Source organism: Lissotriton vulgaris, chromosome 7 (assembly GCF_964263255.1).
Source record: "Lissotriton vulgaris chromosome 7, aLisVul1.2, whole genome shotgun sequence".
In the NCBI taxonomy this organism is placed as follows: domain Eukaryota; kingdom Metazoa; phylum Chordata; class Amphibia; order Caudata; family Salamandridae; genus Lissotriton; species Lissotriton vulgaris.
Genome location: NC_141695.1, coordinates 207,404,148 through 207,476,236, shown reverse-complemented (window position 1 = coordinate 207,476,236; position 72,089 = coordinate 207,404,148). Strand labels below are relative to the sequence as shown.

The following is a 72,089-nucleotide window of genomic DNA, read 5'->3' as shown; positions in this document are numbered from 1 at the left end:
GACTCCTTTTTTATTTTTCTTTACACTTTCTGGGCTGCCATGTGACACTTAGAAACACGCTGGCTACGTAAGTTTGGGTAAATGGATAACGGTTGTAGATTACTATATCAAAGTGTTGCTACGCTTTGGGACCCCCACTGTGCAGGTAATTGATCTCCTTGTATGGATTGTGACACGCTTATTATATGCTTTCCCAGTTTTATGTGATTGTGGCTGGATTCCCTAACTGTGTTATATTTGGGGTTGTTAGCTGGGGCTGCCGCCCTCCTGTGTATGCCACAACTTTTGTTTCCCTTTATCGGGTATTAACAAAAGGAAGGGTTCGGGGTGGGATAGTTTTTTGTTAGTAGTTAAAGGAAATTGGCTTTGCCATAATTGGGATGGTGAAGTGGGTGGGGGGAGGGACAGGATGAGGTTTTGAAACATTGATGGTCACATACCTACTGGGATCCGATGTCCATGTGTACACATACGCATCACCTTCAAGTGCAGTACACACGAGTAGAGATAAGCAGATGCAAACACATGCAACATCAGACCTATTTGGTATAATTGGAGATACAAAAATTACTTAGTATGGCTTAAGCTACCCCCCTACGATTTATAACCTGGAATGTCAGAGGCCTAAACAGTCCCAGGAAGATTAGGCAAGACTTTGCCTATGTCGATAGACATCATGTTGATGTAGCATTACTCCAGGAAATGCATTTACTTCAACATAAAGCAGATAAATTAGACTACAGATGGGCCGAACTTTTAGCATCAGCAACATACTCCTCATATGCACTGGGGTGACGACCATTATACGTAAGGGCACTCACTTTCTGTTAGGCCAGTCACTCAGTGATCCGCAAGGAAGGCACATCATTATCACAGGCATACTAAGAGGCACCAAAGTAGGTATTATTAATGTCTATGGTCCGTATACAGACGATCCTTTCTTTTTTATGAATCTCTGGACAAAAATACGAGACCTGCCGTCTCTGGAGCTGATCTGGGGTGGTGACTTGAATGTCGCACTGGATACTACGCAAGACAGATCTCAAAACACCACTTACCACCATAAACAGGCAGTCTCAATTATTTTGAATGGCATGACAGAGTTCTGCTTGCGTGACGTATGGCGCATACGACACCCAACCACACTGGAAAGCACTCATTCATAGACAGTACATAACAGCTGGCCTAGGCTTGATTATTGGCTCCTTTCTGACCACACTTCCAAGGACATAACTCATCTCCCCAAGACACTATCTGACCATAAACCTGTCCTATTAGCTCTACAGATTCCGACATATACAACCCCGCCATTTGTGTGGTGCTTCAATGCCACTGCAATTTTAGACCCTATCTACAAAGAAACAATTCAATCGGCGATAGAGGATTATTTTGCAGACAATTCACGCTCAGTCGACAGTGCAGGTATGCTGTGGGAGGCATTGAAGGCGGCTCTAAGGGGCATCTGTATAAGTACGAATGCCGACATTTTAAAAGATATCCCAAATCAGTTGAAGAAATGCAAAGACTGCATAAAACTACTGGAAGCAGAATATGATAACACCTATAGAGCACTTACTCTTGGTAACCTACGGGATGAGATTAATCAGTACAATACACTAGCAGATGATGACATAAAATATACTTCTCGACGTCATGCAGCACGCAAGATAGGTGAAGGAGGTATGACAGTCCGAATACTAGCACAAAAAGTGCGCACTGAGCATAAACAGCACACTGTTTTACAAATAGAGGATGATAGTGGGCAGATACACTGTGACACCCATGGTACACTGACCACATTTGTGGAATCATACAGCCACTTTTATAGGACATGAGATACAGTGCCGGAGCCCGACATTTTGCAATATATTAAAGACATGGAGCTGGTATGGTTATCCGATACACATCGCAAATACCTAGCCCAACCTATAACGGAGGAAGAAGTACAGATCGCCATAAAAACATTGACCAAAGGTAAGTGCCTGGTCCTGACGGATACACTGGGAAATTTTATAAAGCGTATTCAGACTTATTGATTCCGTACCTGCTTGAAATGCATGACGAAGCTTATAACAATAAAATCCTTCCTTCATCGTTACATGAAACGCTTATAGTGACACTGCTATAGCCAGATAAAAATCCTGAAAAAGCGGAGTCTTACAGACCCCTCTCATTAATAAATACAGCTGTCAAGATATTAGCAAAGATCATTGCCACGAGGCTGCAACCACTCATGCCCACTATAGTCCTACCCGACCAATCAGGATTTATTCATTCACCCATACTATCCATATACTGCTGTTTACCTCTTTTGTAATGAATAGCGAATTTCTAAATGTATGTATACTAACACTACCACCTAATGTTTTATAACGGTGTATTGTGAAGCGCTCTGATCCCCTTGTGGATCATTCTTTGATGACTACTAGTCAACTATGCTACCCATATACTACTATCTACCTCTTTTGTACTGAATGGCGAATATCGAATGTATGTATCCTACCTCAACCATCTAATGTTTCATAATTGTATATTGTAAAGAGCTCTGATACCCTCGTGGGTCATGTTTGAGCTATATAAAACTCGATAAATAAATAAATGGGAAGTCTTCAATGTCTTTATCCTCTTCTTCTTCAACATTTGCGGACCTTTGTCTCCGAGATGCCATATCTGTGTATATTCTGTTTTTCAAAGTTGTATGCCTTTACTATATTCTTGCTCCTTTCTTCTTCCTTTTCTACTCCTTTCCTGAAAGTCATGTTTTCCTGTATTTCTAATCAATCAACAACTGCATATCATTTCTATACTCAATGCAACATAGCACTGTCACATGGCTTAAAACACCCATTAAATGTCAGTGTGTTTTATTTCATATTGCTTGCTTGAAATGTTAGATAGCTTTGTTACAAGAAATGCATCTCAGTGAACTAGAGGGTGCTAAACTTAAGAGGTAATGGATAGGTGACATTTTTGTATCCCCTTCCCACACCAACAAAAACTGAGTTATTACTCTATGCCATAAATCCCTACATCCTACTATACATTCTAAACATCACGACTCAGAGGGACACTATTTATTACTTACCCTTACACTTCAAGGCACTACTCTCAAAATACTTAATCTATATTGCACAACTCACTCAGACTCATATTCACCCTCTGTTCCGCATGCTTCCCACAAACCCTTCAAGAATCTTATCTCTCACCATTCACTTTCTGAGTCATGGCGCCCACCATGAGCTATTAGAATATTCATTTTATTCCCATACGGATCACTCTTATTCAAGATTGAACTATATTGTCATAAGCCACCTTTCTGGATCCCAGATGATTCCAATGGGCAACAACGCTAGTTCCCGAATTCTCCCAAGACTTGCCCTCGGTTTACAGAAGGAGACACTGCTCCAGTGGCAAATCCCTAGGGAAAGGGGGTTGGGATGGAGATAGTGTGTAGAGTCAAAGATGCTTTATCTCGTCTACTCAACAGGAACACTGTAGCAGGCATTCACATCACTCAGAAGAATGGTGATGGCAGATATGGTACCTATAAAATAACAAATAATAAGGCTTTAGACTTGTATTAACTTTATCTCTTAAGGTATTCCCTCACGAAAGCTTTTCAAATCTCAATCAACCTTTAGTTTTGTTGTTTTTTTTATTTAGATTGTCCATTGAGGCTTTCTTTTCTTTATCAAAATTATTGAAACTGTAGTGAATATGATTTCAGCATCAAACCCACAAGCAAATTTGGATGGGGTTAGCTTCACACAAGTCCTCTCTGGCAGAGCCCTGCTAACAGTATGTACAAGTTGAACGAAAACACTGGTTACCTTTGTTTGCAGTACGATATTGTGACTGAGCTTAGTGTGTAGTAAAATCAAGTCTGTTCACATTCTTTGCTGTGAGGTTGAAGTGGGAGGGTCAAGGGAGCTAGCAAGACAAAGTCCTGGAAGCCAGATACAGGTATGTGGCAGAGGCCAAGGGAAGGGGAGGAGTGTGGACGGTCTTTAAATAAGACTGCTTTAGAACTTTCATAAAGGTCACATTCTAATTGTTTGTAACAAGGAACAGATAATTAATTTGATGAGGCTGCCTTCTAGAAGGTGCTTTAGAATGTTCACAAAGGTTGCGTCCTAATTGCTATAGCAAGGAGCAACTGCAGAGAATTAATTTGATGAGGGCTGTCATCTGAAAACTTCACGTTGATGTTATGTATGCCAGTTGCTTGATGCTTATTCTGGCGGGATTTCTGGAGGTTTCCATGGTGCTGGAAGCCTGACCTTGCATATTCATGGTAAAAAATGTGTAAAAGTTATTAAACTTTTCAAACAAACCAGGGAGCACCACCTTCAACTAGCTATTACCAACAGCATGTAATGTAGTCAAACGTCAGGGTACAAGACGTTTGTTCATTCATAGGTGTTGAGATGAATGATATGAGTCATGCTGGTATATTGTTACAAGAGTAGTGAGCTGTGGCAGGAATCCTGACATATATTTTCTTGAGCAAAGGTTTAATGCAGCATGTAGGTAACTCAGAGATAGGTTCTATATTAATCTCAGACCATGCTTGAGTGTTCAGTGATCTTAATATTCTTGACAGCAAACCCAATAACTCCTCTTGGAGATTTAATAACGTGTTACTTTCAGATGCCTCCTTCATCAATTCTCCTACTGCTTTTATCAAATAGTTTTTTCAATGTAAAGACAATTCTCAAACACCATTTTCTTTTGAATGGAAAACCTTCAAGGCTGCCTCAAAAGGTTTAAAAATAAGTTATAATCAGTCCAAGAAAAAAAACTTTTCAACAGAAACCTGCCTCTATTTTGGCTCATTTAAATCTCTCGAATATCATAACTATACTAGAAAAAACAATAAACTCGAGCTTGATGCCTTTATTAATGCTATGATAGGTGCCGCCACTGTTGCCAGAGTGAAGGGGGAGCAGGACCAGCACTGTGAGTCCCAGGCTCCTTCGCGGCATGCAGCTGCCACCACTAACCCCAGCATTCCGCACCTTGAGGCGCTACATAATCTCCAGCAGGCTCCCATAGACGGGAAGCCTGTGTTCGTGCCGCCACTATTGCCACTGTGAAGGGAGTAGCGGGCCTAGGACTGCGAGTCCCAGGCTCCTTTGCGGCTTGCAGCCACCACCACTGATGCCAGCATTCCTCCCTGGATATGCTACATAATCTCCGGCGGGCTCCCGCAATGTGGGAAGCCTGTGTTTGTTGCCACCGTGAAGGGGGTAGCAGGGCTAGGACTGCGAGTCCCAGGCTCCTTCGTGGTTTGCAGCTGCCACCACTGATGCCAGCATTCTACACCTGAAGGCACTACATCATTTCTGGTGGGCTCCCGCAGCGCAGGAAGCACATGGGTGTGCCCGGGCTATGCCTGGGCAAAACCTGGGTTAAGAACGGACCCTTCTGCACCTGTCAGCGCCTGGCAGAGTCTGGGCTGGGCCAGCTCTCTTTCATCTGTAATTCATCATGGGTAAGCGAAAACTACAGCTGACCCTCAGCTTGGGGCGGGGAGCAAAGGAGTCTCGGGCATAGAAGCCTGGGCCAAAGCTCATCTCTCTACCATTGTTGGCAATTCCTATCAAAAGCACCTTGAGACTTTTTTTCGGACCCTCAAAGAGTTCTTGACCACTTGTATCAAAAATGTCTTAGATGTCATGGTAGTCAAACTCGCTTCCATAGAGTCACATTTAGGTAAATTGAGGGAGCATAAATTTGGGTTGAATGAGGATATCGCACCGAGTAATTGTGTTATTGGGTGCTCAAGTTGGTCTATGTCATACACAGGCAGGGTCATCCAGGGGGTTCAACATACTGTCAAACACCCTGGGAATCCAAAACCAGACCACAATAAATTAGCTAACAATAATAATAAGCTTCAAAAGCTGGGTGATCAATCCATTTTTATGAGGCCCCACCTGCCGCCTGAACAGATAGAAATTTTAGCTCGTAGAGAGCGGAACCCTCTGTCTTTGTTCGGGCAGGGAAATAAATGCAGGCTCCACTTACCCCCGGAGGCCACCCCTCTGACAGCTGTGTTAGTAGGGGATCCTCATCTCAAAGATAACATAAATGAGACTCCTGACGAATTGATTTGTAAAGTCACATTTTGGTTCGACAAGGCTGTTTGATGGTGGAGTCAAAGCAGCATCATACATTATTATGGGTAGGCGACGGGGGTGGTTGGACAGGGCATAAAGATGGATGATGGCGATTGTGTTGTTGTCAACTTTAATCAGGCAAATGTAGCCTGTTGCCTTTTAAAGAGTGCTGCAATCGTGGTCCGGGGGAGATTAAAGTGTTTCACCTTGGGTTTTTCAACCACCCACCTGTGAGAAACCAAGCTGATAATCCTACATCTCTGCTTGGTTATTCGGTAGAAAGGACATGTTAGAACTGGGGGTCTCTAGTTGGCAATGGTATACACTTTTAACCAAATAGGGACCCTTGCTTCTAAGTCAGGAAAAGGGGATTACAATACTGGATAACCCCTGCTCACCCCTTGGTAGCTTAGCACGAGCAGACAGGCTTATCTCACAGTAAGTGTGTTAAGCATTTGTGAACACATACAGTAATACAGTGAAAGCCCCACAGATGGACACAACACAGGTTTTATAAAAATAAATATTCTTTATATAGACTTATCACAAGAACATAAACAACAATAATCCACGATACTATACTCAATAAGAATTCTTCAAGATGGTAGAAATAGTTCAAAAAATAGGTTATTCACTTAAAAATAGTCTTTAGCAACTGATAACCTCAACTGGAGTTATCACGAAATCCCAAAGTACGGCGCCGACCGCGAGGTGCGCGTCATTGGGCCCGGAGTCAAAACAGACCCACAAAGAACAGTACGTTGGAAAAGCAAAAACAAAGACAACTCACAGCATCGGGAGGTGCGGCTTTGTTGGCGAGTTGCAGCGTTGGTTCCTTACTTCAGGGGAGATGATGCGTCAGTGTCCTGGATGCTTGCGCAGGCAGACGAGATGTCGGTTCCTGACCGGGGAGGAGGTGACTTCACGAGGGCGCCGAAACCACGGTTCCGTACGATGTCACGATGTAGGTGAATTCTTGACCACCCACGTCGATGAATGGCTCCGCAATGATGTATGCTTCGGAGATGATGCAGCACAGCAGTAGGCGTCGGGCCAGCGTCGCAAGTAGGAGCAGCGCTCATGGCTATGGCAAGCTTACCATGTCGTTTGCTGGTATCGATGCGGCACGGTGGCCGGCGTTGGGTCTACATTGTGAGTAGGAGCAGCGCTTACGGCTTCGATGCAGGTGACAGCGTCGCTACTCCGTGTCGGTGTTGCAGAATTCCTTCTGTAGCAGCTAGAACAGCAAGTTCCAGATGCAGGCAAACAGAAGGGGGCGAAGTCTGGTATCCCTGAGACTTCGGTCAGGAGGCAAGCTCAAATCAAGCCCTTGGAGTAATATTCTGCAAGACGTTGAAAGTTCTTTAAAAAATCCTTCTCCTTTCCTTGGTAATGAAGAGACCACTGCAGGCCAACCCAGCAAACAGCACTCTGGCAGAGGGGCAGTCCAAACTCCTGCAGCTTCCTTGGTTCTTCTCCTTGGCAAAAGGTTTTTCTTGTTCCCAGAAGTGATCTAAAATCATGGGGTCTAAGTCACCATATTTATACTAATAATCTCTTTGTTCTCTGAAGGCAGAGAGACCTTTGCCTAGTCCAAACCAGTTCTGGTCAGTCCTGGAGCACTTTGTTGACAAAACTCCTTCTTTCCTTTCACAGTGTAGGCCAGGAACAACAGACACACCACAGGAGGTGGCGGCAGCATTGTGGAGGGAAGGCACAGCCCTATTCAGGTCCCAGGTGCAACTCCTCTCGCCCATCTACATGCAGATCTCTCTATTCAGCCCAGTGCTGACTCACCCTGTTTCCTGCAATCCCCCAGACCCTGTCACTCAATCTCCAGACAAGGAATACACAACCTAGCAGAGGCAGGCTTGGATAGTTTTACAAGAAAATACCTACTTTCTAAAAGTGGTATTTTCAAACACAGAATGCTAAAACCAACTTCACTAAAAGATGTATTTTATCATACTGAGTTCAGGCATACCAAACTCGAATTTCTACCTAGTTCTCTGAGTCAGTTAGGATTAAAAAGATGTAATAATCAAACTGCCCATTCTGGCCAATGGGGAACAGGTAGTCTTGCAATAGTGAAAAACGAAAATGGCTGTAAGTCACTATTAGGACATTTCACACACACCAGGGCATGTCCTACCTAATCCTTACAATGCACCCTGCCCTTGGATCTACCATAGGGGTGTCTGATATGAAGAAAAGGGAAGGTTTAGGGACTGCCAAGTTGGTGCACTTGCCATGCCGACATGGTAGTACTAGATTTTTGATACAACACAGTTCGGACAGTGGACCACTCTTATTTTCTCAAAGCACCAACCCACATATCACCAACATATATGTATGATTTTCAGTGAAATAGCGTGCAATTCTCAAATGCTCCTGTCCTGAAAGCATATCCCAAAACTTTGGAAAGAAAGTCCTGCTAAGGTGGGCCCAAACTCATGGATATTTCCAATTGTGCAAAGGACACTGCGTTTGGATTTGGAGACGCTATCCGGGGATTACGGGACCGATACCCACAGGCAACTACCTTAAGGTGACTTCGTACTGGGTCTTGATAAGAGAACAAGAGGTGGGACCACTTGACTGTGCTACATGAATACGTCACACAGATAAGGTGAATACTGTGTTCTATACCTAACAAATAAGTGAGAGTCTCACTTGCACAATTGGAAATATCCATGAGTTTGGGCCCACTTTAGCAGGACTTTTCGAATAGAGGAAATTAATATATTTTGAAAAGACGATCTGGCTTTGAAAATACATACGCCTGGTGACATTGTTTGCGCCCTGAAGAAGTTCTGCTTGACAGAAAGAAACGCGTTGGCTGGTTTCTAGAAATGGATTATTAAAAGAACCTTGAACTTTTGCAATCACGATTCAGCGTCTTTATAACAGGACAGTTCAACGACTCATTTATCTCCCATGTTTGGTGGAGATTTATCTCTGAAGCAGTGCTTTTTCAATTTTGACAAAAAATGGTAGTACTAGACTGCACATAGTCCCTGCAATGGCAAGCCTGAGACACACTTTACAAGCTGCTTCTGTTGGTGCCACAACCAGTGCTGCAAGCCTACCAGCAGAATTTGATTTACAAGCCCTGGGCACACAGGATGCACTGTACTGGGGTCTGACGGCTTTAACAAAGGCAGAGGCACCTTGGATCTGTGTTTTAACATGTATCTGTTAGTAGGGAAATATACAATAGCTAAGACAGGGACACTTTAACTCACTTTCATGGATCTATCCTCTGCTTTTGACCGAGTGAATAGATCCAAGCTTTGGGACCTGTTGCTTGCAATGGGTATGGATAAAAACATTATGTATTCCTTGTCGGACCTGCACAGGGATCTCTCAGCAACAATAAGCTTCGATCAAAAGGGTAACTTAACACAAAAACTTATATTATAAGAGGAGTCAGACAGGGCTGTATCTTGCCTCCTTTGCTATTCAGCCTTTATATCAATAATCTAGATTAGGCCCTGTGCGGAGCCGCTGAAGATATTCCTTATGTGGGGAATCGATTGATCCCTGCACTACTCTATGCAGACAACGCTGCTTTAGTGGCATGCACATTGGTGGGGCTCCAGCCCTATCTGTATTTTGACTTTTAATATGGAATGGCAATAATGACATCACCCAGATTCATGTTCCCTTTCCACATACTCTACTATTCTTAGGTAGTGCCCATGAACTCTGGAGCTCGCAAACGGCGCTTGGATCAGCGACTGCGCAGACGAGCTCGCCCCCCTGAGGACCCCGCCTAGCAGACCCGGTAGCAAGAAAGCCCCATGGTTCACCGACGAACTCAAGAGCTCCAAGAAGAACTGCCGAGCCCTCGAGAGAACCTGGCGCAGAGACCCAACACCGGACAACATGACTGCCCTCAAGCTCGCCACCCGAAAACACCACCAACTCATCCACGCCACCAAGAAAACTGCATTCAAGGAACGACTGGACAACAACGCACACACAGCAGGGAACTCTTCAACATCGTCAAAGAGCTCTCCAACCCCAACGCCGGAAACAACGACATCACCCCTTCGCAAGACCTCTGCAACTCCCTCGCCTCCTACTTCCACAACAAGATCGCGGACATACACAACAGCTTCAGCACTCAACCGATGAACACCACGACCGAACCACCGCCCCCCACCACCACCCTCCGCGCCTGGACTCCGATCAGCACCGAAGACACTGCCCGTACAATGAACTCCATCCACTCCGGATCTCCGACCGACCCCTGCTTCAACAAGGCCGACGCTGTCATCGCACCCCACCTGCCGGACATCATCAACACCTCCTTCGACACCGCCACCTTCCCGGAGAGCTGGAAGCACGCCGAACTCAGCGCCCTACTCAAGAAGCCATCGGCCGACCCACCAACCTCAAGAACTACCGCCCCATCTCTCTGCTCCCGTTCACTGCAAAAGTCATCGAGAAGACCGTCAACAAGCAGCTGGCCGCCTTCCTCAAAACGAACGGATCCCTCGACCCCTCGCAGTCTGGCTTCCGGGCCAACCACAGCACCGAGACTGCCCTGATCGCAGCCACCGATGACATCCGAGCGCTGCTCGACAACGGAGAAACAGCGGCCCTCATCCTCCTCGACCTCTCCGTGGCCTTCGACACTGTCTGCCACCGTACCCTAGCAACATCGGAGTCCAGGAGAAGGCATTGGAGTGGATCATCTCCTTCCTCGCCGGAAGGACACAGAGAGTCCGCCTCCCTCCGTTCAGATCTGAAGCCACCGAAGTCATCTGCGGCGTTCCTCAAGGCTCCTCGCTCAGTCCAACCCTCTTCAACGTCTACATGAGCCCCCTCGCAGACATCGCATGCCAGCACAACCTCAACATCATCTCCTACGCCGACGACACCCAGCTGATCCTCTCCCTTACCAACGACCCCGCCACCGCCAGAGCCAACCTTCACGAAGGGATGAAAGAGGTAGCCGAATGGATGAAGAACAGCCGCCTGAAACTGAACTCGGACAAGACGGAAGTCCTCATCCTGGGATCCTCACCCGCCGCTTGGGACAACTCCTGGTGGCCCCCCGCCCTAGGCAGCGCACCCAAACCAACAGACCACGTACGCAACCTGGGCTTCATCCTGGACTCCTCCCTCTCCATGACCAGACAAGTCAACGCTGTCTCCTCGTCGTGCTTCAACATCCTGCGCATGCTACGTAAGATCTTCCGGTGGATCCTCACCGAGACCAGGAAGACGGTCACCCAGGCCCTCGTCACCAGCCGTCCGGACTACGGCAACTCCCTCTACGCCGGAACCACCGCCAAACTCCAGAAGAGACTCCAGCGGATCCAGAACGCCTCAGCACGACTCATCCTGGACATCCCCCGTCGCAGCCACATCTCCGGACACCTGAGAGACCTGCACTGGCTCCCGGTCAACAAGAGAATCACCTTCCGTCCCCTCACCCACGCACAGAAAGCACTACACAACCAAGGCCCAGGATACCTCAACAGCCGCCTCAACTTCTACGCTCCCAAACGCCAGCTTCGATCGACCAGCCACGCCCTCGCCGCCGTCCCCCGCATCCGAAGAGCCACCAAAGGGGGGCGGTCCTTCTCCTACCTCGCCGCCAAGACATGGAACTCCCTCCTCACCCACCTCCGCCTGACCCAGGACCACCTCGCCTTCAGGAAGCAACTCAACACCTGGCTGTGCGAGCAGTAGCGGACCCCCCCTCCCCCAGCGCCTTGAGACCCTCTGGGTGAGTAGTGCGCTATATAAATGCGATGATTGATTGATTGATTGGTAAATTAGTTGCCCTCTTGGGGTCAATAGCTATTTCTATTATCACCTCCAATTTGAAATCTACAGATAAATGTAATCTTTAATCCTGGTGAAACTCAGTTTGCCTTCACCACAGAATAGACAGCTATAGGACTGGTTCAGTGCAGATAACTATCAAGCGCACTCAAATATGGATATCTAATTACCTATCAATCTCTGCTGAGGGGCATGTGCCTTCTCGTACCTGAATGTATATCTTCTTATGGCAAACTTTATTACAAGTTGTTTGCACTATTGTATTGCATTAGGTTATACTCTCAAAATGTTGATGTATTTAATGATTTCACACTTGTACCTTTTCAAGGCCATATGCAATTTTCATTCTGTCCTCTTTAGGTTGAGCTTATGTAGGGCGCATGCGCTGTCAGCAAGATATGTTGTTATCTTCCCCATTCGTTCTTTTTTTGTGCAATTCACAAATGCTCGCTTCTGATTGGTGCATTGCTTGTAATTGCCTCTCCTTTGAGTGTTTGGTTCCCTACTATCTGATTTCACTCATTGGGGGATATTCACAAGAACGTGCCATAATCATCGCCAAAATAGGATATCGCAATTTTTATATCATCGTCTATCGCGGGGAAATAACTCTGTGTTAACGTCGTATTCACAACACGGCGGTAACATGCAATAGTGTCCCGATAACGCTTCAAATGCCAAACGCTTCAAATTCCCTGATAAAATTACTGGGACAGCGATAAAAATCTAAATCCAAATGTGAAAAAAGTTGCGATGGGCCTATCTGCGATAAAAAATTCTGCGATTATCAGCGCCAGCCTGCAAGTCTCACAAGTCAGGTGGGAAAATCATAATAAAAGCGGCAACAAAAACACAAACAACTGATAAGCACCATGGAGGTAGCAGGAGCAAGTACAGAGAAGAACCAGAACCCTACAAGCCTCACAGAGGACCAGCCTGGGACCCCAGGGCCAGGGAAGGGCAAGGAGAAGAAGAAGAGGACCCCGCTTTTCAGTCTGCAGGAAAACCAGATCCTCATAAAGGAGGTGATAGAGCAATTGTGTGGTTGAAGGGCCATGACATTTTCGGAAGGTCAGCTGTGGTGGCGGTGTGTGTTGTGGCCCTCTTTGGTCTCCGAGCTGCATGATCAGTAGCTCCATGACATGTGTTGGTCTTCAGTTTTTTTTCTCATTTGTTATGCACTTCTGTTAACAGACCTCCAGGACGCAGCGAGTCCCTGTGGTTGCAAAGCCTGCTGTGTCTCAAATAGTCAGCAACGTTGTATTGTTTGTTTTAGAAACTTTAAGAAAATGCGATGATAATTTTGTGAAATTACATGAAACTATGCTTGCAGAGCAAAATGTGGTTTCATAGAATCTCGCATGACATTTGCCAGAGAGCATACAAGTTGTGTACAACTGTCTTGCGCAAAACCGGAGACTGGCTTGCAGCAGGTTCTGAACATATGGTGCAGTCTTGGGCCATACCCTTTGCCCAATCTCCATGGCCTCAGAGATCGCTGCATATGAACAGTGGGCTCTAGGTGCAGAACGTGCCCTGCAGAGGTTCCTTGTGTCCATTAACTATGGCTCCAAAATGCTCTTTGTAAAGTTTTGTTAATGCACAGCAGGGTATTGGCAGGATGTGTGTCTTGGCTACCCTGTGCATTCACTCATCATGAACCCAGAGCTTGCTGCACTTGAACACTGGCCATGCTAAGAAGGGACTAGACAGCGCGTGGCCTTATCCCTGCCCTGTGTTAAGTCGATGTGGCTGCAGAGGTCACTACATATGACCTTCTCAAACCACGTGTCCTGATCTGAAGTATTTTAGGGCTTATTTACAAGCCCCTTGTGCCACTTTTGCGTCACTTTTCCAATGTTAAAAATGACGCTAAACAGCATGTCAGCTATTTTTCGTCATGTATTTAAATTCTGTTTTTTTTCTTTTAAAGTAAAGTGTTAACGATACTGAGGATCGGACCCTGCTCCGCAGGTTCGAAGTTGGCAGCTCTGGAAGTTAGCAACACCCTTTCTCCTGCTGGACACAGGTGTCATTCCGTGTATTTGGCTGCAACTTCCTCTTTTTTTCTCGCCTGTTATTCACTGCTGTGAACAGAACTCCAGGACACAGTGAGCAGTTTGAAACTGCCCTAGTTTATAAGCTGGAGGAATGTAAGGCAACACAGCTGTCCTTTTTGGGCTTGAGCTGAGGTTCAACCTTTCTTTGATTAATCTAAAGGGGATGAACATATTTTTGAAAATGTTTAGCCTATCCCAGGACGGTAAGTCCTAGTAATAAGTCATTCACAACTCAAATGTGTGGCAAGTACCTTCAAAGACATATGAGGTTTACCATGCTGTGCAGATGCGAAGTTACATTTCTCATAAAGCTTCAGAGAAAACCTCTATTTAGAGCTGAAGAAGGAGATGAGAGAAAAAGGCCCAATTCCATGGGATATAAATATAAATATCTACGTCATTGCATCCTACTTTTGAAGTTCCTCATACTCATAAAAATGAGATTTTAAAAAATTGTTCAAAACTGGTCTGTGGTTGTTGAACATCTTTGAGAGCCTACGCTGTCACTTGGTAGGCCACACTTACTTTAGACTATGAACTTGTATTAAGTATTTTGCTTACATAATTTACTTATTTATTCATTTTAGTGTTTTATAGAGCACACACCAGACAAGTGAAGGTATCAGAGAGCTTTACAGGATTGACAGGTGGTATACACAAGACTTAGGAGGGGAGGGAGCCATTGGGATAAAGAAAGGTAGAAACAATTTATAAGGATACATTTGGGATAAGAACAAGTCGATACATTGAACAAGAAAAAAAGCAGTCTCAAATCCCGTGTGGGATGCCCGGAAGAGCCGGGTGATGCCGTAGTGGTAGGTGAAACCAGTGATTGTAATGTGAGCGTTAGGGGAGGAATTTGCCCATTAGGAAAGTTTTGGCCTCCTTTTTGACGATAGACTTCTAATGGCGGGCAGCAGTGAGTTCCATATTCTTTGGGCAGCCCTAGGGAAGGCCCGATTGTATGTTTATTTTTTTCTGAAACATCCAGGTTGGAGCAAAAGGTCTCTGGTGGACCGCGAGTTTCTGGCTCCTCTGGATATCACGAGTTTCTGGGCGAGAAAAGCAGGGCACTTAGAGTAAAAGGGCCTTGTGAGTGATGCAAGCCAGCTTAAATTGGATTCTGGCTTCGAGAGGAAGCCAGTTCAGAGCTTTAAGGTGGGGTGAGATGTGGTCGAATTTCTTTGAACCAGTTAGGAGTCTGGTGGCGGCATTGAGGCAGGCTTTCATAGGGGCCAGAGAGTTCTTGGGTAGACCTGCGAAGGTAGAGCATCCACACTCTAGTCAGGAGATGACTAGTGCCTGAATTGCCATTTTTAGTTCGGGAGTGTTGAGGAAAGGTTTCAGGTTTCTAAGGTAGCTCAGGTGAAATCTGGTAGTTTTGGCCATCGAGTGGATATGGCCACGGATGTTCAGGCTGCCATCTATGGTAATTCCAAGGGATTTAGCAGAGTCCACAATGGTAAGAGAGCAGTTTTGCGTTGTGATAGCCTTGATCCATTTTTAAATGTCTGTATTGGTTTTGGGTGGTGAGATTAGAAGTAACTCAGGTTTGTTTTGCATTGAGTTTAATCTGGTTAGAGGTGAGCTAGTGAACAGTCAGCTTCATGGCCCAATTCAGGGAGACAAAAGATTTTCCCACTGGGAGATATTATAACCTGTTACTAGATCAGGATTCAATCTTACAACCATAAATCACACCATTCATTTTGTGGAACTAAAACACTTACCAAGAAGGAACATATACAAACAAGTTATAAAAAAGGTACAATTTATTAAAAATATATCGGTTACACAATTTATCGACAAGTTTATCAATTAAAAACATATATTTATTCTCTGCAATTTATGCAGGTTTGGGCCGGTTCTGTCTTTGGATTATTCTCCAAACAGAGAAGTTGCTAAACAAAAGCATTTGAAAACAAAGTTAAGGTAATAAAAGAACGCCCACGAATAAACTAATTAAAAGAATAAAAAAACATCAACATTTGGGCATGCTTTACTTAACGTTATATTCCTCCAAATTTCAGATTGGAGCACAAAAGCTTGATGACTTCACAAGCTATAAGGAACTACACTTGGGGTAGCTCTCTACGAGCAACAGAACCACTCTGGTCAGTGCTCAATATATATCTATTGGTATGAAAGATAATCGTGTGTGGTTATGCATGGGACAAAAATATGTGGACAACACAAACCAGAAGGTTACATTTGAGTATTGTTGCAATAGTAAAGATAATAGACCACTGTGTAATATATAGGGTCTTTTAGGTATTTTTAAGTTTTGTGTTGAAATATGTGCACTGTCAGTTTTTGTATATACAAAAAAAGAGAGAAACAAATGTACAAAATTTGGGGGGGCGAGTATACATGGGTCTATTAGAAACCTCTCCTTAAGAGCCAGTGGCAGAGTTTGAATAAATCTGTTGAGACAAATCTTTTAGAATAAAGAGTTCGAATAAATCGCTTGAGATATACCCTCTAGAAAGGGGAATGAAAGATGTAAGGGGTAAATCAGCAACAAACCAAGTACAGTAAAAAGATCTACATGTAATACATGTCAGTATAACAGTTGCATTGTATTGTATATTTTTGTGCATTAGGATTAACTCTTTCACGTTGTGGAGAATAAAAATATAAATTGGTCCTGAGGAAGGAAGCTGTTATCAAGTTGAAGCTTCCGAAACGCGTCGACGCTATAACCTAAATTCATATTCGGCGTTGCCAACAACAATCCTGGTTCAAAGGAACAACATTCCTTCCACTGTTGACAAACCAGATGTCCGAAATGAAACGATAAAGACAGATAGTAGTGTCTTTCATAAATTTCTCCACGTCCACGTTAGGTGGCCCTGACTGTGTTTTTATATTTTGTATAGTTTTGGGGTATCGTCGTACTATATATGTTTTTAATTGATAAACTTGTCGATAAATTGTGTAACCGATATATTTTTAATAAATTGTACCTTTTTTATAACTTGTTTGTATATGTTCCTTCTTGGTAAGTGTTTTAGTTCCACAAAATGAATGGTGTGATTTATGGTTGTAAGATTGAATCCTGATCTAGTAACAGGTTATAATATCTCCCAGTGGGAAAATCTTTTGTTTTACTGAACAGTATATTGGCGCTCCATTTCCCTCTGGGTAATTAAGAGCCCCTCTCTTCTTGTTTACACCAATTCAGGGAGAGCAAGTCCTCAGGGGAAGTGATTTGAATGTAGAGCTGTGTATCGTCAGCATACATGTGGTAGGATATATTGGCCGTGCGTAGCACCTCTGAGAGGAGTCAAGGTAAAGATTGAAGAGGGTAGGGGACAGGGCTGCTCCTTGGGGGACTCCAACCGTGATTGGAGAAGGAGCCGATAGGTTGCTGCTGATAATGACACTCTGTGAGTGATTCTGGAGGAAGGGCCTAAACCATTCAAGAACAGTGCCATCCAAACCCATCCTGAGCTTGAGGCGTTTAAGGAGTGTTTTGTGGTTAACCATATCGAAAGCCAAGAATATTTCAAGGAGGATTAGAAGACAGGTTTTGCCCTGGTCAAAGGCTTGAATGGCATTATCCACGATGTGGAGGAGGGTGGTTTCCGTGCTGTGTCCAGATCTGAACCCGGATTGGGAGTCTTCTTGTAGGTGGAAGTTAGTGATGTGTAGGCTTAACTGCTGTTGCACACATTTCTCCAGAACTTTAGCTAGGAGTGGGATGTTAGAAATAGGTCTGTAGTTGTCAGGGGAAGCAGGATCTAGGTTTGTTTAAGATGGGAACAACTTGGACGGCTTTAAGAGAGTCAGGTATCGATGCCTGTAGGAGGGTAGCGTTGATTACTGCAGTCAAAGAAGGGATGATAGCCTGAGAGGCGGCGGCTAAGCAGTTAGATGGGAGAGGATCAATGAAGTGATTGTTAGGGTTTAAGGAGGATAGAATTTAAGAGCTAGAGTGTTCATCATAGACTTTTTTTTTGTTTAGAATGCTCTATTGAGATAATAAACAAAGTAGAATATCAGTAAAAAAGTAATGTAGAAAGAGGACGAGTATAAAATTAAAGTATGAAAATAAAAATAAAAATGGACCGCATCCTCAAAAGATAAAACCTGTACAAAGACTAAATGCATTTTAAGGTTTTAAGAAGAAGAGAAGAGAAAAAAGAAAAGTGGAAAGAGAGAGAGAGAAAAAGAAAGAGGGGGCAAGGGGGGAAAGAAGAAAACTAGAGTCCAATACAAGAAGAAAAAACTATTTAACAAAAAGCAATATCAAAAGCAAAAACGCAGTGATAAATACATGAGCAAATCAGTTATGCAACCTGGAAAGAAAAGATGTCAATGGCAACCATAACAAATCTTTTTTAATCAACAAGGCAGTAGTGGTAGCATAACCACAGTCCAGTCTGTGACGATGACACAATAGATTCCACCAAGCTTGAAACAAAATTGTTGATGTATCCTTCCAATAGCTTGTAATAATCTGAATTGTGATGGCTAAAAATAAATCAATAAATGTACCCACATTGCTATGAGCATCCCAAACAAATGAAAAGCTGCCTAAAAAACATGTGTAATGTCAAAAGGAACATTAGTCTATAGAATATCATTAAGTTTCACCCAAATATGAGACCAAAAAGATTTAACTTTGAAGTTGGACCACTGCGCTTGGTTTTTGGGTGAAGTCTGGGTGGGCAGTTTGGAGTGAAGAGGTGGAGCCGGCGGAGTTTGGGAGTAGGTTGCAGACTTGAGTTCCTTTCCTAGGGCAGAAATGTTATCACAGAAGAAGGAGGAAAATTCCTCGCATGATATTAGAGATAAAGGGATTTCTTTGGAGGTTTTTGCCAGTTTGTTGGATTGATGTTTGACCAAATCAAATAGCTGGCGAGGTCTATTCTTGGTGTTCTCCAGTTCTGTTCTGAAGAATAATTTTTTAGGAGGATTTTACTATTGTAGGCATTTCTGGCTTAGCGAAGAAGTTTTAGATGGGCTGTTTACGGATGCTGTTTCCAGTTCCGTTCTATCTGCCGGAGGGATCTCCTCTCTTTGTTGAGGGATCAGTTGAACCAGGGGTTTCTGTCTTTGATCTGTGTTCTTTTAGTCGAGCAAGGTCATCGATAATATTGGATATAGTGGTGGAATAATGTTCAGTGAGGGTGTCGACCGTGGTGAAATGAGGTGTCGGAGGGGGGTCAGTTTCACAGCGAGCAGCCAATTTCTCGTGATCAAGGTTCTTGGTGTCTCAAACCCATCGTTTGGCAATCACAGGTTGCGGTGTCCATGTCTTGTAGGTGCCAGGCAGAAGGAAGGTGGTAGCGTGGTGGTCAGACCAATTGCATGGATCTAAGGAGATGAGTTGGACCGCAGATTCCTTGGCGATGATCCAGTCAAGAGTGGCTCCTTTTGAGTGAGTGGGGAGAGAGCAGGCTTGGGAAAGGCTTGGTCGGCCAAGAAACCTTTGATGGCGTTGACCTGAGGATCCTTGGGGTCGTTCCAGTGCAAGTTGAAGTCGCCAAGGAAAATGTCATTGGAGTTATGGGAGGGCTTGGCTTTGATGATTTCCATGAGGTAGTCTGTGAAAGTGTCATTCATTCCTGGGGGTTGCAAAAGATGTGCAGTCTGCACAGTGGGGTGGTGTTGCAGCAAATGGAGAGTGTAAGGTATTTGCTTGAGTCTGTATTATCAGCCAGAAGTTCAGTGACAAGGAGGTTAGAGCGGTAGATGCAGGCAATGCCTCCCCCTTTTTTTGGGATTGCCTGTCCAGCTTTACAATGTTGTACTTGGGCGGGACTAAGAAGTCTAGGTAAGGTGATGAGGATTCATTTAGCCAAGATTCAGTCAAGATCGCTATGTTCGAGTTTTGGCTCAGGATGAGATCAGTGACATCAGAGGCATGCTTTACCGCTGAGCAGCAGTTAATTAGGAGTCCGGATAGAGGGGGTTGGAGTGTGTGTCGTGAGTAGGAGCCGAGGGGGTAACTAGCACTAGGTTAATATTGACCACTCCTCTGTTGCGGAGGGTAGCTGATCTGTTGGGGTTTGTTGCAACCGTGCGGATAGGGTGTTCGTCACTCAGGTCAGTGGGGCATGGGGTTATCAGGGCGGATTCGTAGCTAATGAGGAAGTCTACAATTTCTTCCTGCGTGAGATCTAGAGGGCTAGGCATTACAGAGGTAGGTCTGTAGATAAGGGAGATGGCCAGAACGTCTTCCTCCGAGAGGAGGCAAGGCTGCTTGCGAGGGCCCAGGAGTCTAAGGGATAGCGGTAATGGGTGGAGGAGGGGCTCGGAGGAAGAAGGGGATTATAGTTCTGCGAGATTCTGAGATTCGAGAGAGAGGGTTCAGTGAGGTGCAGGAGGTTCTTTAGGTCCAGAATTGAGTAGTTTGGTAGCTTGGCAGTGAAGAGTATCAACATCCCTATAAGAGGAATGATCTTGCGAGCAGGGGGCCGATGGTATGGGAGCAATTCTGATGGAGTGTGCTGTTGGCCGAGTAGTGAAACTAGGTTGATCGGTGTCATGAGCCCTTGCTGGGGTTTCAATATCCATATAGGAGGGAGAATTTTGCGGGCAGGGGGTTGAAGATTTGGGGACACTTCTGTTGGCATGTGCTGGTGGCACGGTAGACGGGCTAGGTCGGCTAGAGACGATAGCCCTAGTGGGAGTTTCAGTGGCCATAGGAGAGGGAAGAACTCACAAGCTGGAGGTCAGTGGTATGGGCACGCCGCGGTTGGCATGCACTGGAGGCATGGTAGAGGGGCTAGGTCGACCTGTGTCTGGAGCCCTATCACGGGTGGTTGGTGAAAGGCTAGGCTCCCTTGGCAGATTGGGCGAGGGAAGGTGCGTGGGAGCTTGGACAGAGGAGGGTTGTGCACTTATTTTTTAAGGCGAGTGTAATTCAATTAAAAAAATCGTTTTCACAAGCACACAGACTGCACATGTACTGCATTGGGGTGCATTTTCAACAATTTTCACTGCTCTCTGTACCAGGTAGCAGAAGACCCGCAAAGTTGTGAAGGTTCACCACCTCCAACTTAATCACCACCTCCAACGTAATTAAATTATGCTTTTTGACTTTTGGATCTTTTTGACGTTTCCATCTCGCAGAATGCATTTTTTGGTTTGAAGAAATTATAAAAATGCCCAACTGAAACAGAAAAGGTAAGGATTATCCCAATATCAACTTTTAAATGAAAACAATAGTGGGATCGCCCCCTTGATCCCACCATACCACCCCCTGCTCATCCCATTGTAACCCCAGTACTGCAAACTGATTGTCAAACACTTCAGATGGAAGGCAATCAAAAACACTGACAAGACAAGGCTTGAACTGCAAATTGATCCTGAAGACTGAAGAGAGAGAATATGGTTTCATGGTTTTGTTTTGTGTTTTGCTTTTCAAAAAAATCACGTGCTATAGATTTCTGAGTTCAAGGTGTGTGTCACAATTTTTTGGTAATGCTGATGCACACACCCATCTAGTGTTGATAAAATAGAGGGAAAGAGGTCGAGTGCTTACAGTAAATCAAGCGGTAATCCTGACTTCCTTACTTGAAAAAATCATGTGAACTTTATTTCCACCTCTAGTTCTTAGCCAAAAATTGGACTGGTTTGCATGAAGCTAAGCACCCCCTAGAAGTATGTAACATGTTAACAACTAGGCATTAGTTTAATTGTTGAGTGTCTTTCAGCCACTGACTTGACTTGCTATGTTAGATAGCGCCTTTTTCAACAGATACATGGGAAACGTGCTCTGTCTGACACCACCTTATCTCACTACCTCCTCGTATTTACCATGAGTGATTCCTACTACAAATGCTATTTTTTTTCTGCCCACATATCTCAATGTTCCTACTCTTTCCTTTCATTGTATCTCCCTCTCTCTTCTCTTTCTCTTCGCCATTGCTCCATAGTGCGCTCTTTATCAGTGGGGGTTGCAAGGCAGGGGGGTGGGGGAGGGGTGTAAAAGAAGAAGAAAAAACGTACCTCTTCGCTGCATCTCTCCTCCTTCGTCGGCACATCTCTGTTCCATCTTCTTGCCATGTCTCTCCCAGCCAGGAACAGAAAGCACCCAGGCTCCCTTGACCAACCACATCACCGCAATGCAGCATTGTGATTAGTCTGAGCACCGTGGTTCGGTGATCAGTGAGGGTATGTATTTATTTATTTATTTATTTATTTATTTAGCGATTTATAGAGCGCCTGGTGACCCGGAGGCATCCCCGCGCTGTGAAATTAGTGGAGACCGGAGGGGAGGGGGAGGGGTACTATTTGGGGAAAAGGAGAGTTTTCAGTCTTTTACGGAAGAGGAGATGACAGGATTCCAGACGCAGGCTGCGGGGGAGTGAGTTCCATCCTGAGGACGCTTTTACCGCAAAGCGTCGACCACCGGTGCGTACCTTCCTGAATCTAGGGACCATGGCCAAGCCTTCGTTGTCCGAGCGCAGGAGTCTGGGGGCTTTGTAGGGGGTGACCATGTCTTTCAGGACAGCGGGGCCTAAACCGTTGATGAGTTTATGGGCAGTGCACAGAGCCTTGAATTCTACCCTCTGACGCACTGGAAGCCAGTGTAGGGCCTTGAGGGCAGGTCTGGCCGAGGCTCTGGGGGGGAGACTCATGATGAGCCGCGCCACCGCATTTTGAGTGCGTTGGAGTTTAGCCAAGGTTGATTCAGGGGCACCGAGGTAGACGGTGTTGCTGTAGTCTAGCCGGGCAAGAATGAGACCTTGAACCAGTAGTTTCCTTGATAAGGGAGGAAGAAGTGGAAGGATCCTGCGGATGGATCGCATGAGTCCAAAACAGATTCCTGCTGTTTTGGCTGCCTGGGTCTTCATGGTCAGCTCAGGTTCCAGCCAGGCTCCCAGTGTCTTGATTTCTTTTTTCCGGGTTGGCACCTCACCGAAAATGTCTGGCCAGACCGAAGGGGGAATGGTTGTCCATTTGTTGCCCATGAGCATGATTTCAGTTTTCGCTCCGTTGAGCTTTAGAGAGGACTCGCACATCCAGTTGTGAATGTCCTGGAGGCAGTTCAATAGGTTATCTGGGTGGTTGTCAAGGTGAGATAGTGAAACGACCAGTTGCCTGTCGTCCGCATAGCTCACTATTTTTATCCCGAAAGGGGCAACGACATCCTCAAGGGGGGCCATGTAAACATTAAACAGGGAGGGACTAAGCGAAGACCCCTGGGGGACTCCGCTTGAGAGTGGAAGAGGGGCAGAGTGTGAGTTGCCGTCCCAAACCTGGAATGAGCGGCCTGATAGAAAAGAGTCTATCCATGCGAGCGCAGCGCCCGCGATTCCTGCCCTGGCCAGCCGATGGAGAAGTACACGGTGGTCCACCGTATCAAAGGCTGCCCTGAGATCCAGGAGGATCACAGCCACTGACCCTCCTGAATCCAGAATGCACCTTGCCTCCTCGATGACAGTGAGGAGTGCGGTGTCCGTGCCATGGCCGGGGCGGAATCCAGTTTGAGACCGACGTAGGAGATTGTTGGCTTCGAGGTACTGGGATAGTTGCACATTAACCAATTTCTCAGCCATCTTGCTAATGCATGGGAGAAGCGAGATCGGTCTGTAGTTGGCCATGTCCGCGGGGTCCAGTTGAGGTTTTTTGAGAAGAGCCTTGACAACAGCGCTTTTCCAGCTCGGAGGAACAGAGCCTTGCGATAGAGAGATGTTGATTAGTTCCATGATAGTGGGAGCTATGGTAGGGGACACTGTTTTTAAGAATCTGACAGGGGCCGGGTCAAGAGGAGAGCCGCTTTTCATCTTGGCCAGTTTTGAAACTACTTCGTCCAGAGATATTGCTCTAAATGTGGACAGCTGAGCAGCGACGGCTCGTGGAGGGAGTTACGGTCGGGCAGGAGGGTGGGGAGGGGGAGGGGCAGGGTGGAGGTTGCTAAAAACCGGCATATGGATAATTGCAGGTAAGTAAACAATTTAATTAATAAAACAAATTTCGTAGCTCGCACTGCATTGCATTTTGCGATGCAAGGCGCACTACGAAATTCGTTTTATTAATTAAATTGTTTACTTACCTGCAATTATCCATATGCCGGTTTTTAGCAACCTCCACCCTGCCCCTCCCCCTCCCCACCCTCCTGCCCCACCGTAACTCCCTCCACGAGCCGTCGCTGCAGCTGAGGATGTAAGCTGTTACCCATAGGATTAGTGGCCGTCTCTTTGTCCGTGTGGTTGGATGGACTAGGAGGTGGGAGGGAGGCTAGTATCCGGGCAATTTTGGAATCGAAGTAGGTTGCCAGTTCGTTACTTCTGTCCGGAGGGAGTGGGTGCGAAGAAGGTGGCACTGGTATTTTAAGCAGTTCTTTGGCGATGAGGTAAGATTCTCTCGCCGAGTTGGTGGAATTTTTTATTCTGGCGTCATAGTAGGCGGCTTTAGCAAGCTTCAAGGTGGATTTATAGATTCTCACCAACCTGCGGTAGGCGTCCTTACTGGCATGGAGCCAGTCCTTTCTCCACAGTCTCTCTGCTTTTTTGCACTCTTTGCAGAGAGATCTGAGTTCAGGGCTGTACCAAGGGGCAGAGCCAATTTTCCCGTTTTTCTCCTCACGAGTTTTTATGGGGAGGATGGAGTCGAGGGAGGTGGAAATCCACTCCCTGAACTGTTTGTCGGCAGTGGCCGGGACATCCGGAAGACTAGGGGTTGTTGAGTTTAGGGCTCTGGTCCAGTCCTCCGCCGAGAGTCTGGCCCATGCCCTGTCCCTGGTATAGGTAGCTGGTTTGTGGGGTTTCCTGAATGCCCCTGGTAAGTGGATAGTGACCAAGAAGTGGGAGCCTTGGCATGTTCTCCACCCAGACTGTAATGCAGCCCAGGCGGAGAACATGCAAAGTGCGCATGACTGTTTGGTGCGCCCGAGAAGGCCGACCAAACAGTCATGTGCACTTACAGAGTGCTCACCACTCCTCCCCCTGTTCCTCTGTGAGCAGTGCAGCCCCACACCGCCCTAGAAAAGTGCTGCAGCAGGAACAAATAAAATGATAATAACATCAAGTTATTAACATTTTATTTTTCCTTTATATCACTGTTGCAAAGTAGTGGGGTGACGCTCTGTCACTTTAGCAGAGGAGCCGCCATTGCCCTTTATATGGGTTCCTTTCATAACTATACCCTGGTATCTCCTCTGTGTTCCCCCATACCCACGGTCTCCTGCCCCCAATGCCTAACCTGCTTCGAGGACACCTCAATGCAAAGACCCATAGCTAACTCCAAAGACCTCTGGGTCACCGACCACAATGCAAATATTGGGCACAAGCGTCTGGTGCGGCAAAGGACAGGGCAGCCATTCGATAATATAGGCCCCACTGTGACCCAAATTACGCAACCAAACATTCATATATGTAGCACCAACTAGTGCCAGGCACCTCCACTCCCAACCCTCCGCCAGCTTCCCTCCCCAGACGTGAAGGAGAGGGATCACTGGGATGCCCCACCCCGTCCTCCTCTTCCCAATGTCTAAAGGGGGCCCCGTCTCCATCCAGCCTCAACAAAATTTTAATAGGCACAATCCCCAGGCATTTAACCGCTTCTGTGTGGCAGGAATTCCAGCCCTGTGCTGGATATTCCAATCGCGGGCGTGGTCATGACAGGACCATTCCGTCATCAGCACAGCCCAACCATGATTCATGACAGAATGGTTCCATCGCGAGCATGGAAGGGGCTCAACAGATTATTACAAAAACAATCCTGGCTCCAAGGGATCAGGAGGACCACACAGGGCCATAGGAATTAGGATGGTATGGTATGAATCTTGCTTATCAGTGATTTGGCACCCTGAAAACTCTAGGGCCACACAATGTGCTGCATTGCTAAATCCTCATAAGGTCCCAAAGGCGAAACAGATTGCATTGCAAATGCCTGTTCTTCTCTTTATCATTTTCCTTTCTTTCTCTTCTTCCTTTATCTATCCTAAAACTCAAATGTCTGATTTTACAGTACGTCTTCTGCTCCTTTTCCTCTTCTTTCTGCACTAAATTATTGCTCATTATATCTTTCACAATCTTCTATTCTACTTTTACAATTTTACAATGTAAGGTTCATGTAGTTACCATTTTCTGTGATTCAATAAACATTTTTAAATATAATAAATGAGCAAGGATACGGGTCAGCTGACGTTGCAAATGTCGTTATTCTTTTTTTTAAATCCCACCACGTTGTACACAAAGTTATTGGTCGAATGTGCTTCAAACTATGTAATTTTCAAACCTTTTCCACTAGTTCCTTCAAGTAGACTAATGCCAATAATGCAAAAATAAAACACAGAGCATTGGGTGATATAAAACCTCAAAATAGTGCAACATTTGCCCTCTGCTATGATGCTCTGGGTTCCATGTTTCCCTAAATATATACTGTTGGCTACAGACCTGCTTGAAAATTGGTTAAGAAACAAGTTTGGGCAAGGAGTTTTTCACGATTGCAATTGTTCCATCACCTCTGTTATCTTCTCTACAAAAAGAAACCGTTGCAGGGGGTCTCTGCCTTTACCAGTGAGAGTAGTCATGAAGACACATTGTTTCACTATACTAATTCAACACTAATTGTCTATGGGTCCCGGAGTAGCGTGCTACTCGCCGAAAAAGCGTTTCAACGCCTTGTCAGGGTAGTAAGCGCTATATAAATGCAATTACAATACAATACAATACATCTGCTAAAAACAAGCATTTGCAATGCAATTGTTCTGGCCTTTGGGACCTTATAAGTATTTAGCGGTGCAGCACATTATCGCACAAAACGTAAGCAGTATGCTTTAAAAAGACCACATCCCTCCACATGGAGGAAAGGTACACATACTAATAATTAAAATAAGTGAAACAGCAGATAAGGATCACTTCAAACGTTTTTCATTCTATGCATTAACCAGATATTGCAGCATCTCCAGGAATGGTGCACTTTCCCACCTGTGGAAATAAATGTTGTTCAAAGATTTACGATAAAATAAAAGTAGCTGTTTACTGACAAAGTCAGTTAAGTCCAAGACAACAAAAGTACTTCAGACTCTGGCACGCGCAGCCCTGGGTATGCTTATTGATTTTCCAGGGTGTACGTGAGAAACAACCAGCCTCCTCATAAGCTGTGACCAGATCTATGGTTGTAAAATGGCGAGGGAGGCACAAAAGCAAATTTGTGGAATATATGTATACTTTTCATATTAACCAACTGGAGAAGTCCTTAGCTGTCATTCCCTATATTAGAGATAACTTTCAATATAAATGATCACCTTTCAGCTAGTAAATCTGGCTAAGAAGTGAAAGCATTTTTTCATTGAGGGTGTGTGTGTGTGATTGTGTGTGTGTGTGCATGTGCGCACACACGTGCGGTATCGTGTGTGCATGCAAGAAAAATTGAAACGGTAGATATAAATATGAGTGTAAAGATGATTGATTGTGTACATTTATGGGAAATAATTAAGTGCCTAGATGAAAGCATACATGCATCTACACCAAAGACCAAAGACTCGCCTGGGACCGGAGCGGAGAGGAGAACGGCGGCGCAGCGGAAAGCGCCAAGGACCACCGGGTGACAGCGCGAAAACGCGCACTACAATCCCCAGCAGCCCCTGGGGCGGGAGCACGACGCTGACGCCTAGAGAGCGCCCGGAGGCGCCTGTTAAAAGGCTGACCCCCCCGGGAGCCCAGTGGGGGAACACCAAAGACCAAAGACTCGCCTGGGACCGGAGCGGAGAGAACGGCGGCGCAGCGGAAAGCGCCAAGGACCACCGGGTGACAGCGCGAAAACGCGCACTACAAACCCCAGCAGCCCCTGGGGCGGGAGCACGACACTGACGCCTAGAGAGCGCCCGGAGGCGCCTGTTAAAAGGCTGACCCCCCGGGAGCCCAGTGGGGGAACACCAAAGACTCGCCTGGGACCGGAGCCGAGAGGAGAACGGCGGCGCAGCGGAAAGCGCCAAGGACCACCGGGTGACAGCGCAAAAACGCGCACTACAATCCCCAGCAGCCCCTGGGGCGGGAGCACGACGCTGACGCCTAGAGAGCGCCCGGAGGCGCCCGTTAAAAGGCTGACCCCCCGGGAGCCCAGTGGGGGAACACCAAAGACCAGAGACTCGCCTGGGACCGGAGCGGAGAGGAGAACGGCGGCGCAGCGGAAAGCGCCAAGGACCACCGGGTGACAGCGCGAAAACGCGCACTACAATCCCCAGCAGCCCCTGGGGCGGGAGCACGACGCTGACGCCTAGAGAGCGCCCAGAGGTGCCTGTTAAAAGGCTGACACCCCCTCTCGCCCCGCGAGTCGCGCGCGGGAGCGACCGGGAGAAGCCCGGGACAAGGGCGGGGCCGTCTGTGGCCGTCAGGGGCCAGAAGAGGCCGGGCAGGGCCACCCCCCTTGGCTCGAACTGTGAGTACTATTGAAGGACAATTCCTGTAAAAGTCACTGTTACCCCTCGTATTTTAACTTGAGTTATACGGATATTGTCACAGAAACCCCAGAAATGTCAGTCCAAAGTACATTGCCGGATAACTACTTACTGAAAGTGGTGTCCAAAATCAACAGCGACAGGAGGAAGTCACTGGGAAAAAGTACTATTGCTGATCCTCCTTTTTCCACCGATGTAATCAATCATGTAAACCTTGTAAATCTTAATAATACTGTTCACGAGATGGTCGCACCTGTGGAACTCAATAATAGCACCACTAGTATTAGTGTCGAAGTAACCAAGGCCTTAGACCAGTCTATAATGGGGGATGAAGACCAAGGTAATAATCCTGAGGGGACACCTCAGCAAGTTGGGAGGGCCTCTAAATTTATGCGTGCCTGCAGAAAACCAATCCCTAAGCGAGGTAGTCATATCTCTAGAAGGAAAAAAGATACGACCCAAGTGGAACATACTAATGACTTAGTACCTGTGAATCTTGATAATTATGTTTCTCTGAAGCCTGATCAAATTGACTCACTAACAAGTGCAATTCTTAGTAAACTTAGTATGGTGATAGAGCCATTGTTAACTAAGATAGGAGATCTTCAGGAGGAAGTAGCCAGGCTAAGGGGCTTGGTGGGTAACCACGCAGACAACTTGGAAAAGTCCTTAGCTGACATTAAAAAGTCAACTGGACTTGTTACTGCTCCCATCAGGGATAAGGAGCAGTCACTAGCCTCTACTAGTGCCACTCCCACTTTGGCCAGGAAACACTCCACTAAAGATCAGCCGAAATCACAGAGGCCACCACCTACATTGTCACAGGAGGGAGGAAGATCCTCAAATCCATCTAACCAAGGGGTTACAGGCAATCCAATGGGTGTTAAATCATCAACTCCCATGCAAGCCCCTACGCAAGTATCAGCACCTACGGTGACAGCTCCAACTGATACGATGGGAGGATTAAATGGGGAGCCCACTAGGATCTGTAGACGCCCTGTTGATCTACCACCCGACTGTGTACCTTACGTGGTGGTTCTAACTAATGTCCCCATTCTCACCCAGCCCCCAAGTGAATATGAGACACCTGATTCTTTGAAAAATAAAACCATTTCCTGGCTAAACCGTCATTGTGGCTATCCAGTCGGCTATGCTGACCAAATAATCTCCATCAGAAGAGTAAATTGGATAGGTAACACCAAAAACATAGGTGGGGGGGACTGCGTGATTATAAACTTCAAGCACCCACAACATGTGGCAACGGTCCTGCTTAGAGCAGCTTCAATTACGCAGTCTGAGACTGAAGTAGTTGCTAGGCCGTTGGGGTATTTTTATAACCACCTCGGCGGGCAACCGCCATCTAATTGTAAGGAAAAGGCTCCGAGCAATCCCACCTATCCTCATCTGGTAAATAGACCATTGATGCCTAACTTCTTCTTTGGTCCACAACATGGTCCATTCATTCCATCGCGGCACATGGGGAACCCTATGTTTGGGGGGAATGCCCCTTTAATGCATACCCCTAACCCATTTGTTCCATTTGGCAACTCCCCTCTGTATGATAATGGAATGGTGTACCAGGTCCCTACCCAGAATAGGTTTCAGTCCCTGAGTCACCTAGATCAGAATGATTGACATGAGATTGAACCCCCTAGAGATCTAGAGTCTAGGAATTTTAATGAAGCGGCCGTATTGTTAACTAATGAAATAAGTAATGTAAGTTTGAACTGTACGTTGAATGGGGGAGACACCCTAAACTCTATACCCAGCATAGAGCTTTTTAATATTGATAATAACATGTCCATCCCTAGTGTGAATCTGTCAAACGCTAGCAATGAAAGAGAGAATATAACTTGTCATATCGCTAGTTGGAATATTGCGGGAATTGTGGCCAAGGAAGATGCCTTAGGCTGGATTGATTTTGTGCATTTGTTTGACATCCTATGTTTCCAGGAAACATGGAGCAAAAAGTTTAATGGCATTGATGGGTATGTGTCTTATGAGCTCCCAGCACTACCCTCACCTCATGGCAGAGCTAAAGGGGGTCTGTTGGTGTTAATTTCTGTCAAACTACCAATTCTTGTAAAAAGATTTGTTAACGTGGGAGCGCACTCACAAATCCTATGGCTTACACAAGAACCAGGCAGAAACATCCTATTGATAAATTTCTACAATAATGTATTTGACAACACTAGACATTTAGCGATTAATGAACTAGATACGGCGGTGAACAATTTCGTGAGGAATTTTAACAATGTATTTGAATTTATTTTTGTGGGGGATTTTAATGTACCTGTATGCCCATTATCCACCCAGAAAGCTTGTGGTGTGTATAATCGACAGGGGGAAGCTGAAGCTCATTTCCCACACCACACTTATGGGGAAACTTTGAATAATTTTATGATTCATTACGATTTGGAAATCTTGGATAATGCTAAAAATGACACGGGTGGAAATATTCCAACTTTTAAAGGAAGGGGCGCTAATACCGTTATTGATTTTATATGTATGTCAGCAACTATTGCCCCGTTATGCCCGATGCCCAATGTGATAGATATTATGCTGAGTGACCATAACTGTTTGACCACTGAACTAACCTTTTGTGTTAAAAATCATGTCTGTGAAAATGGTATTATCAACAACATTGAACCCCATAGACAGAATGGTTATAGATTGAGGTGGAAAGGAGAAAAAGCCGCTATAACTTCAGATTCAATTATATCTAGTTGTGTGACAGATATAGCGGCAATCTTAGAATGTGTAGACACCTCGTCTGACAGTATTGATCACTTTAACAATATTAATTCCATTATTAACAAAGAATTCACTAAAAAGGAGGGGTCTAAAGCAAGGTGTCCAAGGGGCTGGTTTGATCATGCCTGTTCCAATGCCCGCAAAGAACTCAAAGAGGCCCTTGCAGCCAAACCGAGGGACAAAGTTTTGGTGGTCCAACTTAGACAGGGTTTTAATACTACCCTGAAACGTAGAAAAGCTGAATTACAGCAAGAGGCCTGGGATAACCTCACCCTGGCGGCAGACACGAACAACTGTACCCTGTTCTGGTCCACGGTAAATAGCCCATTCCTAAAAGATGATAGGGTTCCTGAACTCACTTCTAACGTGAGCATGGACTCATGGATCCAACATTTTTCTAAAATCTTTGATTCTTGTAATTCAAAAGATACCAATGGGGATAGGTGGCCCATCCTTGCCTTAGATATAACCATCAGTGAAACTATGGCTAGTATTAGAGCTAGCAAAGGAGGCAAGGCCCAGGGGCCAGATGGCGTTCCCATAGACGTGTACAAGACCGCCCCAGATATATGGGGGCCTTTGCTCACCAAAATCTTTAACACAGCTGTTAGCGGTAATATACCGTCTACTTGGGAAGAGTCAATAATCATCCCTATTTATAAGAAAGGAGATCGTGGGGATGCAAAAAGCTATAGACCTATATCCTTATTGGATTCATCAGTTAAAATCATGAGTAGGGTCCTCCTTGTTAGATTAGAAGAGTGGGCTGAATCTAATGAGATTTTAAGTAATTGCCAGTTTGGCTTTAGAAAAGGCCGTGGTACTATAGAACAGTGTTTGAATCTGGAGCTATTGGTGGGAAAATATACCAAGGCAAAAAACGGGTCGCTCTATCTCTGTTTCGCCGACCTTAGTAGTGCCTTTGATCTGGTAGACCACGCAATACTATGGGCCAAATTACTGGAGATGGGTGCTCCAGAGGGAATTATTTACTTCTTAGCCCGTCTGTATGAAAAACTTCGCACCAGTGTTCGCTATGGACCCAATGGGGAGTGTACCACTAAGTTTGGGATAGGAAGGGGCATCAGACAGGGGTGCGTCCTTGCGCCCCTGCTTTTTACCCTTTTTATTAATGAGGTTGAATCTGCCCTGCAGGCAGTCGCTGCAGATGCCCCTAGAGTTAATAATTTTAACATACCAGTATTACTCTATGCGGACGACGCAGTGTTACTGTCAAGGACACCATTGGGTCTCCAACGCTTAATGGATTGTTTTGTATCCTTTATTAAGAATAGGAAACTGGTGATTAATAAGGCTAAGACTTATGTAATGGAATGCAGCTCTGGAAAAGTTAAAAGAAATGGGAAAACCCACTATGTTATTGATGGTGAACCAGTGAAAAAAGTTGATAACTTTTGCTATTTGGGAATTACCTTTTCTCATAACGGGAGCTGGGCCACTGAACATAAGGTGGTCAGAACTAAGATGACTAGGAGCGCCAACGGGGTCTTTCTGTTTGCCAAGAAATTGGGGAATAGACGTATTAAAGATATGTTAAACATCTATAAATCAAAATGTCTTTCGGCTGCCCTTTACGGGGCAGGAGTCTGGGGGGTGTCATCTGCTAAGAGCTTGCAGATAGAGGAGAACCTCTTCCTGAAAAAGCTCCTATGCTTACCCAGGTCTACTTCCAACTCCTTGGTTTACAATGAAACAGGGACCCAAGCCCTAAATGATATGATCATGTTAAGGCCCATTCTATTGTGGCGCTCGATCTGGCTCAGTGAAGGTACCACACTGAACAGAGCAATTATTAAGGACTGCCTTTTATTGGAGCAACACCTGAAGATCCCCTGGATCGGTTACATTATTGATCGTGTACAAAATCTATTTGGAATCAATGTTTTAATGGACCCCTACAGGCTTTCGGAAATCCCCAAATCTGATGTGAAAACAATATTTTTAAATCACTGTAATGAAAGGCATCAGTTAGAGGACTCAAAATTAACAACTTGTGTATTATACAACAGCATGACTGAATTTACAGGTTTCAGACCATATCTATCACAGGTGACTAGAACCTCACACCAGTTTGTACTGACCAGAATGAGGATGGGTATAGCACATCATCTGGTCGCGTGGCCTAACATCAAATCGCGCCCTGTTGGTCCCTGTAAATGTGACAATAAGTCCAAACAATGCACTAAGCACTTTTTGTTAACTTGTAATTTGTATATTGAGTTAAGGAAATTCTACTTGAAGCCACTATTCATTAGATTTGGAGTGAGAGACACTACAGAGGCTATGAAATTGATTTTTAATCTGAATCATGCGGACATTTGTTTTTTTACTGCATCTTTTTTATATAAAGCGATTAGCGCCAGGAAAAGTATGTGTTTTTAAATTAAACTTCTGTACATTTTAAATATTTATTCCATCCCCCTCTGGATATTTTGCAATATGTGTATTTTGTTTTTCTTTGATCGATAGTATATTTATATGTATATTATGTTTGCCTCTAAGAAATTGTATGAATTGTCTGTATTATTTGTGCTTTTATGGACATGTCTCCTAAATGTTCCGAATAAAGCTTTATGAAATGAAATGAGTGTAAAGATGATTGATTGTGTACATTTATGGGAAATAATTAAGTGCCTAGATGAAAGCATACATGCATCTACCCACTGATTCATGTTGCATTCAACCACTCCGCCATCAAGGAATATATGTTGAAATCCCGCATTCTTTTTCTCCTCGGGGAATCGCAACGCGGTCGTTATCACAACTGCGTTGTGATTCCGCATACCATTACTCCGCAAGTCGGAACAACGACTTGCGGAGGGGGGGGTCGCTGGAAGTTGGAATAGTATAATTTACTATTCCAACTCCAGTCAGTGTGGAAACTAGGGAAGGTGTTGGATCTTAAATCCAACACCTCCCCCCCCCTCCGCAAGTCATTGTTCCGACTTGCGGAGTAATGGTATGCGGAATCACAACGCGGTTGTGATAACGACCGCGTTGTGATTCCCCGCGGAGAAAACGAATCGTTGTAAACGCTGTTTGCCGCCATCAACAGTACACATACAAAGTCACCGCTTAACAAGGAAGATGTAGCTTCGGGTATATATCTCGACCTACTGGCTTTGCACATAGTTGAGTTTTGTATTACTCTTTGTTATGTGCTCTGACGCTTTTGGCAATGTCCGCACTAGGAATCTCATATTCCGTACTGTTACATACAATGATACATTTCAATGTAATACTTTCATGCCCTAGATGTAAAACTTGAGGGTCCTAGGAACTTATCGATCATCTTGATGTTACCCAGCACAATCATGACGTTATTGGCTGGTAGTTAAAATTCTGTTGAAAAGGAAATCTGCATATCTGGTGGAAATCATTTAAAATGGCTGCTCGTGCTCCATCATTTTAAAAATGCGGCTTAGTTGATTCTTTTCCTCCCCATCCATTACATTTCTCCCCTAGTCTTATTCCCCAGCCAACCCGCCCTATCTCTCGTCACCCACACTTGCATCTGTTTCTTCCCTTTCTTCTAAGTTTAGACAAAAAGGACGCTCCGAAATAGAACAAAGAGCGGGAAGTGGTCGATGGACTCCGAAGCGAAGAGGGAAACAGTGATCAAAGAGATGATGGCCAATAAAACAAAAACACGACTCCGCGAAAAATTAGTCATGCTGATTATATGAAAAATAAACCTTTGGAAATGCAAGCGTGACTTCCCTGAAGTGGTGCGCCATGCTGATACACAAGCCTCAGTCAGCCCAAAAATAGAATATTGCAGGAAAGAATGTAAGACCTGTTTACAAAGCAAACAAGACTAAATATCAGGTACTGAGGTGTAACAACCGCAGTAAAGGGGCCAGTCGCCATGGGAGGTTGCAAATGAAGAGGATGCGGTACTAAAGAGGGACTAACAAGCAGATTAATGAGTCAGAAGTCAGCAAGCCAATGACAAACCTGGGCGGAGAGTGGGCGGAGCTTCAAGGGCATACTCTCTCCTACAACAAGTCTTGTAGAGCAGCGCATGGCTGCTGACTCAGGTTCGACCTAAAAAGCCACAACAGCTTTTCATTCTGCTGGCACACAGGGCCGAGTAGCCAATGATAATAATCCACAAATTTCTGGGCAGGGCCGGCGTTAAAGCCCATGGGGCCTTGTGCAACCCTCTATTTTGGTGCCCCCACTCCCCCTAGTACCATACCAGCGGCCTCTTCTTCACGGATTCCCTCACAACCACCTTCCAAGGGTGCGACTTATTTCTCCCTAGTTTCTAGTTATTTAGAGAACTGTAGAGACTCTTTACATCACAAAATTATACAGAGACAATGAGTCATACAAACTTGTAAATTAATGGACAGAAAACAATACTCAGGACAATGAGGCATTCACAGTATAGGAGTCAAATGTTGCTAATGCTGGTTGGCATTATATGTTAAGAAAGCTTGATCTGGAGAAATGAAGGGGCAGATCAAGAGGTATAGTAACTAAATTGTTGCGCCGTGTTGAAAAGGAGATAGAAGAACTGCCCTATAACTACTCAGATGTGATGCTGTCCCTCTCTCTTCTAGTTCTAGTGTACCTTGTGCTACTGTACACACCCTTGTATCATTGTGCAAGGGTGTTTATGTGATGACAAGCATAGGTTTTATATTGAAAGGATACTCTTCCATCACAAAATTCTACACTTTGATAATGTTTAAAGCTTTAACTCTTTGTATATGTGATGTACGAAGGAGCACAAAGTTGGAAAGGTATTGTTTTTCTCAATTTTACACCTGTGTTGAACAGCTGTATTTTTTTATGCAAATCTTTTCCCACCAAAGTTAGTAGATAAGGATTAACATCAACATCCATGGGTGGGTGCATGGAAATGCCTAAGCACCATCCATTGTATGACTCCTTGATGCAAAGTAGCACATAGTGGTACTTTGTGTTGTTTAGGGTTACTTTCCAACACAATTCTAGATTTGTGCTGAAAATAAAATGCCAAAACAACACTTTGCACCAGGTTTGTGATACTTTTGTGATGCAAACCAGGCACAAACTGTTAGTAAATTGTCCCATACACTCAGGATTTGAAAGGTAACACAATAATTAGAGGTGTCATACTAATATACCTTTATTATTACCCAAAGGAACCCTTATTAGCAATCTGAAAGTAACAAAATATTGAGGAAAAAAACAAGGTTCTAAACATATGTCTGCAATCAGCAAGCAATACTTTGATGCCAGGCCGTAGCTCAATGTACTATATTAGAATGATTGTAACTATGAATTCCAATTAATAAAAGGTTCTCTGTGGCAAAAGCAGTAACTCACTGAGCTGTCTACATAAAATACAAATCTGCGATCTGCATGTTAAACGTTGTGCTTTGCAGCAGGAACATTAACCCTCTAAGTTACTTTATCACGAGTCAAAACTTTGACTAGATATATCACAGACCTCTCCATCAAGTGCATTAATCACTAGAGTTATCAGGCTGGTGACTATTATCGCAACAAAAAAAGAGACTGGATGGAATGTTGAACGTTGTCACACATTCACCCCCAGTCACAGATCTGGGTAAAATCCATTGTTTTTTTGCTCTCCACGCCACCCCACTTTGGATCCAGCCATATGCATATCAGTCTTGACCCAGCTCCCCATGGGAACAGTCCAGCCTAAACTGCAAGGCCAGGTGTTCCCTGAACCAGAAAACAAACATCCTGGGCCCAGTTTCGGACTAACATCGCTTATCAGCCGCGCTAACTTGAATCCGGTGGAGTAGCGAGCACAGGACTCACGTGTGGGCATGCCCATCCCACTTAGAGCAAAAATTGTAACACAAAAAGATGATGGATGAAATGTTGAACTTTGTCACACATTCACCCCAGTCACAGATCTGGTATAATCCATTGTTTTTTTGCTCTCCGCGCCGCCCCAGTTTGGATCAAGCCATATTGGAATCACTCTTGACCCAGCTTCCTACGGGAACAGTCCAGCCCAAACTTTCAGGCCAGGTCTTCTCTGAACCAGAAAGCTAGCCTCCTGGGACTGGTTTCGGGATATCACCCCTTATCAGCCAGGCTAACTTGAATCCGGTGGAGCAGCGACATGGGACCCATGTCTGGGCATACCCGTCCTACTTAGGGCAAAAATTGCAACACAAAAAGATGATGGGCGGAACGCTGACCATTGTCAAACATTTACCCACATCACAGATCTAACAACAATGAATTTAATCCAGATCTGTGACAGGGGGCTAAAGGTTTGATTTGTTCCACATTCCGTCCATCATTTGTGTGTGTTTTTTGCTTTGTGACCATTATCCCCTGAAAAATGCCAGCACACAAATATCTCTTCAGTCTGCTCTTCTTCGGTCTCAGCCTATCATTCAAAGGGTTTCCCCTCGAGCTTGGTGGCTGATGCGACGGCAGCGGTCACACCACCCTAAAGCTGGCACTCTTTCTGGGCTATTGTTCTGAGGTCCATCACTAGTCTGTCCTCAGCATTCCATAATCCCCACTTACCAACACTCCTCCTCTCTCTTACATAGCCAGACCAAGAGGGTTCTGGTCTTGCTACCAAGGGAATAAGCCAGCCTACACTGGGATGCTGCCTGCACATCGCTCCCAGGCGGCCGTATAGCACCCAGTATCGATCGCTCTTAAATCCCTAAAGTTAGAGGTGCAGCCCACATAACTGTTCCTCCCACAACTGGCTTAAGAGCCTCCCACAGTAGGAGCAGGAAGTCAAGAGAGCTCTCATTGAACTGAAAAGACTGCTGGTTCTGTTCTCTGCTATCTAACTAGTGCTTTTTCGTTAAGCAAAAGATTCCTCTTTTCAACCATAAAACTTTGGATGTAAATTATATTATTTTAGAAGGTTCTTATGCTAGCTGTAGGTATCTCAGTTAGAAATAACTTTGGTGTAAGCATTGCTCCTGCTGGAGATGGGTAACTAGTTAAATTGCTGACACTGGATCCTGTCATTCCATGCTTCTGTGATTGACAGCAAACTTTTTTAATTTTGGGCAAGTCACTTTGGGCCCGATGTACGTGGCCATTTACCGGCCGGTAACGGCTGAATTCGGCCGTTACCGACCGGTAAATGGGTTTTCAGATGTAGGGGCCTATATTTTACCGATTCTGTAAATTTACAGAATCGGTAAATTTACAGAATCGGTAAAATACCGAATCGGTATAATTACCGATTCGGTAAATCCACATGTAGGTGGCACTCCTAAGAGTGCCACAGACCCTTAAGAATCGATATTTTACCACCCAATCCTATTGGGTGGTAAAATACCGAATTCAGGTGTGCATGCACACCTGTGCAATGTGACACACAGACATGCCCTTAGGGCATGTCTGTGTGCCACATGGCACACAAGTCCGGAATTGGGGTGCTAGAGGGTGTCAAAGTGACACCCCCTGCACCCTTGCTGAAATCGGTATTTACCGAATCAGTAAATACCGATTCGGTAATGCCCATTGATTCCTGTGGGCTTCAATGCCCATAGGAATCAATGGGCATTACCGAATCGGTATTTACAGAATCGGTAAATACCGAATCTTAACGATTCGGTATTTACCAATTGTGTATTACCTACATCCCCCCCTCTATTTTACCACTTCTTAAATACCGATTCGGTATCATTCGGTATTTAAGAAGTGGTAAAATGTAATTACCTAGGGCCAGATGTAGGTTAAATAGATTTACCGAATTTTACCGATTCGGTAATTAAAAATCGGTAAATCTGAGGGGTGGATATGTAGGTATTCCAGATGTGCTGGAATACCGATTCGGAAGAATTCAGTATTTACCGATTCGGTAAATACCGAATCGGTAATGCCCATTCATTCCTATGGGCATTGAAGCCCATAGGAATCAATGGGCATTACCGAATTGGTATTTACCGATTCGGTAAATACCGATTTCAGCAAGGGTGCAGGGGGTGTCACTTTGACACCCTCTGGCACCCCCAAAACAGGCTCGGTGCCATGTGGCAGGCATACATGCCCTAAGGGCAGGTCTGCCTGTCACAAGGCATAGGTGTGCATGCACACATGTGCATGCACACCGGAATCGGTATTTTACCATCAAATTGGATTTGATGGTAAAATACCGATTCGGTAAGGCCTCTGGGACTCTGAAGAGTCCCACCTACATCTGGGTGCCTCAGAATCGGTAAATTTACCGAATTTTTATTTTACCGAATCGGTAAAATTACCGAATCGGTAATTTTACCGATTCGGTAAAAAAATGTCCCCTACATACCTGTCACCCTTTTACCGCTCGGTAAATGGCCTCAAACGGCCACCTACATCTGGCCCCTACATCGGGCCCTTTATCTCTTTTTGTCACAAACTATTAACCTGTGGAGTGAAAAAAGAAATAGTCAAAATAGATATGGGGGGCTGATTTACTCGCGTACTGGTGCAAAATGTTTATTTTAAAGTACTTTTAAGAAAAAAAATGTATTCTGCTTTGGAAAGTTGACTGAAAGTAAAGCGAAGCAGAGTTTTGCTTTACTTTACATAGAGAAAGGGAATACTGCTAGTAATAAGTAACCCAATGCTACCTTATTTATCACTCAAACACAACTTTAAATATATGTTGGAAATTCAAACATTTTCCTTCAAACATTAGCTAAGGACTTCACAAAACACATACATTTACGTCTCAAATACATACTTTTCAAATGTTGGTGTACAGATATTAATTAAGCGAAGAAAAATGTTTCTGTTTGGTAGGTGGGGCTGCACATAGGGGCGCTACCTACAGGTGGCCGGAGGGCTACCCGTTGGAGAAGCTTGTAGTAGGTATTAGAAATTTGGGACTGTAAGTACCAGAGTGCAAGAGAAAAAAACAACAGAGCTGGAGTATTAATAAACTTGACATGGACATGAACATTCTGAAGGAAGCTGCCGGAAGGCACAGCTGGTAAGGTTATGCAGAGTGAGGGGATTTAAATATCTCTGCTCAGAGATAAGGGACAGTAGTAGTTTGTTAGGGGTGTATGACAGGACTGGTGCTCTGTCGACCCACTCGATGTTTGTAAAGGGCGCGTCTGAGGCTTGTTTCTCGCTGCCAGACAGCAACAACTGCAACCCACGCACATGAAAAACAGCAGGGCCACTTCCTGGTCTGCAGGTTGAGTTTCTGCCGATCAGATAACAGAAGCACGACCAATCGATGCGCAGGTTGCGAAATGAGTCACCAGACCGTGATTGTGCGGACTTTCCTCAAGTGAAACACAAAGTTCGCAGAACAGAGAGAGGGGGCGAGTTCGCAGCAGAGAGGGGAAAGTTGAAGAACACGCTTTGAACATGGAGAACCCTGGGTACGAGAAGGACAACCTCAAGGGCCCCCCGGGATATGTGAACCCCGCCGGGCCCCCACCCTACGGGGCAGTGAACGCTACAGGTGCCCAGCCACCACCACTGACCCAGTACTACCAAGGAGGATACCCCATGCCTGGCCCCAGCGGGGTGCCACCCATGAACCCACATTTCCAGGGCTACTCCCCGCTCTACGGCGACGGCCAGAGCGCGCCCATCGACGTCACGGTCACCCGCACCACCACCGTCATAACCCCGGTGGTGGTCGCCAGTCAGCCAGACTATCTCTGTTACTCCATCTTCAACCTTCTGTGCTGCTGCCTCCCGCTGGGCATTGTGGCACTCATCTACTCGCTGAAGGTGAGTCCTGCGGGCACCTGGGCACAGCAGTCTTAATTAATGAGGGAATACACCTGTCCGCATGCCAGAGGGCATGGCGCCCCCCCAGAGAGAGGCCAGCTGCGACTGTCTCACTCGCTGGGTTATGGCGACAGAGTGGCATACCACAGTATTACGAGTATATCCCTCCATTTCTTTAAATGTATACTAGCCATCATTATTTTATTGGTGGTCCTAGATGGTATGGTGTATGGACTATGATAATAAATTATTAAAGGTAGGGCGCCACTCCTCCCCCACGCACACATATGCAAATCAGCCATCTTCCGTGGGTTCTTAGAAGGGCACAGCAGCATATCAAGTGGGAATGTCCCCTCCCCACATTGATACCTGTCGCCCCCCGGCCCCCACTGGTGCTGTCAGAGGCACTGAGTAGCAGACCACCGTATCCATGACCGCCTCAGACGGAGAGTCTACAGGCAGGTCCATTGGAGGGGTTTGGGCTGCGCTTAGGAAAAGTGAGATTTTACGCTCCCCTTGTTTGATCTCAGAGCGGGACCATCCTTTGTTGCTTGTAAGAGAGATCTGGCGCCCTCTCGTGGTAGCAGCCTCAGAGACTGCACAGCCATGCCTTACCCTTGCAGTGGCGACTATCTGTGGGGTGGTCTCCTGAGCTCCCAGCCCACACGCCTCTGCCGGGGGCCTCATAATCTGATAGTGAGCTTTGTGAGGCGTGGAAGATGCCCACAGCCAGGGCTTTAAGTGGGAAAAAAACTGGGGGTGCTCTAAAAGGGGCGTGACAAATTTCTTAAAAGGGTGTGGGCTATCCAAGTAGGGGTGTGGTCTAAATCAAGATAACTAGCATTGTGGGCTTTAGAAAATCATGATGTCGCATCCGGAAAAGGACAATAAAATAGGCAAAAAGGTATATTTATTAAGTATAAGCCATAAAATACCAAACACTTTTAAAAAATATGTAAAAATTATTTACATTACTTAGAAATCTATTGCAGGATTTCTCAAAACCCTTGAACATATTCACTGTGTCTATTTTGCTGGGGTTTCTTTTTTAATGCTTATGGGGTTTTCTTTCCACCAAAATCTTTGAAAAGTCTAAAAGCTTGGATAGTATCTCTTGCTGGCAGCTGAAACTCTGAACACAGTTTCTGGATATCTGTTTCACTATAAAGAATGCATTCATCACCAGAAGGCAAGTTGCCTAGATCTAGCACACTGAAGCTGGCTATAAGTTCTTTTTCAGAATTCGGGGCACATAGTTTATTGATATTTACAGAGAGACTTTGTTAAAACTGATTTTGATTATGGGCAACAGAGGTACTTCTACCGAAAATAGAGCACCCTAGAGACCCCTTTCGAGGCCCCCCCAAAAAACTGGGGGTGCTCAGACCCCCACAGACCCCCCCCCCCACTTAAAGCCCTGCCCACAGCATTGGTCCATACACACTGTAACGCTTGAGCCACGAGCAAATTGCGATGCATTTTTTTTGCGGAGTGTTGCTTGAGAATGTTTACTGGGCACAGCTCTCATGCTTTCCCTGGGGCATAATATCAAGGCTTTTACCTCTGCTTTAGCTGCACTTTTCGCCGCTAAAGCAGAGATAAAGCCATCGCCCTATTAACAAGGCAGTGCAAACATGCATTAGCGCATGTTTGTTGCCTTTTTAGTAACGCCTCGCTTTACATCGTTAATGAGATGCAAAGTAGGCGTATCTTCAGGAAAGAATAGGGAAATTAATCGCTAATCGCACATCGCGGTATCAACAAGCCAGCCCAGACAACGCGCAGCGATGAAAAAAGCCTCGCTAACCACTGAAATCCCCGAAAACTAACATCTGGAAATTTTCTAATTTAGCCATGTGCATAATGGGAGGTGGATTGTAAGGTTACATCCACTTCTCCCTATTATCAACATTTTACTTAGCGCAATGCTGACTTCGCTGGATTTCAGGGGATGTTGCTTTAAATCTCCGTATTTTGAAGGTTTCACATCGCCTGTTAGCAAATCGTTGTAAATACGCTGCTAACACGGCGATGTGAACCAGCGATATATGACGATAATGCAAATCGGGCTAAGCGCGATTTGCGATGATTATCGCAGTCCCTTGTTGATATCCCCGCTAGTCTCCTGGGACATATCATGATATGTCACTGGTGATGCACAGCCAGAGTTGGACTGCCCTGTAGGCCAACCTGGCAGGGCCAGAAGGACCTGTTTGAAAGAACAGCTTGTGGGCTTGTTTTGTGAATGTGTGCCGGACAGTCTTGTTTTGTAGTGGGTCAGTTTTGTGACAGTGTGTGGGTCAGTCTTGTGCTGTACTGGGGCCGATTTTGTGAGTGTGTGGGGGCTGGTGTTAAAGAGATCTTTTTTCTGAATGACTAGGATGCAGAGCTGTCTGCACCACTCAGGCAACCGTAATTTGCCTGAGGCGCACAAAGCAATGCAGGTTGGGAGATACACATTGTATGGGTAGATCTGCCCCGTGTCTTTGTGGGTGTGTGATAGCAAGTGTTGCAGCTGTAAAGCACCACGTGTAAACTGATTGTTGCACCATGCCTTTTTCTCCAAACTTTTTGCCTTCGTCCTGTATTTTTTCCACCTGTTTTTGTTGGCATTAGGACTCTGAGCACTTTAACACTGCTATTCAGTGCTAAAGTGCACATACTCTCTCTTTTTTTTTTACACTTGTCTGGCATATTTAATTTACCTGTAAGTCCCTTGTACAGTGGTGTCGCATATACCCAGGGTCTGTAAATTAAATACTACTAGAGGGCCCGGAAGCGCTGCTTGCACCACCCACAGAAGTACCCTTTCAAACCTGACTCAGGCCTCTGCCACTGCAGGGCCTGCAAGCGGAGTTTACTGCCACATTGACTTGGCATTTAAAGTTACTTACCAAGCCTGAAACTCCCCTTTTACTTCTTGTAGGTCGCTCCTAATGTAGCTGAAAGAAGAATTCCTTTGGATTATACTTTAAAGACTCATATCACATAGCTATCCATACATTCAAACTCTCATCCTAATCACACAAGGTCTAACACTACTCATCGACCCTGTGCGTAAGGGAAATATAAACATAAACCCAAGGTAAACAGTACAAGGCCGATTGCACGAACCAGAGGAGCTACGTGACGCCATTGCATGCGGATGAACCCTATCTGTGAAGGGTTGTCGATATTTAAGCAGTGGGACAATAAACATTTAGTGAGGGGAGGCGCCAGGCCTCACTCTGGAGATCTGATAAACATAACGACACGCGGGAGATTCCCGTTACAGGAGTTTACGAGATTTTGTATATGTAATTAACACCATTGCCCTACACTGCATATATAAAAAGAAACATCCTCAAACCAGAGTTAAGGTATACTCGAAGAAGACAGAGGCTATAACCCTGTACTTAAAATCTTAAACTACTGAATGAGGACGCCCTTTTTTCATTATCATCCCACAACCACCATAAGGTTGTTAATAAATGTTCCGGTCAAAACCAGTCTGCTTGAGAGTCATATAAACAGACTTAAGAAAGATGGTTTTATAAGCTAGACCATCGAAATGCGTTGAAGCATCGTCTTTTAACATAATCCGTGAAGAGACTGAAACCATAGATTACGGATCAACATAGCACTATCAGGTTCCAGCTCTAATTATTGTGATATCACGGATGTGTAAGTTCTGATGACATATTGTGCTGTCTTTTTTGTGTACTCTCTGTTGTGTAATATCATGTGTACAATTTGTTGAATTTATTTTGTAGACTTTGTGTCAGGGATGTTTTAAATGATTTTTAACCTATGAATTTATTTATGTATTTTATGGTATTCCTATCAATAAATATATCTATATTTTATTATATTGCCTTGTACTGTTTACCTTGAGTATATGTTTATATTTCCCTTATGCACAGGGTTGATGAGTAGTATTAGACCTTGAGTGATTAGGATGAGTATTTGTTTGTATGGATAGCTACGTGATATGAGTCTTTAAAGTATAATCCAAAGGAAACCTTCTTTGCAATATAGTTGTATCAAACCCTATTCCTTTGGTTCTAAGGGGTTCCTCTCATTTTCTTTTACACTCCTAATGTAGGCCCTAGATAGCACTATGGTCTGGGGGCTCTGTAGGTAAAAGTTAGGACATGTGCCTTCATTGTATGGCATGTCCTGGTAGTGACAAATAATCTATTTGGTTTCCCACTCCTGTGAGTGCTGCTCTTCTTATAGGTTTGCATTGGGGTTTCCCTGAAATGGTTTTCTGTGGTAATTTCTGATCTGAAAGCAGTAGCGGTGTCATACTTAGTATGTTTGGAATAGTGGTGATAAATCCTGCTTATTTGTTTAAGTGGATTGTACATTACTATTTTCGAAAAACCACTTTAAGAAAGTGGGCATTACACTGCGCTTATGACTCTGTGCTTTGTTGCCTGACTGCAATCCACATCTAGGGTAGAGTGACAGCTGTGCTTGTGCATACTTTCCAGACTGCCACTGTTCCGGAAGGGTTGGTTATAACAGTGTTGCATCTGCACTCATCTGCATACTGGATGCTCTACCAGGGCTGGGAGAGGGGAAGGTGGGGTGTACTTACATTTGTATAGGCTGGCCCCTGCCCTCACACAAAAGACTTGTTTACCACCTACTGATGTTTGGAGCAAGTGCTGGGGTTGAAAGGAGGGTATTGTCCACTTCCAAAATTCTTTTGAAGTTACCTCCACATCAAAGAAATTTTGAGTGTGAGTACAGGGGCTCTGCCCCCTTATTTTAGACACTGCATGGGACTTTTTCTTAACCAGATGTTGCAGGTTCCACATACTGAACCAGGAGGAACTGCTGTGCTGCCAGGAAACCCACTACTTGGACTTTGTAGTGCTGCCCTGCTTGACTGCTAGAGAGACTGCCACTTCGCTAAGGAAACCAATGGTCTGGTCTGTTGCCTGCCTGCTTACCTTTCATGCCCCCAGTGCTCTCCAGGGACAGGAAGGACAGGAGGGACGGCGCCTTCCTGCTCAGTTATGAATTTCTAAAGGACTCCAGGCCAGGGAAGCGGTTGGCTAAAGCACAGCATGTGCTTTAAACTTCCTTCGGCACCAGCATGTTCATCGTCATGCAGCCTTCTCTGCTTTCCGTTGTGGTTGGGCTCTCTTCTACTACTGCGTTGAGAGTGCTGCGTTGTTTCCCTCCTGTGAGGAGTGGCCAGGGAGAAGTACAGTGGTGGCTGCAGGTGGTATCCTCTGTGTGCAAATGGAGCCGCACTGTCTATCAAAGCGCCGCACCATGAGAGGCCCCAGATTGAGACCCCCCCGGCCCGCCTCCCTGATTCCTTATACTGGCCGCGGTGCTCCTGAAACCAGAGCCGACCCGCAGCATGACATGCCCAAAGGTTCCCGCACATGGGTTGGGGGAGAGTAGAGTGACAAAGACCTTGCTCCATGTCACGTCTTGGCCTGATGCAGAGGAAGATTCCACATGGCGGTGCAGGTCAAGGATGATGGGTGGGTGATATGCCACCCTGTCTTCCCAGCCTTGAGGGGCCTAATTGGAGTCGCCCAGCTGGTTACCAGCCTTTTGCTTTCGTCAGAGGAGGTCTACAACATTGCTGCCCTGATCGTGAGAAGCTTCAGGCACAGAGAGAAGATGAGTCTCGTTGGCGAAGGGCTGCACCTCGCGTTCATGGGCAGCCCCATCTACTGATTGCATGCAGGAGACCCAGCAAGGTTTCCCAGCCGACAGTGGCAGTGTGTGTATAGATGGAGGGAAGAGGCTCCAGTGTGATATCAGTGAATCCCTAAGTTACCGCATAGTATATAGTAGGAGGGTAGGTACACTGTCTCCTACCCTCTTATGGTGAATTTGTGTTATTTATGTACGGCTGGTTATATTTTGTGATGTTTGGCGATTTATGTGTGTAGGAAGCTGGCTCTGTATATACCATACCAAAGTAAGGTGTAGGGTGCACAGAGTGCAGTAGATCCCCTAAGACTCACAGAGGTAAAAGTTGAAAATTCCTTACTCTCCATTTGCGGTAGTGTGGGCGAGAAGTAAGGCTTTATCAGAGAATATTGTTAAGCATTTATTATACACACTCTATCAAGAAATGATATCAAACACTCAAAGACTTAACTCAGACCAATTGTTTGTATCAAAAGTATTTCTGTGTAGTATTTTATTTTCAGAACCAAGCAGGACTTGGTACAGATAAGTAAAATGGTACTTTTTGAGACAGGTTGTTCAAAACAAGCAAGCTGGATGGAACTGACTTTGTTTCAGGTTTTAAAAAAAATTCAAGACAGTAGGTATTTTTAATTACTTTGTGATTACTTTTCAGATAACTATTTAGAGTGATTTTTAGATTACTTTTTCTACTCAGTGTGATATGCCTAGATATCACACTGGGCCATTTCCTAGACAAAAGTAAGTAAAATAGTTTTGCATTAGAACAGAGTTCCTTAGGTTTCCATACAAACTCAACTTCACACTTTAAACTTTTTGAGAGGAAAACAGTCAATGCAATCCAATGGAGAAAAATGAGGTTAACGGTTTGCAGGTAAGCAATCGGTCTATGGGGTTGAGTTTCTGGGGTTAGAGGAAGGGTTACCCCAGGGTCAAGGATGCACTCAAAATGCACCCTCAGCAGCAATATGGCGGACGGGTGCACAGTGCTGAAGCACAGTGTTAGCCTATGGGGCTAGGGGCCGTTGGCGCGTGGCTGCTTTCGGGCCAGCCACAGGGTTGAGGGAGCAGAGCCCCTAGGGTTAAGCTCAGGGCAAAGCGGATCCAAGTTAGCACACAAGGTGCACCCACAGCAGCACAGGGGCTGCTGGTTGCAGGGTGTTGATTTGTCATCGGGTGCCCTGCTGTTTCCAATGGGAGTTGCCGATTTTGGGTTTTGGCTGCAGGCTCAGTCCATGAAGTCTTCTTGGAGGAACCAACAGCTAGGCAGGAAGTTGGAGGGCTCGGGAACGTAAGTGCACCTCACGTCTTCTTGTCCAGGGCGCAAGGCATCTGGATTCAGGGGTGCCTTATGAGGTCAGATTTTACCTCCCTGTGCCACTCGTGGTGGCTTCGGGGAGTCCTGGAGCGGTCAACCCAAGGTGGACTCGGACTATAGAGCACTGGGAGACCTCGCTGGAACTGGTGGGCAACTCAGACTCAAGCAGTAGGCGACGGGTGCTGTAGTGGTTCCAGGCGTCAGGTTTCTTTGTCCTCAGTAGGCTTGGAGTCTTTCTTTGGAGATTCTTTTGAACAGTTCATTGCATATCTGGTCTTTTTTTAAGGCAATCTGTTCTCCCAGGGGTTCTGGGGATCGCTGGCTGCAAGACAAGGCACCATTTGGTGCAGGATCTCTGGAAACTGCGCACAGGCCGGTAGGGCTGGTGCCAAGTCAGTTCTTCTCTGCAGTCTCCTCTGCTGTGCGTCTTCTTTTGTCCTTCTTCTTTGTAAGTTGCTGAGTCTGCTTTCTGGATTCAGGGCTGCCCCCTAAATTCTATATTTAGGGGGCGTTTTAGGGGTCTCACGGTAGTAGACAATGGGCTATTGATCTTAGTGTGTCTACACCCTTGGTATGCACACTCCAAGTGGGGGACTGGGCACAATCCTTTATCCTGACTGGAGAGTACCTGCAATCTGCAAGATGGCAGGCACTGAAAAGTGGGTTTCACCTCGAATCCCCCACCTGAGGGGCGGGGTTGGCAGAGATGAGCACACCTTCTGGGCTGCTCTAACTTTTCCCACCTGTCTTCCCCCTGAAAAGGGGGTGAGACAGGAAAGGGGCCTGCTCCTGATAGCAGGAGAGGCTGGGGGTCACGTTGGAAATGCAGCAAGGCATTTGAAGCTCCCCTACCACAGATGGCTCTTCCTGACCTCGAGGAGATGTGAATTCTTCAGCCCAGGAAAGGCTTTCTTTCTGGGCTCAGGGAGCGAATGCTTGGACCCTAGGGGTTCAGAAACATGTCTTGTGATGGCAGGCTGGTGTCAGGCAACCCACCAGAGGACATTTTTATGGGGGCATCTCTAGATGCCCTCTGAGTGCAATGTATAATAAATCCCACACTGGCATCAGTGTGGTTTTATTATGCTGAGAAGTATGCTACCAAACTGCAGAATTCAGTAAAGACATTATGGTGCTGTGGAGTTTGTAATGAGAAACTCCAAGACCTTATACTCTTTATGGCTTTACTGCACTTGCAATGTCAAAGAATGGACATAGACACTGTAGGGGTACAGTGCTCATGCAACTGTGCCCTCACCAGTGGTATAGTGCACCCAGCTAGAGGGGTGTCTTACCTATTCCATCAGCAGTGGGTTGCAGGCATGGCACACATGGTTGTTTGCCATGTCAAATCTTCACTTTTCTCCACACCAAAATACGCAGTCTGCAATGGCAGTGTGTGTGTGGTAAGGTACAGGACCTCTAAGGGTGACACAATATGCGTTGCAACCCTTTGAGGCCTTCCCTGGTCACAGTGCCCTTGGTACCCATTGTACCTATTACAAGGGACTTACATGTGGCCAGAGAGGTGCCAATTGGAGATACAACGGTACAATTTACGGAAAGAATACTGGCCATGGGAACCTGATTGGAAGGGACCCAGGGTACATCAAGGCAAAGTGCATCAGAAATCTGGTATAATGTGTGTGGGGGTATTACTGCAACAGAAACCCACTTTCCTACAATGCGTTATGCCTCAAGCCAATTACAGCATTTTCAAACCGTGATATTGTCTAATGTATGTCGTTTTTTTGCCTCGCACTCTAAGGATAACGAATACTTATTTCATGATTGTCATTCATATGTATAGTTGTTGAACTGTAATTAAAATGACCCACAAGACTCCATTTTGTGTTGCCATGCTCTCGGCAACCTGGTGAAGAATTGCTTTCCACGTCCCTGTCAAAACTTGCACAAACCTCCTTCCTCCTTGTAGTCGAGCCAATTCCGAGAAGCTGCCTGTGTGCCTCACCCCCCCAGTTGTGCCAGAGACTTAGCCACATCCTGTCCATTGTTGGTAACTCAGCCTGTCACGACCAACTCCTGTGCCCCGTGACCACACCATCTTGTCAAGGAAGCACAAGTCTGTGCCCTGTGACCACACCATCTGATCAAGGAAGCACGAGGCTGCGCCCTGTGACCACACAATCGAGCAAGGAAGCACAAGGCTGTGTACATTGTGCAATCCGAGACAGATGTCCCCTGGCCACGATTGCACCACATGAGACTGACGAAGAACTTGTCTGATGAGGAACTTGTCAAAATGTGGAACTATGTATTGTGCAAATGGGCGTGGCTAGCACTATAAGTATGTGTGCGCTGCGGAGTAAAGCAGCGCTCTCCGTAGAATTGTCTTTGTACCATTCTGGGACCCTGTCCTTAGCTCTAGCTAATAAATAACGTACTTCCCTCCACGGCTGGTTGTCCTGGTCTCTTTGGTAATGTATGATTTAAGCAAGAAGAACCCGTACATTCTAGGTGTCCCCTGCACCGCTGGCTTTGACTCTCCTAGTGGGGGGTCTTTAAAAAGCCACTTCTACAATTTGGCGCACAACGTGGGGCATCTTCGGTGGTTGTCATCGAGCCTGGTGGTCGTGAGGGGTCCGTGATCGAATTCCAAGGGAGGCGCGCCACTATATCGGCTGAAAATTGTCTTTGTGGGCCCGAGGTCTCCGATTGCATGATTCCTCCCTCCAGTGGGCTACCCGACTGCGGCCCCGACTGACGCCCCAGTTCTGGTTCCTAGTTTTGGAAGATCAAGACCTTTGTGACACTTGCCGTGTGATGGAAGATTGATGGTCAGGTAAGAGTGGGAGTGGCCCACTTCTTTGGTGAATTGTATTTTGGTTTTGGGTATTGTTCGACTTTTGCAAAAGCCGAAGCCAGAGGGTAAGAACAGGTATATGCTGTAAATATTAGATTTTACCCTTTGATGTTTGGAACCAAGATACACATCTAGAGATGCCTATATTTAGTAAGGTTCGGAAATCGTGTTGTTGTTATTGTACACAGGACTCCGCATTGGAGGAATCTTGTCCTTTGGGGACCCCTAATCATGAAGTCTAAGCTAAACATGGTTTTGGGCCGATTATGTTTTCCTCACTTTGGCACAAATATACAAGGGGTAGTGCTGAATTACAATGGACAATGTACGGTAGTTTTGAACCTCCCATATTAGATAATTTAGAGGAAAAGTTGTTTCAAAGAAAAGCTAGAACTGCAATGTTTGATTCCTTTTGGGTTTAGTGCAGGAAGTCCAAACAGAAAGAAATCAAACTCAAAAAGAACGAAGCTAAAATAATATGTATGAGTATGATTCAGAAAGCCCAGAATCATGATAATCAGAGAATAGAATAGGGTATAGTAATACAGGGTAGATTAAATAGAATGCAGGTAGATGGAGATACCTGTAATAGTACATTGAGAGAGGCACTCAAGAGTGCAGGGGGCAAAATATACATTTAGGTACAATGGAGAAGTCTTGTATTATTTTATTTGTGTGTGTGTTTATACATTGCTGCTACAACACCTTGGGTATTAGTACCTTTTATATATAACAAATTCAACTAGAAGATGGACTTGCATCCTTACAAGTAACATTGTAAAAGGGAAATGCATAAGAGGAGAAGGAGAAGTGGGACGCAGGGAGGCGGGTGATGAGGAACTGAGGTGAAAGAAGCAGAACTGATAGCAGACACTGACTATCTAATCACAACTAACTAGCTAGATTGAAGAACAGAGAACGGATAAGTCTTTGAGGAACCCACGAAGGAGGAAGATTTTTAGTTCCTGAGGAAGGATGTGGAGTTGATTGTTTTCATGTCTCAATAGTATGAGTTCTCAAATGCAGCTCCATCATTGTGTGATTGGCCTGTTTAGATTTGAGGGTTAATGTTTCAACAAGTAGGGAGCTTCTGAGATCCCTTGATGGTCCCGACAATGTCAGCAAGGTGAACATACAGCCTTGTTTGTTCTGATAGAGAATCCTGTCAGCCTTAGGCAGGCACCGGTCAAAGCTCTTTTAGGACTGCGGCTATGTGAGTGATGGTTATTGAAGATGATACTTTGGTTGTGGTTTTAAAAGCTCCAAGTGGAATCCATGTATGATGGAATAACATCGAACGATTAGGAGGTGAATCATATTTAGGCAAGACGCAAACTAAAGAGCGGTTCTAACTTCTTATGAGCTCGTATCTGTTTGATGTGTTTGCAGTAACCAATCCGTAGTGATGTAGCATACGCTTTACAGAGTCATAGCAAAGTGCATCTGAAATAAGATATTCCAAAAAGCAACTTATATGAAATACATTTTACGAATGTTGTTGTTTTTGAGCAGTGTTTCATTTGAGGGGACTTTACTGTTCTGTTGGGATTAAGAGAGATGCATTTTGTTTTTGTAGAAATTTGGGAGTTTAGATAATAGGATGAAGACCTTGAATTTGACTTTTTTGGAATGACAAAAACGTCGGACAAGTTAGCTGCTGGAGCAGCATGTCCCTCCAATGAGGTAGTCATTGGAATATATCTGCTCTCCTTGTGGTTGTGTTCCAGATCAGCACCCTTAATTAAAAGCTCATCTGTATTTTTAGTCTTGGTAGCCGGGCTAATGAGCGGTACCAGGGTAACCTGAAACGCTTGGGGTAGCAACACGCGGGGCCATTTCAGAAATTGAACTTGGGGCTGTCAGAGTTCTGCATGTTTGTTGTGATGGGCGCTTCTCAGTGAGCGAAACCTTTTGTTGCCCAGTGTCGGGAATCAATGGAATGTGGTCACTTTTTGATAACAACCAGGAGAGATGGAAGCAGCACTCCTTCCGGAGAGATGTTAAAGAGCACTTGAGGGTCCAGAGAACACGAGGCCGAGATGCATGGGAAGAGGTAGCAGATTACCATAAATAGGCTGGTTTAGAATATTTCCATTGAGGGCTCTGCAGCAGAGTGACTGCCCTTGGCTGCCATATTGACTGGTGACCTAGTTGAAATCTAGCACAATAACCAAGTTCCAGGGGCCTCATTTATAAAAAGTGACGCATCGCTGCGTGAAAACAGCGATGCGTCACTTTTCATTGCGCCCTCCTTGTGACACCAATGATGTGTCATATTTACAGTATGATGCATCATGTCGCAAGGAGTTACAGATACGTCAGTATTTCTGACGTATCTGTATCGCGCAAAAGTGACGCATTGCTTGAGTGTGTCACAAAAGTGACGCAACTCCAGCAATGTGTCCTTTCACATGGGGCACGCCCCATGTGAAAGGACTTGCGTCAGTCTTACGACTGCTGTAAGGCAGGCATATGATTTTGACGCATTTGAGTCCTAGAAATGGCGCAGTAAAATCTCATAGATTTCACTGCGTCACTTCAATGACCCTTTCTTGCGTCAATACGCCCCCCTTGCATACATTATACCTGGCGCAGGTATAATGTGGCGCAGGGGTTTACAAAGTGACGCATCTACCTAGATGCGTCACTTTGTAAATATGGCGCGACAAGGCGCATTTTTTATGCCACTGGTGCGTCACAAAAAGTGACGCACCGGCGGCGTAAAATTGATGCACAGCCTCATAAATGAGGCCCCAGAACTTTTGCACAACAATGAATGGTGGTATTACTTTAAGTGATTTGGAGTTTTATTCAAATGTCATTTCATAATTAATGCACCATGCTTAAAACAAGGCACATGGCATGTTTCTATTAACATCCCTATGTTTATCCAAGCTGACATTTACACAGATATGCACAATAAGGGCCAGATGTACAAAACGTTTTTGAGGTTGCTGCAATCGGGCCGTTTGCAACCGCAAAAAAGCATTTTTTTAATGTACAAAGCCTTATCTGTAATTCGGTAACTTATTATTGACTCACAAATTGGGTTTGCGATTCGGTATTATGAAGTGGCATGTTTAGGGCGTCCCTAGTACTGAATCACAGTGGTATGTATGAATGTTTTGCGACTGAAATGTGGTCGCAAAACATTCACATTTTACCACCTACTTCAAGGATGTGGTAACCCATACACAAATGGGTAGGTCCCCATGGGACTCCTTCCCCTTTGTGGATGTTTGTAAAAACATTTTTAAGACAAGGCAGTGGTCTCTGGGACCACTGCCTGCTCTTAAAAAATGGAAAGAAAATGTTTCTTTTTTTTTTTTTTAAATGCATCCCATTTTCCTTTATGGAAAACGAGCTGCATTTCCCAATAGAAAAAAGATTGCTTTACTTGAAAGCAGTCAAAAACATGCTGGCCTGCTGACCCCAGCAATCCACCATCCCTCTGATTTTTGCGATTCTCAATGGCTCGAAAACCGAGACCTACCTCATGAGGTCGGTCTAGTTGCGATCCACTAGGAATCGCAGAAAGTATAAATCACATTTTCGTACATTGGTGTTTGCAATTACCAAATAGCGAATCGCATCAATTTGCTATTTGGTAGTCTCAAAAGATTACCTATGTACATCTGACCTTTAGGCACTAACATATACTAAGTTGACGTGTGCAACAGTGCTACAGAGCCAAGCACCTCCAAAAAGAAACATGTTATCATATTATAAAACTTTCAGATGCAGACAAGCTTTACCTCACCAATTTTTTTCTTGTTTTTTAGACCCAGGACTGCAATGCCAGAGGAGACCTGGTCGGGGCAAGACATAATTCCGAAACAGCGCGCACAATGAATAGAATCGCTTTTGCCTTGGGATTCACAATTTTTATCATTTATCTGATCTGCGTGATTGTGCTGGTCATCATTCCTAATAACCAACCTCCCAATGATCCTCATTACTAAATCATTGGCAGTTAAGGTTACTACTTATGGATTGGGATCAGGTTTAGGTTAGCATTTATTAGCTATAAGGAAGAGGAAGAACATTTGTGGTTCCCATTGGAATAGAGTCTGTATACACTTTTTTATAATAGAGATGTCAGTGGTACCAAAATTATGAGATATACATCAGTCATAAACCTGGGGATCCAAGGTCAGATAGGATAGGCATTAATGAAATTGGGAAGGGTTAATATAATGGGTGCTGTTGATTAAGAGCCTCAGTGGTTGGGTAAATTTAGGTCTAGCAGACCAAGGCTTAAGTCTAGGCAGGTCATGATTACAAAGACTAAAGGATGAGATGAGTTTGTATTTTGTTGAGAAGGGTCGAGTAGCTTTAATGCTTGATGCAAGATCATATATGCCACTGGAAACTTTGAAAAAGGCCACAAAGAATATTTCTGCAGTTCTAATTGGCTGGGTTGAAATGGACATCATGCCAGCTATGGTTGCCTGAAGATCCATCCCATCATCACTCATTGAAGAATGTTCTGAAAGCAACTATTGGAGTACAAATATAAACAAGAACTGGCTGGACCAATCTGTGTTCTGGGTGTGAATTGAATCACTGTAGAGCTGCATTTTCTATTTGAAGAAATACTGTTTATTTTAATAGAACTATTCTAAGGAAGTCGGCCACCATGAGTGAAGCGGCTGCCCTGTTTTATGGTGAAATCTTCCCAATGAGCTAACACCATTTTCTTATGATTATTTCTTCCTGCCATTTATAAATGATCCCTTACTTGTTCAAATTGCACTCTTTGTGTTTCAGGAGACCAACGTGTAATAAAATTGATCCATTATGTGCGAAAAAGCTCCATGACACTTTAAATGTACACTTCCATGCATCGTTTTGCATCTTTTGCCTCCTTGAGTAGTGGAATGTCCCCATGTGCCATGAAGTCAAAGTAAAGCCATAAAACTATCACCCTGAGCGCTTTCGTCCCCAGAAACCTTGAACCACTCATGTAAGCTCATACATTGTGTTCACCAGCCTTGACCTTTTAGTTTTGAAACTGCATCTAGTAGCCATGAATTGTCCCTTATGAGAATTGAAGTCTCCTGGGCAAGGTGTCAAATTAACATCTTTAGTCATTATTCTCTCTGAATGCAGTAGCAACCCGCCTACATGCTTTTCAATTTCTCAAAAGCCATAAATCAGTGCTTCTTATCCACATGACTTCTGTGGACCCCCAGTGATTCCCCAATGGAAGCCGGGGACCCCAGACTAAGTGATGTGTTTATTTTTTATTTTATTTATTTTAGTGTTTTATAGAGCGCGAACCAGACCCATGAAGGTATCAGAGCGCTTTACAGGGTTGACATGTGGTATACATAAGACTTAGGAGGGGACGGACCCATTCGGATAAAGACAGGTAGAAACAATATATAGAGAAAATAAGCAGTCTCAAAACCTGGATACATTTGAGATAAGAACAAGTCGATACATTGAACAAGAAAAAAAGCAGTCTCAAATCCCGGGTGGGATGCCTGGAAGAGCCGTGTAATGCCGTAGTGGTAGGTCAAACCAGGTCGCAGAGATGATTGTAATGTGAGCGTTAGGAGAGGAATTTACCCATTAGGAACGTTTTGGCCTCCTTTTTGAAGCGTGCAAAAGACAAAAGTCTTCTGATGGCGGGCAGGAGTGAGTTCCATATTCTTGGGGCAGCCCCAGAGAAATCCCGATTGTACGTTTTTTTTCTGAAGCGTTCGGGTTGGAGCACAAGGTCTCTGGCGGACCAGGAGTTTCTGGCTCCTTTGGATATCACGAGTTTCTGGGTGACAAAAATGCAGAGGACTTGGAGTAAAGGGCCTTGTGAGTGATGCAAGCCAGCTTAAATTGGATTCTGGCCTCAAGAAGAAGCCAGTTCAGAGCTTTAAGGTTGGGTGAGATGTGGTCGAATTTCTTTGAACCAGTTAGGAGTCTGGCGGCTGCGTTGAGACAGGCTTTCAAAGGGGCCAGAGAGTTCTTGGGTAGGCCTGCAAGGGTAGAGCTAAGCATGGGCGAATTTAGCAAATTCGCAATTCGCAGATTTGCGAATTTGCGATCTGCAAAATTCGCGAATTTGTGCGAATTTGCGTATTTTTTTTGCGTGTTCGCGGGGCAATTTGTGTGTTCGCGGGGCGCTTTGCTTGTTCGCGGGGTTTTTTTTGTGCGAGACCGCTCCTTGTTGTGCTCTTCTGCCCTCTGCCCCACTCGTTTTTGTGCCATTCTGCCCTCTGCCCCACTCGTTTTTGTGCCCTTCTGTCCTCTGCCCCACTCGTTTTTGTGCCATTCTGCCCTCTGCCCCACTCGTTTTTGTGCCCTTCTGCCCTCTGCCACACTCGTCGTTGTGCCCTTCTGCCCTCTGCCCCTCTCCTGTTTTATTTAAGAATGGCACCGGCAAGCGGCCAGCGCCATTCTAAAATAGTTACTAAGTTAGCTTCATCAGGAAGCACTAATAGATAAAATAAAGCAGGTGCTCGAATTCAGTTAAACTCGAGCACCTGCTTCTATTAGTGCTTCCTGTTGAAGCTAACTTAGTATCTATTTTAGAATGGCGATGGCAGCTTGCCGGCGCCATTCTAAAATAGTTAAAAGCTTGAAGTTTGAACTTTTGCGCCCTTGATCCGTTCCGCTCGCGAATTCGCGGATTTTCGGCAAATTCGCGGGAGATCGCAGATTGCGAATTTGCTGAAAATCCGCAAAATCCACGAGCGGAACGGATTTTGCACCCATGCTTAGGTAGAGCATCCATATTCTAGTCTGGAGATGACTAGTGCCTGAATTGCCATTTTTAGGTCGGGAGTGTCAAGGAAAGGTTTCAGGTTTCTAAGGTAGCTCAGGTGAAATCTGGCAGTTTTGGCCATCGAGTTGATATGGCCATGCATGTTCAAGCTGCTGTCTAGGGTAATTCCAAGGGATTTAGCAGAGTACACAATGGCAGAGGAGCAGTTAAGCGCTGTGATAGCCTTGATCCATTCTTGAATGTCTGGATTGGTTTTGGGTGGTGAGATTAGAAGGAACTCGGTTTTTTTGCGTTGAGTTTGAGCTGGTTAGAGGTGAGCCAGTGAACAGTCAGCTTCAAGGCCACATTCAGGCAGAGCAAGTCCTCAGGAGAAGTGATTTTAATTTAGATCTGTGTGTCGTGGGCATACATGTGGTAGGAGATATTGGCGTGCATAGCACCTCTGAGAGCGGTTCAAGGTAAAGATTGAAGAGGGTAGGAGACGGGGTTGATCCTTGGGGGACTCCAACCGTGATCGGAGAGGAAGCGGATAGATTGTCGTTGATCAGGAGTCTCTGTGAGCAATTCTGGAGGAAGGACCTAAACCATTCAAGAATGGTGCCATCCGGGCCATCTTGAGTTTGAGGCGTTTAAGGAGTGTTTTGTGGTTAACCATTTCGAAAGCTGAGGATAGGTCAAGGAGGATTAGGAGATAGGATTTGCCTTGGTCAAGGGCTTGGGAGACATCATCCACGATGTGGAGGAGGGTGGTTTCCATGCTGATCTGAAACCGGTTTGGAAGTCAGCTAGTAGGTGGAAGTTAGTGTTGTGTAGGCTCAACTGCTGTTGCACACATTTCTCCAGAACTTTAGCTAGGAGTGGGAAATTAGAAATAGGACTGTAGTTGTCAGGGGAAGCAGAGGAAGCAGGATCTAGCATAGGTTTTTTGAAGTTTGGGATGACTTGGCCTGCTTTCAGAGAGTCAGGTATCGATCCCTGTAGGAGGGAAGCGTTGATTATTGCAGTTCAAGAAGGGATGATAGCCTGAGAGGTGGCGGCTAAGTAGTTAGATGGGAGAGGATCATTGAAGTGATTGCTAGGGTTTAATAGCATTTTCAAGACATTTTCGAGTGTTTGTCACAGTTTTGAAATTGGACCAGTGCGCTTGGTTTTTGGGTGAAGTCTGGGTGGGCAGCGCGGAGTGAAGAGGTGGAGCCGGCAGAGTTTGGGAGTAGGTTGTGGACTTCAGTTCCTTTCCTAGGGCAGAGTTTTTGTCGCAGAAGCAGGAGGAAAATTCCTCGCATGATATTAGACATGAAGGGGTTTCTTTGGAGGTTTTTGCCAGTTTGTTGGATTGATGTTTGACCAAATAGAATAGCTTGCAAGGTCTATTCTTAGCGTTCTCCAGTTCTGTTCTGAAGAATTCTTTTTTAGAGTTGAGGATTTTCGTATTGTCGGCATTTATGGCCTGGCGTAGAAGTTTTAGATGGGCTGCTGACGGGTGCTGTTTCCCATTCCGTTCTATCTGCCAGAGGGATCTCCTCTCTTTGTTGAGGGATCCATTGAACCAGGGGTTCCTGTATTTGATCTGTTTTTTTTTAGTTTTAGCGGAGCAAGGTCATCGAGAATGTTGGATATAGTTGTGGAATAATGTTCAGTGAGGTTGTCTAACGTGGCGAAATGGCGGGGGGGGGCGGGTCAGTTTCACAGCAAGCAGCCAATTTCTCGTGATCAAGGTTCTTGGTGTCTGTAACTCGTTTGGGAATCATGGGTTGCCGTGTCCATGTATTTTAGGTGCCAGGCAGAAGGAAAGTGATAGCGTGGTTGTCAGACCAATTGCATGGATCTATGGAGATGAGTTTGACAGCAGATTCCTTGGTGATGATCCAGTCTAGACTGGTGCCTTTCGAGTGAGTGGGGAGACAGCAGGCTTGGGTAAAGGCTTGGTTGGCCAAGAAGTGTCTGATGGCGTTGGCCTGAGGGTCCTTGGGGTCGGTCCAGTTGTAGTTGAGGTCATCAAGGAAAATGTCATTGGAGTTATGGGAGGCCTTGGCTGTGATGTTTTCCATGAGGTAGTCAGTGAAAGTGTCATTCATGCCTGGGGAGTGCTAAAAGATGTGCGGTCTGCACAGTGGGGTGGTGTTGCTGCAAATGGAGAGTGCAAGGTATTCGCAGGAGTCGGTAGGATCAGCCAGAAGTTCAGATCGGTAGATGCAGGCAATGCCTCCCCTCTTTTTTTGATTGCCTGTCCAGTCTTACGATGTTGTAGTTGGGCGGGACTAAGAAGTCTAGGCAGGGCGATGAGGATTCATTTAGCCAAGATTCAGTCAAGATCGCTAAGTCCGAGTTTTGGCTCAGGATAAGATTGGCGACATCAGAGATATGCTTTATCGATGAGCGGCAGTTAATTAGGAGTCCGGATAGAGGGGGGTCAGAGTGAGTGACGTGAGTAGGGGCAGAGGTGGGAACTAGCGCTAGGATACTATTGAGCACTCCTCTGTTGCAGAGGGTAACTGATGTGTTGGGGTTGGTTGCAACCGTGCAGATAGGGTGTTCGTCACTCAGGTCAGTAGGGCATGGGGTTATCAGGGCAGATTCGTAGCTAATGAGGTCTACAACTTCTTCCTCCGTGAGATCTAGAGGGCAAGGCATTACAGGGGTAGGTTTGTAGGTAAGAAGGAGGGCCAGAACTTCTTCCTCCGAGAGCTGACAAGACTGCTTGCAAAGGCACAGGTGTGTCAAGGATAGCGGTAATGAGTGGAGGAGGGGCTCGGCAGAAGAAGGGGGGGGGGTAGAGCTTTGCAAGAGCCTGAGATTCGAGAGAGAGAGTTCAGTGAGGTGCAGGAGGTTCTTTAGGTCCAGAATAAAGTTGTAGATGCTCAAGGTTAGTTCGGTAACTCTGCGGTGGAGAGTATCAATATCCCTATGAATGAATGAATGAAATTAGATTTCAATAGCACGTATCCACCCTGAGGCCTCGTAGCGCTAAGAGGGATGCTCTTGCAGGCAGAGGGCCGATGGTAGGGGAGCGATTCTGATGGAGTGTGCTGTTAACCTAGTAATGAGGCTAGGTCGACCAGTGTCATGAGCCCTTGCTGGGGTTTCAATATGTGTGTGATTTAAACTGCAGAACAATACACAAAAAACATGTAAACAAAAAACAAATACAGAAATTATGAAATATTTTATTTAATTCACAAACAAATATACAAAATTGGAAATTTAATGGAAAGGGTGGCACTTTTCAAAATGTGGTTTTATTTCTAACATATAAAGTGATATGGTAGGCTCGAACATATCACTTTGTATTTTTGCGATTAGTGCAGGCTCTCTCTTTGCTAGCGATGCTCCAATTGAGGCAACCAATCATTCATACTCAATTCTGTTCACTGTACTTGCACTGCTCCATGAATCAAGTTGCAGATACCAGCTTAATTTTCAGACTCCAATTACAAATTCTTCCACATTTACAGAGGGTTTTAACATTTTCAATGTTAAATTCAGATTTTTTTCCAAATACTTTATTCATCTGATGATATTATTTAAGTTTCTATACAGTCGGTGACCCCCGCTCCCATGAGTAGGCATCTCGGACCCTCATTGGTAGACTCCAGGTGCAAAAAGACTGCCAGGAATTTCCTTGTGTCAATGAAGTGTTCCATCATTTGTTAAACTGCCCGCATGAGCTCCAAAATGTACCTTGAAAGAATGGATTTCACCCGATGTTCCTCAATATGGGTCATATGCTCCAATAAGTCTTAACCATAACCCTATGATCCACAAAGTTGCCTCACATGTTTTAGTCCCTGTCAGAACACCTTTCCTCATCCCCTCATCTGTTGCCCTTTCCTTCAATACTTAACATCTTTGTCTGATAGGGGAATGGAGCTGTTATATTTTGTTGTTGACATGAGGTGGGGTTAATGGGGAGATGTTGATGTACTCTAGGAAGGGTAGTTATTACACCATGGAACAATCAAGGCAGCTGTCACCTCATCTGAAAAACCGCTGCCAACGAACCCCCCGACTTGGCGTAGAACCAACATTAGGATGCAATTGCGTCTTTTACTGCATTTTGGGACTTCAGCTATGCTCAATTGTTTTTCCTTCTTTATTTTAAGGCAGGGACTATGATAAATTGGATACATAGTCAGTCAGTCAGTAATTCTTTATTCGATCCAATAAATAAGATCATAAAAGCACAGATAAAAATGACATAAACCAACATAAAATTCCAATTCATTTCACATGTTATAAGATTGTTTTTGTGAAATTCTGTGAAAGGGCATACTGTACAAGAGAAACCAGGGTGTATTGCACAAGTTTATATATAACATTTAATTTTTATCTTTAACTAGTCATAAAAATCAGTGAGTAGATAAAGTGTTGAAGGGTGCTACATTTTTTAACCCCACTGCTTCCTCTTTTTTATGCAGGCCCATAAAAACGTTGCTAACGATTTTGTAAAATTGTAACGTTTTAAAATCAGGACAATGTAGTCATTCCTTTCTTTCTTGTAAAGTCCTCAGAACAAGACTAGATGCAAATCAGATTGTGTAGAAACTCCAAATCATGATCATTTAGTGTATGGCTCGCAACCAATTAAGGAGACCGGAGCAGTTTTACAAAGAGATGCTGTTGCTGTTCACGTTGCCATGACTATGGGCATCATGCTAATTTCGCGTATCAATGATATACAGAAGTGTGGCTACCTGTACAGCGGTTCGTTCACTGGGCAGCATGATGCGCATGCGCATGCGTCTGATTGATTGATTGATTCAGCGGCGTAGCTAGACCTTTGGCCGCCTGTGGTGGTCCCTGCCTTGGCTACCCCCCAAAACTCGTGTCGCCCGAGGGGGACTCCAACCCCATTGATTGGTGATAGCACATGATACCTCGTTTTGCTCAAACTAAAAACGGACAGTCATCACCACAGTTAATTCAATCCGTCCTCCGTGTTCGCCTCGGACACAAAACAGTGGAGCAGTGCCATCTAGTGGCTTAATTAAGACATAGCGCCCTGCCAGGCGCTCGAACACACAGAGAGGACACTCCTGCGAGCTGTCACCACCTTCACTGTCAGGTGAAATGCAACCCCTCACAAACACTGCTCAGCACGCCCGCCGCTCAGGCGCCCCTCTCCACACTTTTTAAGCCTCGTCAGATCTCATCAAGCCCGAAAGTAAAAAAGCCAAAGAAAGCACCAAAATCGGTCTGAAAAGAGAAGGGCGTGGCGGCGACACATTACTGAGAGCAAATTGGACACCGTTGAGTTAAATGCCTTTCAAGCTAAATGTACAATAATTAGAATAATACATCAGTTTAGAAATTTCTGCAGAGACAACTGCATTGGATACTGTGATACATTTGTGTGAAACGAGGTGAGTGTGCCAAAAATCTGACAACTGAACACTGGTAAAAAATCAGGGGGGAGAATGAACCACTTGTCCTGTATTTCCAGGGTCTATGATAACGTGGAAGGAACCACCATTGTAAACAAGCATTTGCAATGCAATAGGTCTCGCCTTAGGAAAGTTGGAGCTATTGGTATGGTAAATGACACATTTTTTATTTATGTGTTTTTTTTTAAATAACGTAATTAATAGCTTTGTCATTTACAATGCCAATAGTTATAACTTTCACAAATGTGACACCTATAGCATTAGTAATGCAACATGTTTTGTATTTACGTGACTTACATGTGTTGATATTACAAATAAAAATGGCTTTTATTTCTTTTGAATAATTAATACTTAAAAGTGATTCTAATTTATAATGGCAATAGCTTAAACTTTTGTAAATAACTTTTGTGAACATTATGTTTAGTGTATTTTATTGTGACGAAAATCCAAGAACAGAAGTGAAATATTAACATCTTTTTGTGACATTTGTAATAAAGCTTGAAACATTGAGAGAACATATTTGAACCAGTGATGCTGTGGTGGTGCTGAGTGATGCAGTGGTTGCGCTGAGTGATGCAGTGGTTGCGAGTGCACTGACAGCTGGTGGTGTGTGCCTGGCTAATGATGTGGTGGTGTCCCCGAGTGCTGTGGTGGTGTCCCCAAGTGCAGTGTGGTGTCCCCGAGTGCAGTGGTGGTGCCCGCAAGTGAAGTGGTGGTGCACCTGAGTGGTGTCCCAGAGTGATGTGGTGGTGTCCCAGAGTGATGTTGGAAGGTGAGATTTTTGATCGATTATCAGATCACCCTGACTCCTATCTCACTTAAGTCTTTTGGATCGATTGTTGACTGTCATTGAGTAAAAGGCAAACCCTACATAGGTCAAACCAGCCCAAACTGACACAACTCTAAAGAACCACTTACTATGGATAAGTTTAAAGATTTATTATAAAGCCAAAATTAGTTGCAGGTACAAACATCTCAATTTAAGATTCAACAGATACACAGGCAGTAAGATGAACATGAACTCTCTGAGAGATCTTAATCAGCAGAAGAAAACTACCAAAACCAATTCAAAAATCAGTAAGTTAAATATCATCGACCCAAGATGAATCTTAGGCGTCATTTACAGAAAAGAAACGAATCAGGTTAGACTGACCCTACACTAGACTAGATGACATCCCTACTTAGCAAGTTCTTTACCTAAAAAGGTGTCAGCCGTTTTGACTTCCAAAGAAGTTCAATCTCTCTCTCTCTTAGTCTTAGATGGAAAACCTATGCATTGTAGCAGTAACCTTTCTGCCTACCCATCCGCTCTCTAAGGGTCCTCAGGCCATCTGCTCTGCCTCCTCCCCAGGGCACTGTCCCTAATACAGAATCACAGTATGGGTGGAACGCCCCTCTGTGACGCCCACCACGTACACAATTCACGTGGTCTCGATTCTGGTTTTTTCCATAGTTTCGCTTCTTTGGGCCGTCTGTTAAAGTTGACCTTGCTTCCCAGGCTCCGTCTCCAGCGTGCTGGTACCCCCATGACATTCCAGTAGACTCCTCCAGACCCGAGCCTATCTCCTCGAACAGAGCTCTATTCATCAAGCTCTTTGGTTGGTACCCCCCTCGCACCTGCAAACAGACACTTCGAAGCAGGGCCCCAAATTCCAAGCTCCCCTTATCAGGCTAGGCCATAAAACTTCGACCAGCATTGGCAATTTATTTTAACGAGGCTTGACTTTTAACTAGCACGTGCAGATCAAAGAAGACACTTTATCTCTCCAGGCCTACTAAATTACGTGCAGTAGCCTGCACCCTGTGAACACTTATTTCTTAACTTAAAATAATATGCTAACACACCACTCTCTAGTTATACAAAACACATCTATAAAACATAGCCTTTAACATATAAGCAAAATCATTGAATAATATTGAATCCACGTTACGTGAAAGATGCAATGGTACATTTCGTTTTTATACAGTGCCATGTGATCTGCACGTTTCTTCATTTTGTATTTTACATCCTTCTTCATTTAGCAGCGACATAACATGGAACCTGATTAACACATCTAACATTTCTAAGCATTTCCACACATTTCTATATTAGCCCACACTCCATATGTGCTCTCTATATCTAAGACGGAAGTCCTCATCCTGGGCTCCTCGCCCTCCGCCTGGGACGACTCCTGGTGGCCCCCCGCCCTGGGCACCGCACCCAAACCGACGGACCACGCACGCAACCTGGGCTTCATCCTGGACTCCTCCCTCTCCATGACCAGGCAAGTCAACGCCGTCTCCTCGTCGTGCTTCAACATCCTGCGCATGCTTCGGAAGATCTTCTGGTGGATCCCCACAGAGACCAGGAAGACCGTCACCCAGGCCCTCGTCACCAGCCGACTGGACTACGGCAACGCACTCTACGCCGGAACCACCGCCAAGATCCAGAAGAGACTCCAGCGCATCCAGAACGCCTCAGCCAGACTCATCCTCGACATCCCACAACACAGCCACATCTCCGGACACCTAAGAGACCTGCACTGGCTCCCGGTCAACAAGAGAATCACCTTCCGCCTCCTTACCCACGCACACAAAGCTCTCCACGACCAAGGCCCGAGCTACCTCAACAACCGCATCAACTTCTACGCTCCCAAACGCCACCTCCGATCCGCCAGCCACGCCCTCGCCGCCGTCCCACGCATCAGCAGAGCCACCTCAGGAGGAAGGTCCTTCTCCTACCTGGCGCCAAGACCTGGAACTCCCTCCCGGCCGTCCTGCGCCTGACCCAAGACCACCTCTCCTTCAGGAAGAAGCTCAAGACCTGGCTGTTCGAGCAGTAACGGCACCCCCCCCCCCAAGCGCCTCGAGACCCTATGGGTAGGTAGTGCGCTCTACAAATGTCTTTGATTGATTGATTGATTGATTGATATATCTAACAAAGCAATCGTGAGTAAATGCGGATACATATTCTCATATATCTAGTTACCTTAGCTAACTTTACGCAACTGGTTTGTAAATATGGCGTATTCATACATTTCATTCAAAGTGCGCTCTCTCAGTTCCCCCCTTTGATGACCACTAGGGGTCATCACCAGTACACCAATTTGAATGGATCAAACAGAACTTGTTGCAAGGCTCCCTCTTTTTATCGCCTCTAGAGCCCTCAGACTCCTATACTGATGATCTTGCATAGCAGCTAACCTCTGCTCCTGTTGTCTCATAGACCTTTGCAATCTGTTCGACCTATACCATTTGTACAGTCTCACTAAACCCCACAATATGATTACGCAAATCACAATTATGATGATAGGCTTCAGAATATACCAGACAAAACTCTTCCCGAGATTGGCAAACCAACCTCCAACTTTACCCATCCCATGACCTACTTTTTCCCAGACATTTACCCTTGTTAGGTCCTCAATTTCTTGATGTATCTTTGTAATATTCTGTATGCCCTTCTCAAGAGTTTTTGAGTTGTCTGGAATGTAAGTGCAGCATCCCTGGACCTTCAAAGCCTTACAGACTCCGCCCTCTTTTGCTAGCAGAACGTCTAAAGCAAGACGGTTCTGAAGAACCATTGCCCTTATCGTTTGCATCTCCCCTTCTACCAGCATTAGTGATCTTGCAGTACTTGCGGACAGTCTGTCTACAACTGTAGCCAGTCTCCTGATTTTGACATCATTAAGTATCAATCCTAAAATAGGAAACATAGCACCAAATACATCTCCAACTACCTCAGCGTCACCTACATCTCTTTTCCCCCTTGCTGAGGCTTTTCCCTCTATGATCTCTAAATCTTTTGCATGATATATTTTGGGAAAAACAATTGCTAAATAACATGAACCGTACCAATTGTCAGGCAGTTTCACGTAAGCATTTCTTCCACATACAAAATATACATTAGGAATCACTTGCATTCCCTTTAAGAAATCCTTGGTATAGTATTCTAATCGAAAAGCATGTTCACAACTAACTTCACCTACAAACACACTCTCATAATATGTTTTGCTTCTGTGTAGGCATAACTTCCCTTTCTGTGTTCTAAAGCTATTGGACCATTACTACCCTTCCTTTTGTGGGCCTTCTCCTCCTCGGTCCAATCTGTTTTCCACTGTCCTGACATTTTCAGAATCTTTTGCCTTCTGTAACGGTCATCAACTTGCCCTATAAACTTTTTCTCAATCTCTGATACTTTGCAAGTCAGATTGTTTCTGCGTGCATATGAAGTATCCAGTGTATCCCAAGGAAAGAAGAATTTCGCCAATCTATCTTCCTTCTTGTAATAGTCCCACTTGTTCATCTGTTTATAGTTCGGGACTTCTGGTAACACTGAATCATAATTCGAGAAATAATACTCAAACCCATCTCGTCCATAAAATATACTAAGCAATAAACTACATGTAATCCCATAAGTCAATGGTAGATGATGATACCGAATGCCTTCATCTACAGAAGCCGGCAATTGCATGCAGACATAGCAATCCTTGGCCTCCATGACGTCAATGTATTCGTATAACAGTTTGGCATAAGCGTTGGTTTTAAAATTGCCCTGTGACTCATCTACATGTAACCTACGGGCCTCTGCTGCCAGCAACGCTTTCTCCTGAATTGCATTGTCCTCCTCCTCTTTCCCAGCAACAGCAGGTTTTGATGTCGCTACAGGCTTTACATCTGTTGCCTTTGTTATACTCGCATGTCCCACTATGTATGATACAGTAACTACTATGACTATAAGGGAAATCACTACTGCTATAAGTGTGCCTACTATGCATTTTGCCTTGCGATTCGGACCACCGGCCTCCATGTTATCAAACAGTGTAGTTTCTTTCTGAAAAGTCTCTTTTGATTTCTTCACTCTGCTTTCATTTCGCTTTCTCAGTCTGTTAACCACACTTGGAAGCTGATAAAGTCCTTTTGCAATTCAGTCTCTTTAATTTCAACAACAGACAACCCTAGCCCTTCTCCATCCACTAAATGAAATGTCCCTAAATTTTTTTCTTCTTCCACTAGGCGCTAGGTTATCTTCTCTCTCTGGCTTATTTACAAAGTTTTTAGGTATCTACAATAATTCTTGTTCCAGCGCCTCTAATAGCATATTCCAACAATTCCAAACGAAGGATGGTTTCCTCATGCTCTGGTACTGGGTGACCCAAAGTTGGAAATTCTAATCTGTTCAGCACCAGGTCTTTGATCCTGCTTAAATACAGAGGGACGGGGAGAGTGAACGTTAACAACCCTTCGGTCTCAATTCCAGGTGTCAACAGTCTTACTTCCACCGTTACGATTGATCAAGGTTGGTCACCTGCACCTCCCTCACCCTCCCGGATCTCTGTCCCCAAGACATCTGCCGCCAAGTAGGTCCACTCAGGAGTGGCGTTTCTTCTGCAGGGCACACGTACCCTCCTTGATCTTCTTGGACCCTCAGAGTCTGAGTCCACTGCACCTTCGTCTAGGTCTGAGTCTTCAGAAATCGGAACAAGAGTTCTCTCTGGATTGGCTCTCAGGCTTGGCCTTCTCCTTCTTTCCGGCCAGCTAGACTCTCCTCTCCTTGTTCTCCTGCTCCTTGTTCTTGCACTCGACTCTTGACCACTTGCAGCTTGATCAGTGTCTGATTCGTACTCCCAGGTACTTTCTCCTTCTGTGGCAACTTCAGTTTCACTGGTGTATTGACCGTCCTCGGCCTGGTCAGACACGCTCCCAGTTTCTTCATCCGAGGGAGGAGCTGTTTCTTCCGGAGGTGCTGGAACTCTTCGGGTGTGTGAGGCGTGGATACAGTTGGGCAAGCCTCCACACTTCACTGCAGTGTTCGTTACCAGTATGATCTGGTAGGGCCCACGCCAGCGCACGTCTAAGCAATTCTTCCTTACGTGTTTCTTCACCACGACCCAGTCCCCAGGGCACAGGTCGTGGCACAAATCTTGAGACGATGGAACTTCAGCGGCCTGCACCTGAAGGGACACAGAATGAATGGCGTCAGAGAGTCCCTTACAATAGTCCAGGATCAAATCAGCTGTGATGTTCAACAGTGCTGTAGTTGGAACTGATGGCAGTCTCATAGCCCTCCCCATTAACACCTCATGTGGAGAGAGACCTGTCCTTCTGTCTGGTGTGCTACGTATGCTCATAAGGACCAGTGGCAGTGCATCAGGCCAGCTCAAGGATGTCGATGAACAAACTTTGGCAATTCGGGACTTAATCGTGCTGTTGATCTGTTCCACAATCCCTGAAGCTTCTGGTCGATAACTACAATGCAGCTTCTGGTCTATATTTAGGGCTGAGCAAAGCATCTTCACAATTTCGCTGTTGAAATGTGTTCCCCTATCTGATTCCAAAGAGGCCGGCACCCCGAAGCGCGGTATCAGTTCTCTAAGCAACAATTTTGCTACTGTGAGTGTGTCACACCTGCGTGTGGGGTAAGCCTCAACCCATCTGGAAAAAATACAGACAATCACCAGGACGTATCTGAGGCGGTTACACCTTGGCATTTCAATAAAGTCTAATTGCATCCTATTGAATGGCCCCCCAGACCTCCCTATGTGACTCAATGTGACTGGTGTTCTCTTTCCCACATTTAGTTGTTGGCAGATCACGCAACGTTGACACACTGCTTCTGCCGCTACTCTAAACTTGGGGTTGTACCAGGTTTGCCTGAATACCCTCACCATAGCATCTCTACCTATGTGTGCTGGCCCATGTATTCTCCTTGCCATTGGACTAAGTAGTTCGTTTGGTAATACTGCTCTCCCATCTGCGGAGACCCAAAAGTCCATTTCACTCTTTGTGCAACCTGCAGTTTCCCATGTCTTTTTCTCGAAGTCAGGTGCATTCTCTTGTATACATTTCAACTCATCCCAAGTGTCTACAGTTTCCAACAACATTGTTAACTCGGTCCTTTCCTGAATCCCACTCACTTCCACCTCTGTAAAAAAATATACTTGTTCTGCACAGTAGCGTGCAACCTCGTCGGCATACCTATTGCCTTGCGACACAAAATCGGTGTTTTTAGTGTGAGCTGTGCATTTTACAATGGCAATAGCTGCCGGACCTTGTAATGCTTCCAACAATAGTCGAACAAATTCCCCATTACGGATAGGTGAACCTGAAGAGGTCATGTAACCTCTTTGAGACCATAACTGCCCATAGTCATGAACTACCCCGAAACCATACTGGCTATCGGTGTAAATGGTGACTCGAATTTTATTACCTGCTAAACAGGCGCGTGTCAATGCAATGATTTCAGCTACCTGAGCGGAGTGTACTCCTTCCAGGCAAGCGGCTTCCACAACTCCGGTAATGGTGCAAACAGCATAAGCTGCTCTCAGCTGACCAATATCGTATCAGACGCATGAGCCATCAACAAAGAATATTTCATCAGGGTCAGTCAAGGGCTCATCTACGATATCTGGTCTTGGTTTGGTGCATAGTTCAGTCACATCAAGGCAGTCATGATCTGTACATACATCATCATCAATGTCATTTGGAAGTGGCATCAAAGTGGCAGGATTCAAAACAGAGCATCTCTTGAGGGTCACGTTCTCGGCAGCCAGAATGACTTGCTCATAGCGCGTGAGCCTGCTATTGGTTAGATGCTGTGTCTTGGTCCTGGTCATTAACAGTTCTACAGAATGAGGCACATACACCACTAACTGGTGTCCCATTACAATGTTCTCGCAACGCTCAATGCTGACACGCGTTGCAGCAACGGATTTGAGACATCCGGGCAACGCTGCGGCTACTGGATCTAAAGTAGCCGAGAAGTATGCAACTGGTCTACGGGCATTTCCATGGATTTGGGCCAAAACTGACAAAGCACATCCTTCCCTCTCACAGCAGTAAAGTAAGAATGGTTTCTTGTAATCCGGCATTCCTAGAGCAGGGGCCCGACACAAGTCCTCCCTCAGCTGCAAGAACGCCATCAAACAATCCTTGTCCCATGGTACCAGATCACTCACCCCCTTATGCGTCAGTTTTTGTAAAGGTTTTGCCTTCAGTGAAAAGTTAGCTATCCACTGCCGGCAATAACCGACCATTCATAGAAACATCCTGACTTCTCTCTGTGTAGTGGGCAAATTCATTTTCATGATCGCCTCTATTCTGTCTGGTGACACCTTTCGTTTCCCTTTTTCGATCCTGTGACCCAAGTACTGCACTTCTGTCAAACAGTACTGTAATTTGCTCGGAGACACCTTGTGTCCGTTCTCAGCCAAGTGATTCAGTAAGGTGATGGTGTCTATTTTGCAAGCTTCCTCAGTCTCTGACGCCACAAGCAGGTCGTCTATGTACTGGACCAGAACCGAGTTCTGTGGCAGTACTAGACTTTCAAGATTTTTCTTCAACAGCTGGTTAAAAATCGATGGGCTCTCTGTAAACCCCTGTGGGATACGACACCATGTTAAAACGCGATTTTCCAGCTTAAAAGCGAAAAGATATTGGCTCTCCTCATCTAAGGGGATTGAAAAGAAGGCCTGGCAAAGGTCTATCACTGTGAACCACTCAGCTTGGAATGGTATCTGAAACAATATCACTGATGGATTCGGTACCACTGGACAACACGAAACAACTATATTATTAATCTTTCGAAGGTCCTGCACTATTCTGTATTTCCCACTAGGCTTCTGCAAACCCATAATCGGGGAGTTACATGGGCTTCCCACGATTTCCTTCAGTATTCCCTGCTTAATCATGGATTCGATCACAGGCTTTATTCCTGCAATCGTCTCCGGGGTCAACTTGTATTGGGGTGTTCTTGAATACTCAGCATTTGGTTTTACCATTATCTTCACTGGCTCTACCCCTTTAATCAGTCCTATTTCTTCCCCAGTGAAATCCCACACTTCAGATGACACCGCACCTCTTAAGTCCCATGGAAGCTCTTCCACCGTCAAGGTGGGATACAGCTCCACGCACACCCTTGAATTTGCAACTTTGAAATCAGCGTCATCATCGTTAGTCAGTACCTCCACTCCCTGGGGGGTGCAGTATATTGTACAATTCAGTTTGCACAATAAATCCCTTCCCAACAAACACACAGGGCTGGAGTCACAGACCACAAACTGATGTTCATCACTGTATTTCCCTATTTTCACTGATACTGGTTCTGTCAAAGGATTAGTCATTCTCCTATTTGCGACTCCTACCACTTGAATTGTTTCTCCTGACATTGGCAGGCCTGGGACTACTGCTGATCTCAGAGTGGATCGAGTGGCCCCCGTGTCCACCAAAAAGGTTGTAGGACACCCTGCTACTTCGGCCTCCACGTATGGTCCCCTCTGATCCACCTCTAAAACTGCCCCGAGGGTACAATCTTCCTCTCTATTCACTCGCTGTCCCGTAAGGGGATCAACGCAATAGCATTCCTCTCCTCCTACGAAAAGTGGCATTTGTCTAT

The 72,089-nt window shown here is 45.2% G+C and overlaps 1 protein-coding gene across 1 annotated transcript; it reads left to right on the top strand.

Moving 5' to 3' along the window:
- Positions 1-40,101: 40,101 nt before the first annotated feature.
- On the top strand, positions 40,102-55,423 carry LOC147701209 (interferon-induced transmembrane protein 2-like). Its single transcript, XM_086929964.1, has 2 exons — positions 40,102-40,805; positions 54,394-55,423. The coding sequence occupies exons 1-2, from the start codon at positions 40,434-40,436 to the stop codon at positions 54,571-54,573; spliced, it is 552 nt and encodes a 183-aa protein (XP_086786090.1). The 5' UTR covers positions 40,102-40,433; the 3' UTR covers positions 54,574-55,423.
- Positions 55,424-72,089: the final 16,666 nt, after the last annotated feature.

Bases quoted from the DNA above. Each gene is read 5' to 3' on its own strand.
- LOC147701209 (XM_086929964.1), top strand. From the start codon at position 40,434: ATGGAGAACCCTGGGTACGAGAAGGACAACCTCAAGGGCCCCCCGGGA. The intron at 40,806-54,393 runs GTGAGTCCTGCG...CTTGTTTTTTAG, and splicing joins CACTCATCTACTCGCTGAAG to ACCCAGGACTGCAATGCCAG.